This window comes from Gossypium raimondii, chromosome 4 (assembly GCF_025698545.1).
Source record: "Gossypium raimondii isolate GPD5lz chromosome 4, ASM2569854v1, whole genome shotgun sequence".
NCBI lineage: Eukaryota > Viridiplantae > Streptophyta > Magnoliopsida > Malvales > Malvaceae > Gossypium > Gossypium raimondii.
The window spans coordinates 1,660,030-1,719,029 of record NC_068568.1 but is presented as its reverse complement, the minus strand read 5'-3'; the positions used below and the strand labels follow the sequence as shown (position 1 = coordinate 1,719,029).

The following is a 59,000-nucleotide window of genomic DNA, read 5'->3' as shown; positions in this document are numbered from 1 at the left end:
GATGCTGACATCGTGACGAGGGGGTTTCCGATGTCACAACGACGCAATATCACGAAAACGGATGACATCATGGTGAGATGGTTTAGGACATTGTGACGTGGCGACATGTTCCCACATGTTCCCAATTAAACTCTACTATCTTTTCCAGTCTAACTCTGATTATTCTAGAGATATTTTAGTTAGATATTCACACTAATTTCAGCCTATATAAGGGCTTTAGTAACCCTGGAATTGACATCTTCATCACATTAAGATTAAGAGTGTTTTTGAAATAGTTTAAGGGAATTTCTTATTTTAGCCAGAGAACTTTATTTTTTGGGATTCAGGGTTTTCTGTTTTGCTTATCTCCATCTTATACTCTTCGTTTATTTGCTCATTAAGTAAAAGCCTATTTTGCTCGTGGTTTTTTATCCTCTCTAAAGGGATTTTTCCATGTAAATATTTGTGTGCCCAATTTTCATTTTCTCATTTTTGTTGCTTATTGAGCCACAATAAACTGGCATAAGAGCTTAGTTCATTTTCCACAATCAATTCATTCAGGGATGACAATGAGATATGATATCGAAAAGTTCGATGGCATCACAAATTTCAGTTTATGGCAAGTCTGGATAATAGTTATTTTGGTTCAGTATGGCCTGAAGAAGGTCATTACAGGGAAAAAGCCCGCGGGGTATGAATTAGTCAGAATGAGATAAGCTTGATAAGAAGACTTAGTCAACAATTCAGTTGTGCCTCACAAACAATGTGTTGCAGGAGGTGTTTATAGAGAAAACGATAGCAGTCTTATGGAGTAAGTTAGAAACTATGACAAATAACAAATATGTTGTCCAGTTTCACCAAGAGATTTATGACCTGTTAATAGTAACTTACTTGGTGAAAAATACATGATTTATGATTTCATATATTTGGTTATTGTGAAATTAATTTCTTGAAGATCAAGAAATAAATAAAATAGTCAAATATGATAAGAAAAGATAAAGTGATCACTATAATTTGACAATAGTAAAAAGGATATCCTTGATAGCATTTTTTTGCGAAAAGAATGAGTAATTGAACATGGTGGAGATGTTGTTCTTGTAAATTTTCAAGACATAAATAAATATGATAAAGTTTCACTATGTGATATGGATAATTAACATAACTATGTTGAAATTTTGGAAATTGAGAGATGAGGTTCAAGCCTATAATATTTGAGTCGCCAATGATGGAAACTCAACTCAACGCTTGGTATAACGTCAAGTCTTGAGTTCAATAAGACGAAGTACATCATCAGTATGTGGCTGCTAGCACTATAAAAAAAATATATTATATCATTTCAAGGGAAAAGTGCTAGGCATCTATAATGATAAAGGTAAAGATGAGTATTATACTCTTAATAGAACCATAGCATAAATATGTTAGAGTGTTATAATTACGATAATACTTTTGATGAGATCTACCTGTATGAGTGGAACTCTGGTCGCTTATAGGAGCTCAAGTGCTTGGCTCTGACAACACTCATAAAAAGAGGTTATAGATGCATGGCTATAATAATGTCTCCGGATACTATGTATTGGCTGGTGTTTAAATTATTGTGTGAAATGTATTCGGTTAATTAAATTGAATAGGCGATTCAAAGTATAGTCTACCATGCAATTTCGATTAACTTTAACATGTTTTCAATAAGTGAAGGTTCAATTATAAGACACCTTCACTTATTCAATTTATTTACAAGATTATCGAAATCTAGAATATTTTGAAAATAAGGGAGATTGTTGGAACATTTTAAAATATATAGTGTTCCAATAATTACAAATGAAAAGTGGTAAATTTCCCAAAGTTTTGTCAATTAATTAATAATAAAGAGCTATAATTATTCGAGTAGATCCCTATTGAATAATTATGTTTATGGCTAAAGATATTACTATCCATTTGGGGTAGTTATATCCCTATGAAAAGATATGAGACCTCCTATAAATAGGAGTGAAATTTCATTTGTAAGACACACTAGAAAACCCATCAAAAGTTTATTTTCTATTCTCCCACCATATTTTATTTTTCTAGATTGTTCTATAAAGAATTGTTACATAAATTCTTTGTAGAAATTGATATTCTTGTTATGCTTCACTCAATGCTTAGTGAACTGTTTCTATCAGTACAAAACGCCGACAGCTATTGGGCTTCATTATATCTTCGAGATTTATTTGTCAATAATTCTTTTACACACCATACTATAGGTGAATACGAATAAAACCTTTAAAAAAGAACATTGATACACATCTTAAAATATTTGTTAACTTCTCATAAATTTATTTTTATCCTCGCGCTCCAATACCACAAATCAACTATAAAATCTAAGAGAATACATTCCCCACTAATCACAAAAGAGAAAACCCAATCTGAAGATTGTGAAACATACGCCGTTGGGCTTTGGTTTTTTGCGACGTTTTTCGATCTTTAGTGGCGATTTCCATAAAACGCCGCCAATGCTCATTTTTACCTGCGTTCTTTATCCAAGCACAGCTAAAAGTGCCGCTAGAAGCCTGTTTTGGTGTAGTGATGCTTCAGAAAAATGCATATACCAACAAAAGATTGTTTAGCGAACAACAAAAATATCAAAACTCTTTTAAACAATTTCTTTTAGGTAAGCTAAGTAATTTTATTTTATTAAAAATATTATATTTGAAATAAATTATATTTTTAATAAAATGAAATATTTAAAATACCATTTTTTACTTTTATCCAAAAAGATTTAAAATGTTATATTAAAGATAAATATTTTTTAAATTAAAATTCACTTTCATCAAACCACATAATTATATTTAATATTTAAGTTTTTATTAATTTAGTATATAAATTTATTTTTATATAAATTTAGAATTAACATTAATTCATCACTTAAATTTTCACTATAATTTTAATCCCTTGAATATCAAATAATTTAAAAACCATTTAATTGATTTTTTCTATTAAAACCATTGAAAAAAAGTAATTACAGGTTATTTATACTTGGAATACATTCAACCAATTAATAATTTAATTTTTTTATCTTAATAGTATACTATCTTTTAAATAAACATAAAATCATAACAGTTTAAATTAATTATTTTATTATATTATTATTTTGGGTATTATTAAAAGTATATATATCCTTATAATTTCTTTTTTTTCGATATTTAAATTTTTCAAAATTTAAAATTTATATTTATGTTTCTCACTTTATATTTAGTAAATCCAAGAGAGTTAGTGCAATGGAAGTGAGTTAAATTTTGGGTCAACTTGACCTATATGGTTGGATAAAGACAAGCAATCGGTTTAATTCGTAGGTTGGATCAATTTTTTCAAATTGATTTTAATATGAGGAAATCGATTCGACTAACTTTAATTGAGAAAATTAATTTAACTGTAGTTCAATTTTTTGATTAATTAACTTTGAGTTGAGTTTATATGATTATATATGTATTATATATATTATAAAATATAAATATTTTTATAATAATATAAATAAAGTCAATTTTTTTATGGGTTCATTTTTAATATTTAAAAAATGGATGACCGATCAAATAAAATAATGAAATCAAAGTCAAAATGGATGAACCCACATCGAAATCGGAAAAACCAAATGGATGAATTAAATTGCTGTTCCCTAAAGTCAGAGTCTTGAAGGGGGATTGTATTATTTACCATTCCAAGTTTGGGGGCTTAGACTTTTGTCCCTTTTTCAAAAATAAAAGATATGACTATATGATAAAAAGGGTAAAATTCGATTCGTTCCGAAGAAAATCAAATTCATTTTTAAACTTCGAGTTGATCGAACCGAGTTATTCGAGTTTCACGTTCGAAACGAGTTGAATTTTACAATTCGAATAACAGATTGGTGTAACTACCCTTTTAGTTCATGCCAAGTTTGAAAATGAACAAATTGGTCTCTCTCAACAAAAATTACAAAAAAAAAATTCAAAATAAAAATATTTATAAAAATTACAAATTTTTATTTTTAAAAAATTTAAAAATCTAAAAAATGTATAAAGAAAGTTAAAAAAGTAAAAATTTCTAGAATAATAATTTTGAGGACCTATATAAGTTAATTAATGATTCAAGTTTATCATACTAAAGAATTTTTTAATTATTTTGCTTTGAAAATATTTTCAAACATGGAATTAGTTATATTGTAACAAGATTTCAATTTGACTTGTTTAAATTTTTTAATTTAACTCGAACAATTTCACTCAATCTATTCAAAAATTTCAAATCGAGTTAGGGTGACAAAATAGGACTCGTCAACTCAATTAATTCAAAATTTTTCTTAAATTCTTATGTGAGAAAGTTAATTGAATTGTTGATATATATTTAGATTTCATATCACCCTATTAAATAGTTATATATATGCAACATAGTAGGAAAAGATGATTTACATCAAGAGGAATTCAATCTAGAATATAAAGCTACCCAAATCAACCGTTAGTTTGAGGTAATATTTACACACACTAAAGGGACTAAAATAAACTAAAATGATCTTATTTAGAGTTATTATTTTAATAACAAGAAAAATTGTCTATAGTCTAATAGTTGTCCTATACTTAGCTAAACAAAATTAGAAAACATGTTTTTTTAGCAAATATACTACAGAAATAATTAAAATATGAAAAGAATAAAAGAAATTTTAAATGTAAAACATCTCAAACATAACTATAAATAAGGTAACAAAGTGTGACACAATCCCATCCTCACAACTGGCTCAAGAACATGAAGTTCCTTCAATTTTCTGTGCTTCCATTTCTTATGGTGATATTGTCAGTGAGTGGGGCAAATTTAGCTCGTCATCCTCATCGGGATTTCCTTCGTTGCCTTTCTCTTCGTATAGCAAACTCTTCTACCATTACTTACACCCAAAATAATCCCTCCTATTCATCGGTTTTGAATGCTTCTATTCATAATTCCAGGTTCTCTACACCAACCACCCCTAAACCCTATGCCATTATTACACCACTCAAAACATCCCATGTCCAATCAACAATTTATTGTTCCAAAAACCATGGCTTCCAACTTAGGATTCGAAGTGGTGGTCATGATGTTGAGGGTGTTTCTTATGTTTCTCAGGTTCCATTTGTCATCCTTGATTTGGTCAACTTTCGAGATGTCAAAGTTGACACAAAAAATGAAGTTGCCTGGGTTCAATCTGGTGCAACTACAGGTGAATTATATTATGGGATTGCTTCGAAGACACAGACGCTCGGCTTTCCTGCTGGTATTTGCCACACTATAGGCATTGGTGGGCATTTAAGTGGGGGTGGATTTGGCATATTGGGCCGCAAATATGGTCTTGCTGCTGACCATATAATTGATGCTAAAATGATTGATGCTAATGGAAGGGTCTTTCATCGAAAATCCATGGGTGAAGATTTGTTTTGGGCTATCCGAGGAGGTGGAGGAAATACCTTTGGAGTTGTTGTTGCTTGGAAAATAAAGTTAGTCGCTGTTCCACCTGTTGTAACTGTGTTTACAGTTAACAAGAACTTGGAACAAAATGCAACCAAAATCTTCCATCGATGGCAAAACATTGCTCACAAGTTACCCAAGGATTTATTTACGTCTGTTTGGGTAATGAAGGTGAATTCCAGTCAAGTAGGGAAGAAAACAGTTCAAGCTTCTTTTAAAGGCATGTTTCTTGGTAGGATTGATGTGTTGATTCCATTGATCCAATACTCGTTTCCAGAGCTAGGACTTGCCAGAGAGAATTGTACCGAAATGAGTTGGGTTCAATCTGTTCTTTACTATGGAGCACTTCCAATTGAACCTGTGGAGATTTTGCTTAATAGAAGTGCTCTTCCAAGATTAAGTCTCAAAGCCAAAACGGACTACATCAGGGAACCGATGTCCGAAACTGGAATCGAAGGGTTCATGAACATGTTTCTTGAGGAAGGAACTGACTTTGCTATAACGATGATAGAGGCTTTCGGAGGCAAAATGGATGAAATCCGGGAAAGTGAAATACCTTTCCCACATAGATCAGGCATCTTGTTCGAATCCGTTTACATTGTACAATGGGCAAATGAAGAAGATGCAGGACTGTGCATAAATTGGATGCGAAGACTTTACAGTTATATGTCCAGTTATGCTTCGAAATCTCTGAGAGGAGCATATTATAATTACAAGGATCTAGATCTTGGAACTAACAACATTAATGGTTACACAAGTTACGAACAAGCCAGCGTTTGGGGTCTTAAATATTTCAGGAACAACTTCAAAAGATTGGTGAGAATAAAGACCATGATTGATCCAATGAATTTCTTTAGTAATGAGCAAAGTATCCCTCCTCTTTTGTCTCCATGAAAGAAGAAAGGTCGTCAGGGTTGAAGATTTTAGAGTTTTTTCTTAAATATGAAATAATATTTGGATGCAAAGTAATATTATATTGTAATACAAAGAGTTTCCTTTTTACTATATATGTCGTCATGTCATCAATAATTTAGTGCATAATGTATTAATTAAATCATAATTTTATTTTTATTCTAAAATAATTTTTGTGAGGTGAATGCATTATAGGATTGTGTCATTTTAATTTTTATTTAATAAAAATTTCAATAAAAAAAGTAGCATTTGGAAATTATGGAAGTGCAGGAAATGACTTTATTTTTAATGATTAATAATTGATCTTAAGATAAAAAACTAAAAATAAAAAAGCGTATATGGTTGGGTAAGGGAAAGCAATCAGTTTGGTCGGTTTTTTCAAACCGCCTTCAATATAAGAAAATCAACTCGATCAACTTTAGTTGAGAAAACCAGTCCAACCAAATCGACTTTGATTCAATCGATTTAGTCGATTTTTTCAGTTAACTAACCTTGAGTTATTGAGTTGAGTTTATATGGTTATATATCTATTATATACATATTATAAAATATAAATATTTTTAAATAATGTAAAATAAGTCAATTTTTTCGATCGATTCAATTCTTAAATTCAAAAATCGATAATGAATCGAATTAATCAATTAAATAAACATCAAAACCGATCAATCCCCCTCACCCGACATCAAAATCAAGAAAACCAAATGCACCTGTTAGTTGAAGTCAAGGTTTGAATCCTAAAGAGCTCTCTTGAGGAGGGATTGCATTATTTACCAATCCAAGTCTCGGGGGCTTAGACTTTTGAGCCAACATATTTTAAAAAATAGAACATGTGACTTTACATTTTTTAAAACTAACATATTTTAAATTCCTTTTTTCAAAAATAAAACATATGAGGTAAAAGAAGAGGTGGTTGAAATTTGAGCAAATAATTTTTTTATATAGTGCATAAGTTTATCCGTAAGCGCACTCAAACTGACATCTTCTTGTAATGATAATAACGTTGATGCCAATTGAGTTAAGACTCAACCGACTATGAAAAACAATATTTCAACAATATCAATGATAAATAATTTTTTTTTATAGTTTCCACATCACCCATATATATGCAACATAGTATTTCAATATTTAATTAGCAAAATTACCAGAAAAAGATTATTTACATTAAGAGGAATTCAATCTAGAATATAAAGCTACCCAAATCAAATTGAAAAAGTTTAAGGCGACTAAAATTAGAACGATTTTATTTAGAGTTATTAACTATGTAATTTGTCATTTTTTTATTACAGATTTTGATCATGTCTGTTCTTTTTAACACAATATCTAGAATTATTTATAGACTTTCTCAACTCATAAATAAGAGGATAATGCGCTTCAACGTACTCAGACCATGTCCTTCTGCATTGGTAATAATGTCCATGCCAATCCAGTTAATACTCGGTCGGCTAATTTAAAGAGAAAATTGTAAATATATACATACTAAATAACTAAAATATGAAAGAATAAAGGAAATGATAAATATAAAACATCTCAAACATAATTATAAAAAAGGTAACTAAGTGTAACACAATCCCATGCTCACAACTGGCTCAATAACATGAAGTTCCTTCAATTTTATGTGCTTCCATTTCTTATGGTGATATTGTTAGTGACACTACACTAAAACAGGTTTTTAGCGGCGTTTTTGTAGGCTTTTAGCCGCGCTTCTTAGCGCCACTAAAAGTATTTGCGGCGCTTCCACAAGCGCCGCAAAAAATGCCGCTATTGACAACATCGCTAACGTTTGCGGCGTTTTTTAAATAAACGCCACTAATTTTGGGATTTTTGTAAAATAAAATTTTTCATATTTTCAGCCCTCCTGTAGCAACAAATCAAAAGCAACCAAATCTAAACCAGTCAAAAGCAATAAATCTATATAATATTTCAAATTAAACGAATAAAATAATATAAATATCAATAAATAAAATATAATTCATATTATTTTTACAAAAATGTTAAAAGTTAAAATGATAAAATTTTTTATACAATACACTATGACGGCGGATGGTGCGACTGCTGAAACATCTTCATCATATTCTGAAGCTGCTGTTGGAGTTCGTCGTACTTTCTGCTCTGCTCTGCTTCCCTCGCTGCAACCTCTGCTTCCCTCGCTGCCGCCTCTGCTTTAAGTTGTAGCTGGAGTTCTTCATATTTCCTTTGAACTTCAACTGTGGTCGCTTGCATCTGAGCCATCTGGTCTTTTAACCTCTGAACTTCAGCTTGAGCCTGACTCCTCGAAGGCATGTATTACATATAATTAAACAATCGTAAAATCTTAGTACATCATAATTCATATATATCTTCATCCGTATCCTGGCGAACCCATTGAAATTGTGTACTAGTACTAGGGATATTTTCGTTTAAGTTTTGTTCTGGAAAGGGCAAAATTTCTGATCTGTCGTTGATGTTATCTCTACTTCCACTGCCCATGTTGTAACACCCCTTACCCGAGACCGTTTTTGGAGTCGAGCACGAGGCATTACTTAACTTATATTACTAATTCGGAGCATAAAAATTTACTTTGAAAATTAATTTCACTATTTACAGCAAATCTGTCTAATCGCACAGCAGTTACAAAATTAATTATAACTCAAGATACGGTACTTGAAATTTAATTCCGTAAATTTTATCTGAAACTAGACTCATATATCTTCCTACCATAAAATTTTTAGAATTTTTGGTTCAGCCAATTAGTACAGTTTATTAGTTAAAGTCTCCCCTGTTTCACCATTCAACTGTTCTGACCTCTTGTTACTAAAAATAAATTTTCTCATTCTAGGATTTTCATATAATGTTCTAACTTATTTCTACAGAAAATAGACTCATTAAGGAATCTAAGAATGTAAGATACAGCTCAAAAATATTTTTGTACAATTTTTAATTATTTTCTAAACTCAGAACAGGGGACTCCAAAAACATATCTGACCCTGTCTCACTAAAATTCACATATCTTAAAATATAAATTTCTTTTTGCTACATCGTTATTTTTCTATTAAAATAGACTCAACAATATTTAATTCCATATATCATTCACCCTCTAATTCATTTTATACTATCCTAGGTGATTTTTCAAATTCACATCACTGCTGCTGTCCAAAATCTGTTTCATTGCAAATTCTTACTCTTTTATCATTTCTTTTTATTAACTATCATTTAAGCACACACAGCACCAAAACACATTCCTATATAGCCATTTCAATAACTAATCATTATCAAATATTTACTTGCTACTCCTTAGCTATATCATAAGAATACACACAAACTAACCAACTCCTTATACATGCCATATAAACCAAAAAGTTGTTTAACAAAATCTACCGGAGTACATCTGGATAGTGTGATCGTTGATGTAGATCCGATCCTCCGAAATATACATATACGTCAATCTACAAGAAATAGTAAACATACACTAGTAAGCTTTACAGAAAGCTTAATAAGTTCATAGGCTCATAATAAAATCTTACCAAAATTTCACTAACAACATTAACAAACAAATAAAAATTCAACATTTCCTGCCAACCACAATCTCAAACAATAAATATATCCAATCGAGCTCAATATAATGTCAACTTCTATTCCAACATTTAGTTTCAATTGCACTTATAAATACTTGTCAAATTAAGGATCGCCTTACAGAATTGAGTACATCGTTTGCCCGGTGCCACAATTTGCTTGAATACTTCACGTTGTTATAACTCAGTATGGTTTTCTTCACGGAAATACCATACCTACTTTTCACAACTCAGTACGGTTTTCTTTATTGAAATACCATACCTACTTTTTGCAACTCAGTATGGTTTTCTTTATCGAAATATCGTACCTACTTTTCACACTTTGCCATGGATCCACCATGGACTCATCCGTCAATCCATCACTGGTTACCGAACATATGTACTCAATCCTGCATATCCTTTAATTTGAACTAACAATCTCGTTTTATTTTCATTTTTACCATAATCATAATTCAGCAACAATATACAAATTGATACATTATATCATTCTCACATTAACAATTAATCATAAACGTTCAACCGTATGAACTTACCTGGGCCAATTCGTAGAAGTTGTAAAAGTTCAGAAACTAGCTCGATACTTTCTCTTTTTCGCGTTTATCTTTGGATTCCCGATCTATAATATAAATTTTTCCATTCATTAGCATCTCATTCAATACTAATTTACTTACAATTTATGCCTTTCAATTTTCAAAATTACACTTTTACCCTAAAATTTACAATTTTTTACAATTTGGTCCCTACTCAATTAACCCTTCAATTGATCTAATTTTTCTCAATTAACACCTTATCCAACCATTTTAGACTACTAAATAGCCTTTTATATTCATAATTTCAGTAAAAACCCAAATTCCTAACTTTTTCACAATTAGGCCCTAAAAATCATTTTCTACTAAAATCACTTTAATAAGATCATAATATAATGAAATTAAAACTTAAAATCTATAATAATTCATCATAAAATTCCAGAATTTATTCATAGTAACTTACAAAATCACCCATGGAATCAAAAACTAATGAATTCAATAGTTGGACCTAGTTGTAAAAGTCACAAAACATAAAAATTTCAAGGAAAAAGTAAGAATTGAACTCACATGGTATAAAAAAATATGAGAAAACAGCTTGTTTCAGACCTCCTATGGCGTTTTTTCTGATAAATTATGAATAGTTCTCTAGATTTTTCACTTTTGTCTTTGTCTTATATATTTAATTTGTGAAGTTTCCAATTTTTCCCTTGTTTCTCCTTACTTTCTTGCTGATTTTTCTTACCCAACCGCCCAGCCCATATACTGTAGGCCTAATTGCCTTTTAAATCCCTCCTTATTAGTCATTTAAGCTATTTAATCACGATTTAACAAATTTTGCACTATTTTCAATTTAGTCCTTTTTCATTAATTGACTATCCAAACGTTATAATTTTCTAACGAAACTTTTATACTAACTCAATGACACTCCATAAATATTTATAAAAATATTTATGGCTCGCTTATGAATTTGAGGTCTCGATACCTCATTTTAGACCCAATTTACCTATTAAATTCTTTTTAAATCACAAAATTCACTAATTCAAAAATTCTTTTAAATTCACACTTGACCTATAATTATTAATTTATTAAATTTTAAAACTGACTAGTCAAATTTAGTGATCTCGAATCACTATTTCCGACACCACTGAAAATTAGGCTGTTACACATGTTAAACGACGCCGTTGGGTTTTGTTTTTTGCGGCGTTTTACGGGAAAACGCCGCTAATACTCAATTTTTACCGGCGTTTTTTTATCTAAACGCCGCTAAAAGTACAGCTAAAAGCCTATTTTGGTGTAGTGTGAGTAGGGCAAATTTAACTCATCATTCTCATCGGGATTTCCTTTGTTGCCTTTCTCTTCATATATCAAACTTTTCTACCATTACTTACATGCAAAATAGTCCTTCATATTCTTCAGTTTTGAATGCTTCTATTCACAATAAAAGGTTCTCCACACCAACTACGCCTAAACCCTATGCTATTATTACACCACTCAAAACATCCCATGTCCAATCAACAATTTATTTTTCCAAAAACCATGGCTTCCAACTTAGGATTCGCAGTGGTGGTCATGATCTTAACGATTCTTCTTATGTTTCTCAAGATCCATTTGTCATCCTTGATTTGGTCAACTTTCGAGTAATTGAAGTTTGACACAATGAGTGAAGTTACATGGGTTGAATTTGGTGCAACTCTAGGTGAATTGTATTACGAAATTACTTCAAAAAGTAAACCCTTGCTTTCCCTGCTGGTTTTTGGTACACTATAGGTGCTGGTGGGCATCTAAGTGGGGGTGGATATGGCATATTGGTCCATAAATACGGTCTTTCTGCTGATCATATATTTGGTGCTAAATTGATTGATGTTGATGGAAGGATTCTTAATCAGAACTCCATGGGTGAAAATCTGTTTTGGGCTATCCGAGGAGGTGGTGGAAATACTTTTGGCATTGTTCTTGCAAGGAAAATAAAGTTAGTCCCTGTTCCACCTGTTGTAACCGTGTTTACAGTTAACAAGAACTTATGATGAAGTTGGTCAGTATGAAGCAAACACTCGACAGCAAGCAGGCCATGAAGACCAAGCCATGCAGGAGTTGCTGATGCAAGCTTATTTTGCTCATTTTGTAATTTCTTATCAATGAAATCTAATTTAGTTCATTTAGAACTATGTTAGGTAGATGATTGATGTAATTCGCTGTCATATGAGTTGTTAATTCAGCTTTGCTTGTATGCACAAGTTAATTACTTCAAGTTTCAATGTTTAGTGGTGTTAGGTAACCATTAGGTGGATGTTTACTGTTTTTTGACAAGCTTAGAGCTTGATTTATGTATTGGCATTTTGCCATTGTTAATTCCATGAATGAATCAAGCTTTGTTCATCAAATACTCTCCATTTTTTTTAGCTCTTTCTTCTTTTCTTTTTGCTCGAATTCATTTGTTTGCTCAGCAAGCATCGAGGCTTGTTGCACAAGATACTTGCCGAGTCTGTTATTTTCTGTTAGTGCACCAATAATTGGTATCTAGAGCCTATTTCTTAAGGGACCTGGTATTCAAGGAATGGCTTCATCAAACTTTTCACCAGCTGCACCACAAGTCTCCAATAGGGAAGGCTATCACATATGGGTGGTAAAAATGAAGACCTACCTACAGGCTTTCAATCTGTGGGAGGTGGTCAACTCTGATGTTGAACCAGAGCCACTTAGAGCCAATCCAACAGTGGCTCAGATAAGGCAGCATGCTGATGAGAGGACCAAGAGGCACAAGGCCATGTCCTGCATACAGAACTCAGTGTCAGATGTGATTTTCACAAGGATTATGGCCTGTGAAACACCAAAGCAGGCCTGGGATAAGTTGAAAGAGGAGTTTCAAGGGACAGAGAGGACAAGGCAACAACAGTTGTTGAATCTGAGGAGAGAATTCGAGAACATGAAAATGAAAGAAGAAGAAACTGTCAAGCAATATTCTGACAGAATTATGGTTGTGGTAAATAGCATAAGGCTCCTTGGTGAGCAGTTCAGTGAAGTTAGGATAGTGGAGAAGGTCATTTCAACCTTACCAGAGAGGTATGAGGCAAAAATCTCATCTCTCGAAGACTCAAGGGACTTGACCAGCATTCCCTTGACAGAGCTTATCAATGCTCTTTATGCACAAGAGCAGAGAAGAGCTAGCAGACTGGAAGAGCACTAGGAAGGTGCCTTTTAGGTAAAGACCAATACTGCCTATAAAGGTAAGAAGACCTGGAAAAATAGGCCTAAGCCTGATGCTGCAAGGAGCAATGACCAACCTTGCAGGCATTGCAAGAGGCCTGGTCATCCAGAAGAAAAATGTTGGTTCAATCTAGATGCTGTATGCCAGCATTGCAAAAAGAAGGGTTATGTTGAAAGAGTCTGCAAAAGCAAGGCCAAATCAAGGCAGAATCAGTTTCAACAGATGAAAGCTGAGGCTCGAGTAGCCAAGGAGGACAGTGACCAAGCGGAGCAAGTTTTTACTGTGTCAGGCACAGCTACACAGGAAAGGCTCTCATCTGGTTGGCTCCTAGACAGTGGATGCACCAATCACATGACACCTGATGCTTCAATCTTCAAGTCTTTAGACAAAAGCTGCAGAACCAATGTCAAAATAGGTAATGGCCACTTTATTCAAGCTGAAGGCAAGGGTGATGTGCTGATATGCACTCCCACAGGTGCCAAAGTGATTTCAAATGTGCTCTTGGTGCCTGAAATTGACAGAAACCTGCTCAGTATAGCTCAATTGCTGGAGAAAGGTTATTCTGTGATGTTCAAAGATAACCAATGCAAAATCAGTGATCCAAGTGGATCCAAGCTGATGGCAGTCCCTATGGCTGATAAGAGCTTTGTAGTTAATTGGACAAATGAGTCAGATACTGCCTACACAGCTACAACAGTTGAATCCAAGCTTTGGCATCAAAGGCTTGGACATGCCAATTTCAGATCAATGGCTCAAATGGTCAGAGAAGGGTTAGCTGAAAACTTCACCAACATAGTGGAGCATGATGATGTGTGTGAAGTATGTCAGTTAGGCAAGCAGGCTAGACTTCTATTTCCCTCGAATCAAGCCTGGAGAGCCTCTGAAAGATTACAATTTGTGCACACTGATGTGTGTGGCCCCATGAAGACTGAGTCATTAAGTGGAAACAGGTATTTCATATTGTTCATTGATGATTTCTCGAGATATTGTTGACTTTACTTCATGAAACAGAAATCTGAGGTGGCCTCTGTGTTTTGGAAGTTCAAAACTGCTGCTGAGACTGAAACAGGTTGCAAGCTGAAGACCATAAGGTCTGATAATGGGACTGAGTATACCTCAGCACAGTTTCAAGCCTTTTGTGATAAGGCAGGCATTAAACATCAGCTTACCAACACTTATACACCTCAGCAAAATAGTGTAAGTGAAAGGAAGAATATGAGTTTGATGGATATGGCTAGGTGCCTTGTGATTCAGAAGAACCTACCTAAAGATCTATGGGCAGAAGCAGTTAACACTGCAACATACATTCAAAACAGGCTTCCAACCAAGGCTTTGAACCAGAAGACTTCATTCGAGGCCTGATTTGGATTCAAGCCATCACTGGCTCATCTGAAGGTCTTTGGATGCATGTGTTATGCACATGTACCTGCTGTTAAAAGGGACAAATTGTCTGAAAGGGCTCGACCTGGTATTCTGGTGGGCTACAGCACTATCAAGAAGGGCTATAGGATATTGGATCCTTCAACAAACAAAGTGTCAGTCAGCAGGGATGTGGTATTCGATGAAAGGTCATGTTGGAACTGGGAAAGACATGAACCTGAAGAAGTTTCAGAAGAACTTGCAGCAGACCAAGCTAATCCAGACCAAAATAGTCCTGAAATGGACATTGATGATGAACCAGTCAGGGGAACAAGACCATTGACTGAGATTTATGAAAGGGCTCATGTTGCCATAGCTGAACCAAGCAACTTTGAAGAGGCTGAAGCTCAGCAAGGGTGGAAGCAGGCAATGGCTGAGGAAATCAGCATGATTGAGAAGAACCAGGCCTGGGAATTGGTTGAAAGGCCAGTCAAAAGGAAGGTAATTGGGGTGAAATGGGTGTACAAAGCCAAGCAAAATGCTGATGGAACCTTGAACAAACTGAAAGCAAGGCTAGTTGTCAAGGGGTTCAGTCAGAAATATGGCATGGACTACCTGGAGACCTTTGCACCAGTGGCCAGGCTCAACACTATCAGACTACTGATTACCTTAGCAGCACAGCTCGAATGGAAGATCCATCAACTTGATGTAAAATCAGCTTTTCTGAATGGCTTCTTAGATGAAAACATTTATGTTGATTAACCACAAGGGTTTGAGATAGCTGGCAGAGAGCACATGGTCTATAAACTGAAGAAGGCCCTATATGGCTTAAAACAGGCTCCAAGGGCCTGGTACTCCAGAATTGATGGCTATTTGACTAATTTAGGATTCTATCAAAGCAAGAGTGAACCAACACTGTATGTTAAGAAGGAAGGGACACAAACTCAGCTCATTGTATCTCTGTATGTTGATGACCTGCTAGTAACAGGAGGAGATCAAACAATGCTGGTTGATTTCAAGACCAAGATGCAGGAGGTGTTTGAAATGTCAGATCTAGGGGAGATGTCCTATTTTCTTGGAATGGAAGTGTTACAAACACAGAATGGGATATTTCTAAGTCAGAGAAGCTTTGCCACAAAGATTCTGACTAAGTTTTCCATGCAAAACAACAAGGTAACTAAAACTCCTGTTGCTGTTGGAGAGAAGCTATCGAGCCAATGTGACTTTGAGAAGGTTTGTGAAACAACCTACAAAAGTCTAGTTGACTGCCTGTTATACTTAACTGCCACTAGACCAGACATAATGTATGCTGTAGGATTGCTCTCAAGGTTCTTACATTGCTGCAATGAGAAGCATTTTCAAGCTGCAAAAAGAGTGTTGAGATATGTCAAAGGCACTTAAGCTATGGTTTGAGGTACAATAATGAAGGAAATCTGAAGTTGGTTGGCTACACTGATAGTGACTGGGCAGGCTCGATAGATGATATGAAAAGCACCTCAGGGTATGCTTTCAACCTTGGTTCAGCCATGTTCTGCTGGAGCTCGAAGAAGCAAAGTCTGGTGGCTCAATCTACTGCTGAAGCAGAGTATGTGGCAGCAGCAAGTGCTGTGAACCAAGCCATTTGGCTAAGGAAAATCTTGGCCGATTTGAATGTGCATCAAAGAGAAGCAACAAAGATCTTTTGTGACAACCAATCTGCTGTTGCAATTGCTAAAAATCCAGTGTTCCATGGAAAAACAAAGCATTTCAGCATTATGTTGCATGTTGTTCGAGAAATGGAGCAAGCACAAGAGATGAAGCTGATTCACTGCAATTCAGAGGATCAACTTGCTGACATTCTAACTAAAGGTCTTAATGTCACAAGGTTTGAGCATTTGAGAGGAAAATTAGGTGTTTGCACCATACTAACCAAGGAGGAGTGATAAAGTTGGTCAGTATGAAGCAAACACTCGGCAGCAAGCAGGCCATGAAAACCAAGCCATGCAGGAGCTGCTGATGCAAGCTTATTTTGCTCATTTTGTAATTTCTTGTCAATGAAATCTAATTTAGTTCATTTAGAACTATGTTAGGTAGATGATTGATGTAATTTGCTGTCATATGAGCTGTTAATTCAGCTTTGCTTGTATGCACAAGTTAATTACTTCAAGTTTCAATGTTTAGTGGTGTTAGGTAACCATTAGGTGGATGTTTATCGTTTTTGACAAGCTTAGAGCTTGATTTATGTATTGGCATTTTGCATTGTTAATTCTATGAATGAATCAAACTTTGTTCATCAAATACTCTCCATTTTTTCTAGCTCTTTCTTCTTTTCTTTTTGCTCGAATTCATTTGTTTGCTCAGCAAGCATCGAGGCTTGTTGCACAAGATACTTGCCGAGTCTGTTATTTTCTATTAGTGCACTAACAACTTGGAACAAAATGCAACCAAAATCTTCCATCGATGGCAATACATTGCTCACAAGCTTCCCAATGATATATTTATGACTGTTTGAATAACAAAAGTGAATTCCAGTCTAGTAGGGAAGAAAACAATTCAAGCTTCTTTTAAAGCCATGTTTCTTGGTGGGGTTGATGAGTTGATTCCATTGATCCAACACAAGTTTCCAGAGCTAGGACTTGCCAAAGAGAATTGTACCGAAATGAGTTGGATTGAATCAATTCTTCACTTTGGTGAACTTCCAATACAACCTGTGGATATTTTGCTTAATAGAAATGTTCCAAGGTCAAGTCTCAAAGCCAAAACGGACTTCGTCAAGGAACCGATCCCCAAAACTGGAATCGAAGGTTTCATGTCCATGTTTCTTGAGGAAGAAGCTGACATTGCTATAACGATGATTGTGGCTTCGGAAGGCAAAATGGATGAAATCCCGAAAAATAAAATGCCTTTTCCAAATAGAGCAGACAATTTGTTTATAGCCATGCTGAATGAAGAAGATGGCGGGACATCCATAAGTTGGATCCGAAGACTGTACAGTTATATTATAATTACAAGGATCTAGATCTTGGAACTAACAATGTTAACGGCTACATAAATTACGAGCAAGCCAACGTTTGGGGTCTTAAATATTTCAAGAATAACTTCAAAAGATTGGTGCAAATAAAGACCATGGTTGATCCAATGAATTTCTTTAGAAACGAGCAAAGTGTCCCTCTTCTTTGGTCCCCATGAAAGAAGAAAGATCATTTGGGTTGAGAGGAAGGATTGCGCGAAACTGTGATTTTAAGTCACCCTTATCTCTTTCCAATAAGAGAATGACAAATCAGATTTTTCCTTCTGATTTTCAGCTTTTCTTCTTGAAAAAAATTCAAATCAAACTAAAAATGTTAAATATTAAGGGGAAAATTCTTATTTGTCATTCTCCTATTGGAAAGAGATAAGGATGACGTAAATCATAGTTTAATCCCTCCCCGTTGGGTTGAAGATTTCAAAGCTTTTTCTTAAACATGAAATAATATTTGGATGAAAAATAATTCTATATTGTAAAATAAAGAGTTATTTTTTGTCACTATATCGGTCATGATGAATAGTTTAGTGCATAATGTATTATTTAAATCATTTGTACGGTGAATGTACTTGATGATCTTTGTATTTTAGTGATTAGATCGATGATTTGTTATTTTAATTTTTATTTAATAAAATTTCAATAAAATAAGTGTTGAATAAAATAGTAGGTAAATAGATGTTTATCCTTATGTTGAAAAAAGTATTGATTTAATTTTATTAAAAATATTTATATTTGAACTAAATTATATTTTTCTGAAATAAAATATTCAAATTACCATATTTCACTTTTATCCAAAATTATTTAAAATAATACAAAATGTTATATTAATAAAACTAAGAAATAATTAATTTTTAAAATTAATATTTACTTTTATCAAATGGCATAATATTTAATATTTAATTTTTACTAATTTAACAACATTTTTATACATAAACTTAGTACTAAAAATTTATCACTTAATTTTTCATTGTATAAAATAACATATAATTTTTAATCCTTCAATATCAAATATTTAAAAATCATTTAATTGATTTTTCTATAAAACCATTAAAAATGTTAGTAAAAAGGTCGTTGCTAAGACAGATGCAACATAACCACATTAGTGCTTGAGATGGTGGGCACTCCTGCAAGCACTAAATGAAGAACAATAATCACACAAGACACAAAGATATGATGACACAATTTGGTTTCCCTACTTTGCAGAGCCTAACTTAGTTAGAAACGTGCACTTTCTTCAACAATGACAAGGTGAACCTATTTAATCACATATACAGTAATAGTTTCCCTCACCCTTGCACTTTGAAGACATAATACTCTTACAACTATGATCACCCCTTGTGATCACAAGTAAAACACAACAACGAGATTCACTATAAAAATAGCACTCTTACAATTCAGTGCCTAACTCTCAATACATTTACCTAGGCAAGTCTCTCAAATATATAGACTTTAATTTTGAGACTTGCTTACAATTTGAAGATCTAATACAATCCCATTAAAATAATAATACCATAAACATAATGCAATATAATAATAACATATTGTTAAGCTCGATAATCATCAAGAGGGAGTGAATTGGTGTTTAAAAAACTATAAGAAAATATGAAAAATAAATGAGACTCAAGAATTTATAGTGGTTCGACCCCAATTGCCTACCTTTCATTACCTTAGCTTACCACAACTAAGGATTTCTCAAATTCACTATATTTGAACCTTTGGAGGGTAATGGTTAACTTTTACAAGGCACTATCTTTTCATTAGGCAAGATAAAGTCACTTTCACCTTAAGTAAACCTTTACAAAGATGAGGAAAAAGAATAAAGATTAAAAACTACTCTTAAAAGAAGATATTACAATGATAAGACTCACTCAATAATAATACAACACTTGAAAAGAATAAAAAAGATGGTTGCTCAAGTGTGTGTATGAAGAACAAAGAGAATGTCAATGAAAAGATTGGATTTTTGTGTAATTTACTGTATAAATTAACTTGTTTCTTGTCTTCAATATGGAGCTATTGACTCGCATATATGCCTTCTAATAACCTTGGAGCCGTTTGGAGACGTTGGGAGTAAATTAGAGCTGTTGTTGCAATTAATTCGAGCATTAATTACAAATTGTAGACTACTTGTATAGGTACAAGTAGACTTGTGCCAGTAGAAGTCTTCTCGTTGAAGCCCAATGTATCGGTAGAAGTCTACTTTATTAGTAAAAGTTTGAGGGTTTCAAAGGTTCAAAATTATACCAATAGTTGTATCGGTAGAAGGTGCAGAAGAATCCAAAAATTGCTCACTGACTTATTTGTACCAATAGTCTAATTTATGTTTTATGTAAATAAACACATACAATTTAGAGAGAAACAAATTACTAACTTAAGATATTTTAAAAAGGAAAACATCCAAAGCATAGCTGTATAGCCCAAATATAAATAAAATTGACCATGAAGTCAGCATAGTCCACATATAAGGTTCAATAAATTGCCAACACCTGAATATGAAAACGGTCTCCACGCAAATTTTGTTAGCACGGAAGCGGGCATTCTCTCTGACACCACTGACACCAAATTGCTAGTTTTATATTTTTCAATAACCTTCTCTTCTGACAATTTGAAAAAATATAATTGAAAAATATTTTAAAATACATTATAAAACTTATTTTAAAAATGATTGAAAATATATCTAAATCTATTAAAAGTAAAAAGCAATTAAAGGAAGAAGAAATTTAAAATATTTTTAAATTAAAAATACTTTATAAACATTTTAAATATGAAAATAAACTATGTTTTAAAACTAATTTATAGCACTTGATTCAAGACGGAAAAACATGCCTTTTTTTATTTAAAACATTAAAACTAATAAAAAATACTTTTAAAGATTGATAAATTTTTGTGTCAAACTTCCAAACCATTTTAGACACCTTGATGTTTCTTGGGCTTGGGTTGTGAAATAATATTAGTTAAACCTTTCGATTACTTTTGAATTTATATATTATGAGCCCAAAATGAAATTTTATAACTAAAATTATAGTCGAAATACGGTAATAATATTGTATTGAAAGTTTACTCATTTTTCTCGAATTATTCACCTAAATCTATAATAAATAAAATATAAGTATAAATAATATAATTAAGAAGTTAAATAACAAAATTCAAGAGGAATATATCATAAATAGATTGAAAAATACGCACTTATCAATTTGGGTTGTTTTGGTTTTAGTTTTTCAGATTCGAATCATTTGAGTTTGAGTCTAAGTTTTTGAGCTGAGTCGTTATAGGTTTTGATATTTTTATAATAGTAATTTCAAATTTCAATCATTAAGAGTTTAAATTATTTCGTGCTCAGTTCAATTTTGTATTTAGTTTAGTTTAAGTTCAAATTGTACAAAATAAGATGATTACCTATTTATCATGAAATCGAATTGAATTGAGTTAGGATGGATAGTATTTTTAAATGGGGAATAAATTTTTAATTTATTAATTCAACCCTAGTAAAAAGTAACATTTAACAATTTTTAAGTTAAATTTTTTAAACTTTAACTTCAATTAATTTTAAATATTTTAATTAATTAAAATTTATAAATACTTTAAAATTATTGTTTATAATATATTTTTTTAAACTCTTATTCATAACCAATTATAAAAAATAAAAGAATTAAATTAAAAAGTATTGACCACTAAAAATAATAAATTTTCATTAAACCAAAGAAATATTTCTTTTGGAGGGTTACCTTGACAGTTTTGTCTCATTGTAAAGGAAGAATTCGGAGGCTGTATGCCCCTCATGAGTGGTCACCTTCATCTACCAGAAATATCTCCGACCGCACCAAATCACACCGCTCACTTCCCACAGCCTCAATTGAGTTTCAACAAAAAAAAAAGGCATAATACTAAATTTAGTCCTTAGACTTTACATTTTTCAATTCGAACCTTATTCTTTTTTTGAGCTAAATTTAGCTCTCAAGCTTTTTAAAAAAAGAGTAAAATAATTTTTAATGGAAATGCTCGACTAAAACATTAATTTTTAACAATGTCAGCTTGACAACCCACATGATAGTCCTTATATACTTCATATTGATTTGGCATTATTTATCTTATATGCGTCAACAAATAATTTAAAAATTATAAAAAGGGATAATAGAAAGTTTTACGCTATACTTTAACGAAATTATCAATGTGGTACCTAAACTTTTATTCCGCCTATGGGATTTGGTACTCGATCCTTATCTTCCCACATCAACAAAATTTCTGACACCATTAGGGTCAGGTACCAAATCAATAGACAAAATAAAAGTTTAGGTACCGCAATGGATAAAGTGAAAGTACAAGTACCACATTGACAATTTTATTAAAGAATACGGGTAAAACTTATCATTATCCCTTATAAATATTCAAAAAATTTTAAAAAAATTGTATAAATTACATGTGAATGGCCAAGAAATTATGTTTTAAAAAAACAATATTTTAATTAGTATTTCTGCTAAAATAACAAAAAAAAATTATTTTTTAAAAAGGTTAACTGACAAAATTAGCTTAAAGAAAATAAAGATCAAATTGATAAAAGATGTAAATATTGAAGGTTAAATTTGATATTATGCCAGAAAAACACACTAACTACCTTCCATCTTGCCGCGGCTCATTGTTTAGTCCCTCGTCAGTCGTCACTGTATTTTCCTTTGGATTTTACTTTTTTATTATTTTGTTTTACTTCAAAATATCTCAAAAATCAAAATTTCCATTCATAGAATCCGATAATTGCTTTAGGGTTTTAATTTTGGGGGTCAGCCATAGAAAATGTCTCAATTCTCCTCCGCATTCACGGCCGCCTCCTCGGTCTCACTTCCTCCTCCGTCGTTCTACGTATCGGTTTCTAAACGCAGCTTCATCTATTGTTGTTCGTCGTCGCAGTCTACAACGACCGTTGTTAATGGGAAATTCGATGGTAAAATCGTTGAAAGAGATGAGATTCGTTTCGGCTTGCCTAGCAAAGGTCGCATGGCTGGTGACACTCTCGATCTACTCAAGGTAGTACTGGCTTAACACTTGTTTCTTATTAAAGTTTGTGAATTATGATTAGAGTCAAGCATTACGAGCTATAATATAGCTGTTAATTGTATAGGAATGGTGAAATATACCTTCCGTCCTTATGCTTTAACAAAGTTTGAGATTTAATTGCTATACAAAGTTAAAAAAATTGAATCTATTCTGGTCTAAACGTTGATAAGATAGTATTTTCTGTTAAAATTTGCTTATAATCAGGTATGCTTACTGGATAATAATGGTTTGCTTTTGAAATTTGTATGATTGCACCGTTAGCTTGATTGCATGGATGGTTAATTTTGATGGAAAATATTAATGGTGTCAACTACTGAGTTAAACTCTTTTAAATAAAAAATGTAAGGGGATTAATTTTAGCTTTTTAAAGTACAAGGGCTAAATCTCAAATTGCATTAGGACTAGCAGCGCAATTTGACCTTTAGAAATTGATTTTTTTTCTTTATTAATTAATTTTATATGGATTTGTTTATTTTGTATAAGAAACTGTAAAAGTGAGGCATTGGCACTTGGTGTGCAAAAAAATGCTTTGCATACAAAAGTGGATAACATTTATGATAAGTTAATTTAAAATGTATTTTTTTAATAATAAAAATGTACATAAATTTAGTAATCATGTCATCATGTCCTCATTTTGTCTTTCCTTTAGAGAAAAAAAAATCTCTATCAAACTCTTTGGTCTGACCCCTTCCATTATTCTGTATTTGTCAAAAGGATTGTCAATTGTCGGTTAAGCAGGTCAATCCTAGACAGTATGTTGCACAAATACCTCAGGTTTGTGCTATCTTTCTCTCTCACAATATGCTTTGTACTTGGGACCTGTATATGATTTATATGTAGGATTGATACTGAACGCATAATTTGTTTTTATCCCAGCTTTCCAATGTAGAAGTCTGGTTTCAGCGGCCCAAAGACATTGTACGGAAATTGTTATCTGGAGATTTAGATCTTGGTATTGTGGGGCTTGATACTGTCAGTGAATATGGGCGGGTAAGTAGTTAGACATTGCATGGCCCAAAAACATTTTTTGATTCATTCTGTCATTATCAAAATGTTACTGAGAATCCAAATATCTAATTCTATGCAGTGAAAATGTTAGAATTTCAGCCTTGCCGATTATTTTTGCCATGTCATCTTAGAACTAGTTATACATTATTGTTTGAGTTATCTAATGTTAGGCTTGGAGGTGATCTGGTTTATTCTACTACTGCACTTATCCTTTCGCCAATATGCAAAAAGATTCTTTCTTGAAAAAATGAATGCAGAATGGAACTTTACTGCTTCAATACTTTTATCAGGGGGATGAAGATCTTATCATTGTTCATGATGCCCTCAAGTATGGAGATTGCCGTTTGTCCCTTGCAGTAAGCAAATTCTTTGTTACTAGTACATAGCCAGATGCATCTTCCTGATATCCTTGCTACTGATGATTTGCATATTTTTGTTCAGATTCCTAAGTATGGGATCTTTGAGAATATCAATTCACTGAAGGAGCTAGCTCAAATGCCTCGGTGGACTATTGATAGACCTCTAAGAGTTGCAACTGGCTTCACTTATGTATAATATCCGCTTAAATGGATTTTGATAATTATATTGATTTTAGAAATTATTTTTGGTACCATCTGCTTGGGTTAGCTTATTGCCTATTGGCAATTGTTTCTATTTGACTTTAATTTCTTTTCTATCTTTCTACCTAGCTTGGTCCTAAATTTATGCAAGAAAACGGATTGAAGCATGTGATATTTTCAACTGCTGATGGAGCCTTAGAGGCAGCTCCTGCGGTAAGAGTTAAATTCTCCCGGAGTACCTGTAGTTTACTTTTCATTTGAAGTTATTTAAAATTGAATGAAAGAGTAGCTCATCCTTCTACAATTCTGTGTGTAATAATTTACTTAAACCTTACTGGACACTCTTATCATGCATATTATTGCTTTCCTAAAGGAAAAATATTCCCGCTTGAACTTCAGACTTCCAAGTCTAGTTGCTCATACACCTCAGTTAATTCTCTGCTGCCTGCTTACGAGTCTTAAGATTGTTTTCCGGATTCATAAACTATAAATAGATTAGTTCTCTTTCTCTCTCTCAATTTAAACGGTATGGGCATGCATTATCTGATATGTGATAAGAGAAAAAAGATTGTTCCGTTCCCATTTTGGGGTTAGATGATAAAAATGGAAGGAGTGAATGAAGGGAAGTGAGGTTGTTTATATGACAAAAGGAAGAAGTAACAAGGGAACGTAGCAATGAGACTACCATAGAAACTAAGATACATAATCAGAGGAAAGAAGAGAAAGAAGCTTACCAGGCAACGAATATGCTGCCTAACTAATAACTCCATATTGAGTTCTTACTCAATTTAGGGGTGGGGGTGGCAGGTTGGAAGCCCTTTATTAATGAGGTAGCTGACCCTAAAGGCAATTCTGCTGTTCTACCTGCCTGTTTTTCACCCAATTGATATTTGACTGAACAAAATGTCCTGTCTTTCCCTTATTGAAGGAAATGATATTTGAAAGACAGTACTTACTAGATATGGATGAAGCAGTTTGGAAAATGATGGTTCTATTTGTCTTCATGATGTTATGTAAATAACTTCTCTTTGTTATTAATATAGATGGGAATAGCTGATGCAATCTTGGACCTTGTGAGTAGCGGGACAACTCTGAGGGAAAACAACTTGAAAGAGATTGAAGGTGGAGTTGTATTGGAAAGTCAGGTAACCAGCTCTATATCTTTCCTGTTCCTGCAATTTTCAAGAATGTTATCTTGTCATCTGGAGTATGCTATTTTAAAAGGATTTGTTTTTAGAATAGTCCATTTTTCTTCAGGCTGTTCTAGTTGCAAGCAGAAAAGCATTAATCCAGCGGAAGGGAGCTCTAGACACAACACACGAGATTCTGGAAAGATTTGAGGCTCATTTGAGGGCAGCTGATCAGTTCATGGTATGGATATTCGTGATTCTTTGTTGTTATCTTTTCCCTTCCCTCCCAGTATTCATCCTGTTTTGTTATCTTTTCCCTTCCCTCCCAGTATTCATCCTGTTTATCTTTTTATGGCAGGTAACTGCAAATATGAGGGGCAGTAGCGCAGAGGAAGTTGCTGAGCGAGTACTGAGCCAGCCATCATTATCTGGGTTGCAGGTGAGTTTTGAAAAGATTTTGCTTCCTGGAGACTCTCACTTTTTCCTAATCTATTGCTAAATCTAAGATGGGTTTTAGAAATATCCATGTTTGCATTTTGCAGGGCCCCACAGTATCTCCAGTTCTTTGCAAGCGTGATGGAAAAGTAGCTGCTGACTACTATGCGATAGTCATATGTGTACCGAAAAAAGCTCTATACAAGTCTGTACAACAGTTGAGAGCGGTAAGTCATGACAAATTATGATAAATACTGCCTATATGTTATGGAAACTGTGGTTTTAATGCTTGTTCTATTTGCAGCACTAGTTTAAGTAGTGCACATCATTATAGTCATGAATTTGAATTTTCTCTGGTTCAGATTGGAGGCAGTGGAGTGCTAATTTCACCATTGACCTACATTTTCGACGAAGAGACCCCAAGATGGAGGGAACTGCTCTCGAAGCTTGGTCTTTAGTCTTTTACGATGAATACATGGGTGCATTACTTGCATTTCATATCAGAAGTTTTGAAGTCTTAAGGTACCAAGGTGGATTGGAAACTACTTTGGTGAGAGCAAGAACCTCCAAAAGTTTTGTATTATAGCCTTGTTTAATTAAAATGTCATTCTCCTGCCCCTTCTCTTTCGTTTGTTTTTCTTTTCTGATAGTGCAATCCTCATTGCAACCATAAATGATGATTTAGAGAACATGTCCTGCCCCTTCTCTTTCGTTTGTTTTTCTTTTCTGATAGTGCAATCCTCATTGCAACCATAAACGATGATTTAGAGAACATGTTTCCCTTTTCGATTGTGTATGTATGATTACGGGGAACTGTTTGTATAGCTGCTAGTTTGCAGTTCTTATTGAAATGTATAGTCACTTTATGTACGCTCTTAGCTTAGATGAAATCTACGTGCTTGGTAATTTTATTACATCCTTGGGGAAATACAACAAAACATCTCTCCTTTCAAATTAATATAATTCACTAAGCCCAAAAAGACAGGTGGAAAACCATCAAAGGAACTTAAAGTAAGGAGCTCTCGAACTGGTAACTGGCATTTCAACCTTGTTATGTAGAGCTAGAATGCTTGGATGTTCCATTTCTCTTTGTTCTTGTGAGCCCAACCCAAATAACTCGATGACTTTTGGTTCACTAACTGTTATATCTGGCTTCAGGCTAATAAATTCAAACATCAGACCAGGTTGATTTTGAAGCCCTTCAGTCTGTTCATTGTTTACAGTTCGACCAGTGCTGCTGTTGGAGGCAACAGTTGCTTCCTCTTCAACATCAGTGTAGCTTGCCACCGCCAAGGCTGATGGCTCTTCAGCATCGTGGTTCTGAACTAGTGGTAAACATTCTCCCCTAATCATTCCAATTCTGTTGTGCCCCTAACCATCTTTATCCATCTTCCTACAAACCATCACTGTATCACCGATTGCCGGCTTCCAACGCTGCAAAAATGGAAGCCATCCCTTACTAAGAACAGGCTTCGGATAGTCTTTCTTCCTCCTTATAGAACAACAAAATAACCAGACTTTGCCATGGTCAGTCATCCTTCACCTTAAACTCCCACTTTATTTGGAACAGACAACCTGTTCTCAGTATCAATCTTTGTAAGTCTCTTGACGAATAATAGTTTTTCTATTTCCATTGTTTAAGGAAAAGTGAGTTGAAGAGGTAGATTAAATATTATTTTGGTATGGAGTGATATGGAGTACACGGATTGTTTGGAGAAGGGGGGGGGGGGGTTACTTTAAAAATATTATTTTGGTAGATTAAAAACACTAATTTTTGCTGACATGGAGTTGATATTTGGAGGGGGCTTTTAAGAAAATCTTATCAACTTTCACAAAAAATAATTAATGGTTTTGTTTGGTATTGTATGAGTTTTAATTTTTATATTTTAATTTGATATTGTTTTATGACATTATTTGTCAGTTTAAATGGTCAATATTCACTATTATGGTTTAGGTCTTTTATAATGTCTAAATTTCAAATTTAATTTAATTCATAGGAAACTTTCTACAAATAGAATGAGAGGGTTGACAATTTTATAGAGATATAATAAAATATTTAAAAATAAGTATTTTAGAAAAGGAGACGCAACAAATTTTTAAACCTGTTTTAGAGTAAAAAATATATTTTAAATGTATTTTTATTAACCTGAGATTTTTAATTTAAAAGATTATTTTCGTATATTAAGAATTTTTGCTGACATAGATTTGGTATTTGGAGGGGTTTTAAGAAAATCTTATTGGATTAATTGTTGAGGCTAAGTATAGAATGATATGGCAAATTTTGGATTTAATTATTTGAGTTAGGGGTGAAGTTAGAAAATTCTTTTAGGCGATAAAATGAAATTTTAATTTTAATAGTCTATATTTTTATAATTTTAAAAGATTAAATTAATTTTTTTATAATTTTAGAGAAGCAAATTTTAATTTTACCTTTATTAATTTAAAATTTTAAAATTTTTAAAGAGTCTAAATAGTATTTTTCTATTTTAAGGGGAGTCGAGCCTTGTTAGCCCCTCAGATTCACCTTTGATTTGAGCTATATCTAAATTCTGAATTTATGTCTTGTATTCTAATTTAACATGTCAAATTTAAAAATTGGGTTTTATTTTAAATTTATATAATATGTACCATCCAATATTTAATTCGGTCGTCCTGAGCTACGAGATGCTACAATCATTATTGGAGCAATTAGAGTCACATATACTTCATACAACCACTCACACATGCAATTTAATGCATTTCACATTCATTCTATGTCATATAATCATTTTCGGGTGCCATATGAGCTTAAGAAATGTTTTTTCTTTGTCTTCCTTTATTTTTTTTGTAACTGTGTAATTTGGTAATTTGGTGCCATACGAGCTTACAAAATCCTCACCATTTACGTCACCCTGGATTGTTCGGCAATGATGATTCAAGTATAAAAATTATCACCACAGATTATCCGGCAACAATAATTTTCAATTAATAATTTAATTCTATAATATGTCAATTATATTCGACTCGGTCCGACAACTAATAGGATAATTTTAATATACAATTCAAATCAAGCTTATTTATTTCAAATTTTCATCATCAACTTATCAATTCAATACGTGACATATATATACCAACTCAAGTTCATACCAATTTCACATATCAATTTAAGTCATAAAATTTTTATTTTATTCAATTTAGTCCTTGCTTCAATATTCAATCCAACTCATATCAATTCAACTCAAGCATTCATCAAGAACTCACCTCCAACTTCATATGCTTCCTCTTCAACATCACCGTAGCTTGCTACCGCCAAGGCTGATGGTTCTTCGGCATCGTGGTTCCGAATTAAAGGTGAATCTCTTCTCTTGATCACTTCAATTCTATAGTACTCCTTACCATCTTTATCCATCATCCTATAAACTCTCACTCCATCACCGATTTCCAGCTTCCAACACCGCACAAATGGAAGCCATCCTTTACTGAGAACCGGCTTCCGATAGCCTTTCTTCTTCCTTATTGAACAACAAAACACCCAGTCTTTCCCATTGTCGTCCTTCACCTTAAACTCCACCTTATGCCGGTTTTGGAAATTCAGGAAACATCTTTTCTTCTTAGTTGGAACAGACAACCGCACCTTGATATCCGTCCTTGAAAGTATCTTCATGAATAGTGGTTTCTCTATTGCCATTGCTTTAAGGAAAAAAAGTGAGTTGAAGAGGTATTTTTCTAAGGGTTTTAGTGTTTCCTACCCAGAGAAACAAAGAAAATGGCTGTTTACCTTTGTCCTTCACTCTTATTTCTTTGACCGATGTGAGGGTAGGTTCCCGCTTTTCTGCCGTTCTTCCTTTGTAAGGAATTGGATGCAATTTCTTCGAACAAAGCAAGAAAGAACAGGTTTTATTAAAAAAAAAAAAGTCAACTAGTTATATATATTTTAAAATTTGTATAATAACAACTTTAAATTTTAATATTTATAAATTGTGTCAATTTATTTTTTATTATAAAAAATTAACCCTCAATATTTACATATTGTGTAATTTGGTTTTTCTTTTTTTTTACAATTTTATTTTTCTTTGTAATATTGAGGGTTAATTTTAAAAGAATGAGAAAAGATTAAGATTATTATCTTAAATTTTTGTGTTTTCATTTTTTGTATGTTTTCAATTATATTTAGTTGATAAATTTGTTTTTAAATATTTACTAATAGTTTAATGATCATTTTGTACTTTTTATAGTTGGGTGATCGAAAAAATTATAAATAATTGTGTAATTACTAATGTAATTTACCCAAAAAATTATGCACGCGATAATCGGTGGAAGAGGATTTTTTATAAATATTTAAACTAAATTTGAATTTTGAAGTGATAATTATTAAAAGGTTTTAGTTAGGAGTAAGTAATACCATTTACTATTCGGGTAACCCTCTAATTTTATGAATTAAGAAAACCTTATTTCTATAATGTTTAAATTTATATTTTTAATTTGAAATTCTATTAAAATATATTTTTGATATATTAAAACTAGAGTTACCCTGGCGCTGGGTTTTTATAAAATTTTGTTTCATTAATAATAAATTTTAATTTAAAATGAAATAAATTATATATTTATCCTAGATTAGTATTTGCATTATTTATACCCACGTAATCAAGTGGTAAAAACATACCCACCTAATTCGCCCTCTATTTTTATAATTGCAAAAATTATGGTAGCGTTATTACTAAGTTTGAAATTTAATTTTATATTTTAATTTAGATTTTTTCATTTTTATAATATTGTTTGTTAGACTAAATGGTTGACATTTATTTACTATTATGATTTTATCCTTTTATAATGCTTAAATTTGAAATTTAATTTAATTCATAAGAAACTTCCTTCTTTTATAAAATAAATAATAAAAAAATTTATTTACTCTTAATTTCATATAAGATGAGAAAAATATTTGGTACATTGTCGGTGGAGTTTTTAGGTTTCATAAGTCGGGATAGAGGGTTGAAAAGCTGTTTTCAAAATAAAAAAACTAACCCAAGATTTTTATTTAAAAATTATTTCTGGCATGAATTTGGTATTCGGAGGTGTTTTAAGAAAATCTTATAAGAATGACATAATTTGGAGTTAAGTATTTGAGCTATATTTAAATTCTGAATTTATTTCTTGTTAAATTTTATTGTTTTAATAATCTTAAATTTCTCGAATATTGATTTGGGTACGTTTTTGTGGTTCCCGTCATCTATATACGAGCTAATAAAAACTTGTATGCTCTGTTAATTGAAGGTTTTATCTCTGGCAGGTTGTAATGTTATTATTCAGTTTACAACGTCTTCTATTCCTTCGTATTCTATGCAAACAGCCTTACTTTCGGCTTCTGCCTGTGGTCACTTGGATAAGCTCACTTGCAACTTTATTTGGGGAGGGTCTACATATTATTCTCATAATCACTAGGTGAGTTGGGACCTAGCTTGTCGTACAAACGTGAGTCGGGGTCTTGGACTGCGTAAAGCTCGCTTAAATATTATGTCCATGCTTGCTAAATCTAGTTGGAGGATTTTTAATCAACATGATTCTCTTTGGTGTCATGTTTTCCGGTCAAAATATTTGGGTCATTGTAATTTCTTGCAAGCTGAGTCAAAGGGTAATATATCGTCGACTTGGAGGGGCCTGTTGAAATCAAGGATGGCGCATAGGTGTTGGTACCCAACTGAATTTTTGGTCGGATTGGTGTTTCATCTGTTCTATCTCACCATGATAAAGAGCATGCCCTATGAATATACATGATACAGCTGTCAAATTTAAACTTAAATTAAATTTTATATTATACAAGTACTAAGTTCTTACAATCATTTCGCCATACTAGGCTCGTGCATCTACACTTACTAAGACTTTAGACTTAATTCAATATAATACACTTATTCAACCCTGAGGCATAGCCTCTAAGGGTGCCCCTCAATATGCATAATACAGTTATGACGCCACTCGTGTAAGCCTAGTGGTGTTTGGCTTGATCCCTCCACACGATCCTTGAGTCATTCATTGACCCTACATACAAGGCAATACATTCATAAGTTCGATAAGGCCAAAGTGGTATTAAGATGTTTGAAAATGTGTTTGTGATGAGACGAAACTCAGAAAGGTAAGAATAAAAGTTCATGATATGTATGTGATTAAGTATAAATGAAATAGACATAAGTTGAGAAATATGGAAAAGTGAAATGAAATGAAAGTTTATATCGTGATAAGCTCACCTATGTTTGTTCGATATCCATACGATGTTATGTGCCTAACTTATTTGATTAAGTGAACGTGATAATTAATCTTACTCAAATCGATGGAATGTATGTTTATGTACACTTGTTTGAATAAATACAATTGGTAAGTTCGTATGTAATACGTACTATTTTATCAAAATTTTTTAATGTTTTGGAATGAATTAAAATGTGAATGTGAGGCTATAATAGCATTCGATGGTGATTCGAAAGTGTATGGCACTAAGTGTGCGAATTCAAGATAGCTTTAGTTGAATAAATGGCACTAAGTGTGCGGCACTGAGAGAGCTTCGGTTTAATGTGATGGCACTAAGTGTGGAACATCGTTATAGCTTCGACTAATCATATTTCACTAAGTGTGCGAGATCTTTGAGCATTGAAAGGTTTCAGGATGGTTTAACGTATTGAGCAAAGAGGTGAGAATGTGATAGATAAATACAAGATAGTACAGGTACGTACAGTACCCATGTGGTTGTTGATACTATGTGTATGAGGTTTGATGGAATATATATATATAAATGAGTAATGATTATATGAAATGAATATGATGATCCTTTCTGGGTATTCTATATATTCTTTTATCCTCAGAGATATGTGTGTAATTGTTCAGTTTCTCATGGAGTTCTTATGTTGTGAGAATGTTAGCTAACTATGATGTTAGACGAAAGCCCTGTTGATCTGGTCGGTTTATGACCAGTTATTTTTCTGTTTTATATGCATAGTTAGAAAGTGTATTATCTTTGCTACGATGAAATTCTAGAGTTGAAATGTGGTGATTCTGGTATCTGGATTTCTTTAATTTTCATATAAGGAATTGACATCGACAAAGGTATAAGTGGTGAAATCAGAAGCTCCAATTTGTATAATGGATTTCTTTTCTCAGGTAAGTTAATTAAAGTCAATACATTCAATCAGAATATCCTTGTTACTTTGAGCTAATATGATTGTAAAGGTCTTTGATTAGCATGATAAGAGAATATTGAAAGATTGTGTGTTTTAGTTGTTTTAATAGCAGGAAGAAAGGAGCATTTTGTATGTTATTATTTGATAGTCGAAATCGACTCGGTTGTCTTTTATCAGAGTGAGCTGGACCGTTGAAATGTGATTTGAGCTATATGTAGTTAAAGTATCCACAGTTATGGTAATAAATTTTGTGCATTCACGAGTATATCGATGAACAATCTGAATGAAGGATTGATATTCTAGAGAGTATGATACCAAGATATACCTATTAGATTTGATCTAATCTGATGATGTTATTATGAGTTAAAGTTGTTCTGAATGATATGGTTATCACATTTATGAAAATTTAGATGATCTGTGCATGTTAGAAAAGTTGAAAACAGTTGAAGATATGATTAACCGAAGCTCTGGTTCTAAGTCCAGCTTGAATTGAGTAATGAATTTATGATTTTTCAGTGATGCACTATTGAACGGATTGAAATGTTTTTTATTACAAGAATGTAAAGTGATGGTTCATGTTTTCAAACGGTTAATGTCACATTAAAAAGACGGATTGGAAAAAAAGCTACAAGAAACTATGAATACGTAGTTGCATCTTGGCACGGTAATACACCTCTAAATCGGTGGTAAGTCTAAGAAAGTAATTCAAAACTTTTACGATGTGCTTCGACATTGTGTGTTAAAGTTCAAGGTGATTAGAAAGAGATATACGAGGTTGATATGATTTGTGATTCTTGGAAATTAGTGGAAGTGATTCATTAGAGTTGAAAGAAATTTCTTTTGATAAGATTTTCGGGGACGAAAATCCCTAAGGGGGGAAGTTGTAACAGTTCGATTTTGAGCCAAGTCGGAACAATGGTTTCAGGACCACAAATCTGACGAGGAAAAAAATTATCTTTATTATATTTTTATGGTCTACGATTTCACAAAATGATTTCATGAAAATTTCATTCGAAAATTTTGATGTTTGGGCACTCAATTTAGTCAAAAGGACTAAATTGTAAAAAAGTGCAAAACTTGAGTTCTAGAAGCTAGAGGTATCAAATTTCTATGAAATTTTAAATTGGAGGTCCTTAAATGGTAATTAGACCATTTTTTAATTGTTGGACAAAAATGGACATGAGATAGGTGAAAGAGAATATTTTTAAGTTAGGGGCATTTTAGTCATTTAGTAATTAAAATGAATTAAAAAATTAAAAGCCAATTTTTGTTCATCTTCAACCCCATGGCTGAATTTCACAAGGGGAAACCATAGCTAGGGTTTTTCAAGCTTCCAAGCTTGATTGTAAGTCCGTTTTAGCCCTATTTTTAATGATTTTTACGTTTTTGAAATCTTTGTAACAAGATCTACATATCTCTACCATTTATTTGAGCTAGGGTTCATGTTCAAAAATTTACGCATGTGTTTCATGCATGTATTTTGATGTTTAATGGACGAATATGTAAGTTTGATGTGTGATAAACATCTTTTACTAAGTGATTTTCGGTAAAAATGCTTAAAAGGACTAATTTGTAAAAGTTATGAAATATGTCATAAAAGTGAGATAAAGTCAAAATTGTGGGCTGATATAAGAGGGAATATGAATCGGCTAGGCTTGGGTAATGAGAAAAATGAGTACTTTTCATTTTGCGAGCCTAGGGGCAAAAGAGTAAATATGACAAAGTTTAAGGGTAAAAATATAATTTTGTCATAATATGATTTTTGGGTCGCAATGAATAATGTGACTAATAAATAAGCTAAATGTGATATTTTAGATCAAGGAAAATGATGTTTGGACCTAGAATGGGGGGGGGGAAACGCTTATTTGACAGTTAGGTCTTTTTCACCATTTTTGGTATCGTGATAAGTCCGTACGTGATAAACATTGTTACAATTATGATTTTAATTTTTTGATATTGCATAAATTGTATACATGAGAATACAGTCGGGTTCGACGATAAATCGACTATGTTTATCACTTAGTGAGAGAATTGAGATAACTTCAGCTATTTATGGCACTTAGTGTGCGATTGGGAATAGCTTCGGCTATATTTGGCACTTAGTGTGTGAGACTGAGATAGCTTCGGCTATGTAAGGCACTTAGTGTGCGAGATTATAATGGTTTTGGCTATACGATGGAAATTAATGTGTGAAATATTGAGTATTCGATAGTGTTACGAGAATGTATGAGGTCGTTATGAATTGATACAGGTATGTACACAGAACTCATGTGAATCGAATTTGGTATATGACATGTATAGCTAGACTCACATACGCTATGTTAGTCCAAGAATCAACTAAACCATAGCTCTGATACCAATAAATATAACACCCCTTACCCGTGTCAGACTCCGGGATAGGGTACGAGGCATTACCAAACTTACACATAATCGATCATAATAAAACTGTCCATTTGAGTCATAGCCACTAAATTATTTATATCTTGAGTTACAGAACTCCAAATTAAGTTCTGCAAATTTTTCTTGAAACTAGACTCAGATGTCTTCTTACCATAAAATTCTCAGAATTTTTGGTTTAGCCAATTAGTACAATTTATTCTCTAAAGTTTTCCCTATTTCACTGTTTGACAATTCCGACAACTCTTCACTAAAAATTAATTATCTCATTGTAAAAAATTCGGATGATGTTCCCATTTATTTCTATTGAAAATAGACTCATTAAGATTTAATTTAATATCTTATCCAACCTCTAATTCAATTTTTATAATTTTTGGTGATTTTTCAAATTCATACTACTGCTACTGTCCAAAACTGTTTTATTGCTAATTTTACTCTTTCATGATTCCCTTGTACTAACTTTCATTAACATACCATTATAAACCACATCACACAATGACATTGGCATGGGCATATTAATAATTAATATGCTTGCAACCCATTAGCCCATGTAAGCCAATTTTTATGGCTACCTACCAAATCAATTCCTTATTCATTATAAGCCAATACATTTGGCCATATCATAATGACACATACACAAGATGATTAAGACCCTATACATGCCATAGACTTAACATACTTACATTCACTTATACCCCACATGATAGCTTGATAGTGTGATAGAGTCTCCGACGATCTCCAACTCAAGCTAGCTGAACAAACCTATAGGAGCTGGGAAAGAAAGGGGGGTAAGCCATACAACTTAGTAAATTCGTATGAAAATAATAAGCAATTTGTTATAAAAATCTAATACATAAACTTCAACCACTTTACCATAAATAAAAGTGTTTTAGATATATGTACCATTGATCACAAAGCAAACGAATGATCATTCTCATAATGATCATGAACTAATCATCATTCGCACACTAAGTGCCATAAATAGCCGACTCGATTCGCACACTAAGTGCTAAACATAGTCGATTTATCGTCGAACCCGACCGTATTCTCGTGTATACAATTTATGCAATATCAAAACATTAAAAACAAAATTGTAACGATGTTTATCACGTACGAACTTACCTCGATACCAAAAATGGTGAAAAAGACCTAACTGTCAAATACGCGCTTTTCCCCCGTTCTAGGTCCAAACTTCATTTTCCTTGATCTAAAATATCACATTTAGCTTATTTATTAGTCACATTATTCATTGTGACCCAAAAATCATATTATGGAAAAATTATGTTTTTGCCCCTAAATTGTCATATTTACTCTTTTGCCCCTAGGCTCGTAAAATGAAAAGTACTCATTTTTCTCATTACCCAAGCCTAGCTGATTCATATTCCCTCTTATAGCAGCCCACAATTTTGACTTTATCTCACTTTTATGACATATTTCATAACTTTTACAAATTAGTCCTTTTAGGCATTTTTACCGAAAATCACTTAGTAAAAGATGTTTATCACACATCAAACTTACATATTCCTCCATCAAACATCAAAATACATGCATGAAACAAATGGGTAAATTTTTGAACATGAACCCTAGCTCAAATAAATGGTAGAGATATGTAGATCTTGTTACAAAGATTTTAAAAACGTAAAAATCATTAAAAACGGGGCTAAAACGGACTTACAATCGAGCCTGGAAGCTTGAAAATCCCTAGCCATGGTTTCCCCTTGTGAAATTTGGCCATGGGGTTGAAGATGGACGAAAATTGGCTTTTAATTTTGTTTTTAATTCATTTTAATTACTAAATGACCAAAATGCCCCTAACTTAAAAATATTCTATTTCACCCATTTCATGTCCATTTTTGTCCAACAATTAACCAATGGTCTGATTACCATTTAAGGACCTCCAATTTAAAATTTCATAGCAATTTGACACCTCTAGCTTCTAGAACTCAAGTTTTGCACTTTTTATAATTTAATTGTTTTGACTAAATTGAGTGCCCAAACATCAAAATTTTCGAACAAAATTTTCACGAAATCATTTCGTAAAATTGTAGACCATAAAAATATAATAAAATGTTTTTCCTAGTCGAATTTGTGGTCCCGAAACCACTATTCCAACTAGGCCCAAAATCGGGTTGTTACATTCCCCACAATCGCTAGTTCCTAGCAGACTATCTCACCCTTAGATTGACCTTGGCGGACTTTATCATTAGATAGTCCTAAGTGGAATTCCCAACACTAGATAGTCTTGACGAATGTCCTCTTTTTTTGTTAATCCCTAGCAGATTTATCGATCAGTTAGTCTTTGACGGACATTCCCTCCAAGATGGCCCTTGGCAGACTTCCCACTTTTTGGGAGATCCCTTTGCAAATAAACCCTTAAAAGTAGAACCTGAGAACCGTTTGCAAATAGACTTCCCTATGCAATGTTTTCCTCAACTTTCTCTTCTTTGGATCAACCGAAAAAGATGATGATGAAGGGAAGAAAACATAGATAAAATGGGGAGGAATTCTCTTGCAGAAATAACCCTTCTTATATATATATATATATATATCCTATTTCGCATGTTCGTCATAGTCCCAAATAACCAACTATCACTAATTATTGTATCTCCCACTAAAGAACCAGTTGGTTCCAACTTAACTAAAGTTGAAACCTAATTGTTTACCATTCAGTCACTAAAGTTTCTTGATTTCTCAATAGGGTCCATCGAACTTATTATCTTTTCCAATTTAGCTCACTATCTTTCTTAATTTCAGAATCTAATAAGAATCGAGTATGACAACATGCCCCAAACTAATGCAATGCCCTATTTCAAAAGAAACAGTGCACGGTCAATAAAAATTGTCGAAACCATTTTTTTTGTAAAAGGGTCGACTTTGATTTTAAAAACGAAAAAATTGAGAGTTGCCACCAATCCTTTTTGATGAGGTGTGATCGAGTCACCTCGAAAAATGGCTGTTTTTAATAAACGGTTAGATTTATTAAAACAACGCTATTTTTGGTCTACGAAATTCAGAAATACGAGTTCAGGAGTCGATTACGTACGGGGAAGGATTAGCATCCTTGTAACGCCCAAAAATTGATACCTAATTGATTAATTAGTGCCTTAGTGTCGAAAATTGAAAACTTTGAAAAGATTTAAAATATGATCTTTGATTAAAATTTTTTGAAAAAGGGGCATATTTTACATTAATCGAGAAAGATAATTATGTCCCGTAAGTTAGGACACAATGTCTTGAATCCCCAATACGAGAATACATGCCAAAAATTACTAATTTGAAAAATATTTTATTATCTCGGTTTTAGAAAGGACCATACTCCGTAAGTTAGAATACAATCTTTTATTAATTCCAGAGATCGTTAAAAACTTATGTTCGAAAAAAATATTTGTATATTTGGATTTGTCGAGAGAATCAAAATCCCGTAAGTTAAAGTACGACCTTTTCGAATCTCAAAATATGAAGTGTTATTTATTTTAAAGTCATAATTTATGTATCGAGTAAAATTAATGTAACACTAATTGGTAAAAATAAAGTACGGTGTTAATATGCATAACAAAATAATAATAAATGCGAAAATGTAAATAAAAATAATACGAGCAACAACAACAAAAATAAGATAAATAAATAAAAAGGGATAAATCAATTATAAAAAATAACAAGTAAATAAACAAATGAAACTAAAACGCCTTTAAAATAATAATGGACACATAAATAAATAAATAAAAATAAATATCAAGTAAAACAATAATAACGATAAAGAAAATGAATAAAATTATAAAGATATATAAAATATATATGTATGTGTGTATATATATAACAAAGTTTGAAATTAAAAAGGTATAAATGAGTAAATAATAATAATATTAATAATAGAATGGCAAATAATCCAAAGTTAAAAACACAAAAGATATAAATAATTATATAATAATATATAATAAGACAAAATATATTTAAAATTTAGATAAGTAAATATAAATAGAAATACAATAATAATTATAATAATAATACAAAATTAATATAATATAATAGTAATGAATAAGTAAATATAAAAGAAATTTCAATTATAATAATAATGAAGCTACTTAATAGAATAACAAAAATAACAAGAAAAGGACTAATTTGAATTTTAAAGCAAAAATTGGGGCCAAAATCAGAAATAAAATAAAAGGGAAGGACCATTCTGAACACGTGAATAACATGGAGGGACTGAAAGGGTAATTTTCCCTTCTCCTCCAAAACGACGTCGTTCAAATAAGGACCAAACTAAGTTCGTAGTAAATTATGGAGTACAATTTAAAAAGGCCAAAGAAACTTGATTGCAAAACCTCTAAAAAGCGGAGGGGCTAAAAGGGTAAATAACCCAAAGCTCAAAAAAGCGGATCCCTTGGTCGGGTCGGGTCGACGAGCGGGTCATGGGGTAAAATGACGTCGTATTGACCACTGGGATCAATGTAATAGCCCGATTTTGGGTCTAGATGGAACAGTGGTTTCGGGACCACAAATTCGACGAGGAAAAAAATTATTTTAAAATTATGACATGGGTTGCATTATGATAGGAAGGTTGCATGAAAATACTGATATGAAAATTTTATCGAATTAGTGATTAATTAAGGAAAGGACCTATTTGTATAAAATGTAGAATTTGAATTCTAGAAGCTAGAAGGGTTAACTAGCTATGAAATTGTAATACCCCGAAAATTACTATAGCAAGAAAGTACGATAATATCTCTGATAAAGTAAAATAAGGAAATAAAGTGCTAAAAAGGGATAATTTTGAGTTATGGCAATATTGGGAAGTATATTATAACATATTAATTTAAGAAAGGATTAAATTGCAAAAGTGAGAAAAGTTTTGTTACCCAAGAGTAAATACTCAAAAGTTGAGGGGTTAAAGTGTAAATATGAAAAGTTGAAGGACCAATGGTGTAAATATTTTAAGGGTGGAATAATCTAGAAACTAAGAAAAATGGATGATTAGGACCAAATTGAAAAAGGTGAAGAAGTTTGATGGACTAAATCACAATTTTACCAAATTAAGTGATGACTCAAGGATGGAATTTAAAAGATCATGAAGGGCAAAATGGTCAATTAGAAGAGAGAGAAATCTAGAAGATAATGATGATGTTGGAGATATTTTAGATTAATAAATAAATAAATATTAGTTTATTAATATTTTAATTTGATTTTTTTAAATGATATTATATTATTATTATTAATCTATTCCATCCCCACCATTTTTGTATGCATTAACGTGAGAAGAAGAGGAGAAGAAAGAAAGTTTTGCTTTCTTTACAATTTGGTCATTTCACCAAAAATCCACCATTTTCACTTAGAAATCAAAAGAATTTCCATATCCATCAAGAGAGAAAGATAACAAGGAGACTATGGGGAGCTAGAATATCAAGTTAGATTCAAGAAATAGAAGCTGGAGGAGGGAGAAAATCAAGTTAAAGATTGAAATCAATTGAGCAAGGTAAGAACATCAAGATTTTTATATACTTTTGAGTTTGATATTATTGAAAAAGTAGGAAATTAATGTTAAGGTAAAGTTTCATTATATAAGGTTTTATATTCTTGTTATGTTAGTAAAGGGAAATAAGAGAAAGTGATGGAAAATATTGAAGAGAAAGGAAAGGAAAGTGTTATAAATTTAGTTATCAACATTTTACACTAAAATAGTTTTGAAACAGCAGCAGTAGTCTGACTTTGAAAACCTACCAAAAATCGTATAAATTGAATTAGAGGATGAAAAAAATATTAAATTAAATCTTATTGAGTCTAGTTTCTCATAGAAGAAATAATGTAAGCAATGGAATTGTAAATTATGAGATATAATAGGTTTTGTGAGATGAGGTCAGAATGATTTCGGGTTCCCCTGTACTGACTTTGGAAAATCATCAAAAATTGGAGAAAAATAATTAGAGGCTTAAATTTATATTTTTAAATCCTTACTGAGTCTATTTTTAATATAAATAAATGGTAACATCATTAGAATTCTGTACGAGGGGGTAGTTAATTTTAAGTGAAGAAGGGTCAGAACTGTAAGATAGCAGAATAGGGATGACTTTAAAGAATAAACTGTACTTATTGGCTGGACCAAAAATTCTGAAAATTTTATGGAAATAAGATATGTGAGTGTAGTTTCATATAAAATTAACAGATCTTAATTTTGAGTTCTGTAGCTCAAGATATAAATAATTTAGTGACTACGACTCAAGTGGACAACTTTGAATGAATATATAAGTAAATGGTGAAATTATAGATAATGTTACCTATAAGCATGTTATATACATTAAGAATGTGGAATGGAGAGGAGGAGGAGGAAAATATATGATTATTCAACTAGCATGAGTTTTTATTAAAATGACCAATTTATATGTTTCAGGGACTAAATTGAACAAATATGAAAATTTAAAAGTAAATTTTAAAAATGTCAAAAGTGACCAAATTGTATGAAATGAATTGTTTTATTATTTAAATTAGTAAATTGAATGAAATATTAATTTAGATCAAGATTGGGTGGAAATTGAGAAAATAGAAAATTTCCAAAATGTCCCTAAATTTTGGTATTTCGCAATTTAGCTTCGGTAAGTTCGTATGAACTATATTTTGTTTAATTTCAATTGAAGTGAATGCTATTTGGCATTGAATATTGTAAATATATGTGTGTTTTATATTGAACCGAATTATTATTGGTAATATATATAATTATTAGATGCTTTGAAATGATTATCGGAAGCTTGTTGGAGATATATCACATTATCCATTGGTTCTATCGGTAATTTTGGATTACTTGATTCTGGTTAAAATGGCATGTATAAGTTAAATTGGTTAACGTTATCTCATAAATGTTTTGATTTTGATTGGTTATAAATATGAATGTTAGATAAAAATGAAATGTTTAAAAATTAATTAGTAAACTCCGGTAATACCTCGTACCCTATTTTGGTGTCGAATACGGGTAAGGGGTGTTACAATTGTAACACCCCTAACCCGTATCCGTCGCCGAATTAGGGTTACGAGGCATTACCGAACAAATTCAACATTTTTAAAACCAAACTGATCACAACGTAAAAATTTAATTACTTTCGCATAGCTATTATAATTTACAATCAAAATGTAATTAACATCGTACTCAAACCTATACATGCCATAAGATTGAGTTCAAATATTTAACAAAATACCAAAAGAAGTCGATAGTGTGATGGACTATGCTGATGATCCCCGAGCTCGTAACGCGTCTCCAAAATCTATAAAAGCAAATGGACGAAAACAAACAAAGTAAGCTTTTATAGCTTAGTAAGTCTATAGCATATCTAAAATACATATAAAAGAATCATATAATTCTTTAATTAAATTTATTGAAATCACAATTATCAATAATAATTACTAATCAAACATTGCTATATTAAGTCATTTTGTTTAAATCTAAATGGATGTGTATTTATCTAATACACATAAACGAACAAATGTATATACATTATATGCATATAATCAATTTACTAACATAATCATTAACTGCATATACTGATTTCTATAGTACTTATTGTTCGCACTTCATCGGATCCATTTAAATATAATTGTTCAAATACATATACCAAAAGCATAATTTTTATACTTATCCACTATAAGTGCCGAATGCACATTTACACCTATACCCACCTATGCCGAATGCATACATATATACACATATATATATATATATCCAACAATTTCATGACAACCGATATATATATATATACATACTTACTATTCACAAAGATTCGAACGATTATATAATCATCAACCACCTTGATACAATGTTCATAAACTTATCCATTTCATATAAACAAAATCATATATATTTATACTCAATACATAGAATCACTTAATTTAAATAGATTCAATGGCACTTAGCCTGCTAGGCTTATAGCCTGATTCAGATCACCGGCACGTAGCCTGCTAGGTTTATAACCTGATTCGGATCACCAAGACGTAGCCGCTAGACTTAAAGTCTGAAAAATTCAACGGCATAAAGCCCGCTAGGTACGAAACACGAATATCACAAATACAAGAATAATTTCTCATCTTGGCATTACACATGTTTAAAACATATACGTATAATTCATGTAGCATTAACCACACTTTCAAGAAATTGGCGGACCATAGCTCGTTATATCTGTACTTACAATCCATACTTTTAGCTCAATACAAATAATTGTATATACGTTTATACCCATTCAAACCACACTTATTCCATAATATATAATTCATACCTTAAATTCAATTCCAAAAAATTTTATACAATTATATACATATATATATTGAGACTTCATATACATATTTTCATAACTTCCATACTTCAATCAATTCAAAACCCTATATATTTATATACACATATATTCGAACAATATATAAATATCTTTAATTCATAACATTAGATTCATTTCACAAGAATTGAAACATACCTTGAACCACTTATATATATATTCGTACCATATATATGTATTATACATACCTCTGCTTAAAATCAAGAATTTATACCTATGCAACATTCATACTTTAACTAATTTCAATAACTTATATATATATGTATATATATCCTAGCATTATATATACATATACATATACATGCTTATTCAAATATCAACTATACTCTTATACATTTCTTACCTTTATTTCAACCCATAAATCTATACAAGATTATACTTGTATATTCGAACATGCTATATATATAAATATCATCCATACTTCAAAATTTATTCAATCAATATACTTTTAAATATAGATCAACACAAAATACAATTAGTATACATGTGTAAATATTAACTTAATAACTTTTAATTGCTAATAGACTTACCTCGGATATCAGCGGACACGATCGACTATTCGATTACTTTCGTTTTTCCCGATCCAAATTCGTTTTCTTCGTTTCTTGATCTAAACATAATCAAATTTAACCTTTTATTCATCAAAACATTCAATTAAGTCCAAAATACATAAATGGGAAAATTACCATTTTGCCCTAACATTTTACACTTTTGCAATTTAGTCCTTTTGCACAAAACACAAAATACACAAAATTTGCCCATACCACACAAGGGCGAATATTCATGGTTCTCATACAAGTCCACACATTGCATTTATTTCACATTTTAGTCCCTCAAAATTTATTTTCACAATTTAGCCCTAAATACCCAAATTCATCAAAAATCCCAAGACAAAACATGTTAATCTAAGACATATCTTCCATTATTCATCATCAAACATCACAAAGCACAAATATTCATCAATGGCATAACTCAAAATATTCATTAAAATCAGAAATTCAAGCATGGGTCGGGTAGTATTCAAAGCAACGATCTCAAAACGTAAAAGTTATCAAAACCGAACAAAACTAACCTTGAATTAAGCTTCAAAAGATGGCCGAACCTAGCTTAGGTTTCTTTCTTTTCTTTTCTCTAGTTTCGGTCAAAATAAGATGAAAAGTGTGGCTTTTAATTTGTTTGTCTTTTAATATATTAACTTTATAATATAATATATTATTATAACCTTTATACATAATATAAAAACTATAATTTATAAGCATAATGTCATCCACTATCTTGAATAATGGCCTAATTTCCTATTAAGGACTTCACATTATAAAGGCATTAGCAAGTTAGCACTTTACACATTAATTAGTAAATTTCACATTTTACGCGAGTAAGTCCTTTTATTAAATTAAGCACACAACAATAAAATTAATTCACGAAATTTTCACACATGTAAATTAACATATAATAAACACATGAAATAATATTAAAATATTATTTTTTTTATTCGGATTTGTGATCTCGAAACCACTATTCCGATTAGGGTCAAAACCGGGTTGTTACAACAATCAAGGCACAAAACGGCGCCGTTTTTACTCCCTGTAAAAACTAATTTTTTTTAAACTTCATTTTCTCCCCTTTCTCCAGAAAAAATTTGAAAAATGCTCTCCCTTTTGTCTGCTAGGGTTCCAAGCAGCCTTGAAACCGCCCGGTCATTGGCCGCCATGCCGCGTTTATGCAGTATCGATGGTCGAAAAGTTCAAAGGTAAGATTTTATTATTATTATTTTTGGTATATTTGTATATATATATAAACTGTTTTTTTTAAATAATTATATAGGTATATATATTTCGAAGGAGGAAAATAAAGAAAAACTCAAGAAATAAAGTAGAAATAAAATTAAATAAATAGAAAAGGAAAAGAACTCAAGAACAGAATAATAGAAAAACGAAAATCACCTCTGAAGTAAGTTTTTTTTTTGTTTTCTAATTTTTTTGTTGTTATTTTTTGTTGAATCTGTTTTTTTGCATTCCAAAAGAAAAAGAAGACTTTACAATTGGTTTGAATGGCGTCTATATAGTCATTTTTACACAATTTTTTATTCTATTTGCTGGCTGTCACTTCTTCCTCTCATCTTTGCAGGTGCAAATGGCGGTGGCAAGTGGGGTTGATGGCTGCGGCGGTGGCAGTGGCTAGGGCGGCAGCAGGATAGCTTAGGGTTTCAGCTTTTCTGAAACCCCAGTTTGACTTTGTCATTTGGGTTTGGGTCTTGTTGGGCTGAGGTTTTGTTTTCTGATTTGGGTCATATCATGCCTGTTGTAATTTGGACTTATGGATTGTTTTATTATTTTGGGTTTGTTTGGGATTTATTGGGCTCGGGCAAAATGACCTACAAAAAAAATAGTTAATATTGTTTGATAAATTGTACGAGCTTCATCCAATTGTCTTGAGAAAACTTGTAACAGCCCGATTTTAGGCCTAGTCAGAACAGTGGTTTCGGGGCCACAAATCTGATGAGGGAAAAATATGATTATTATTATATTTTTATGGTCTAAAATTTTACAGAAAAATTCCGTAAAAATTTCGTTCGAAAATTTCGACGTTTGGGCACTCAATTTAGTCAAAAGGACTAAATTGTAAAAAGTGCCAAAGTTGAGTTTTACATGGTAGAAGTGTCTAATTGTTATGAGATTATAATTTGGAGGTCCTTATGTGGTAATTAGACCATTAGTTAATTGATGGACAAAAATAGACATAAGAAATGGGTGAAATAGATTTTTTTTAAGTGGGGGCATTTTAGTCATTTGGTAATAAAAAGAATAAAATGGGAAAAATATGACAAAAATCATCATCTTCTCCAGAAGTTGCTGCCGAATTTGAAGAGTCACCATAGATAAGGTTTCTTCACTTTCTCAAGCTCATAGTAAGTGCATCCTAGCCCCGTTTTTAATGTTCTTCACATTTTTGAAATCCTCGTAGCTCGGTTTAGCTTATTCTATCAATAATTCATGTTAGGGTTCATATTTGGAAAAATACTCATAGGTGAAATGTGTTTATTTTGCTGTTTTATGGTAGAATATGAAGCTATAAATTATGTTAAACAACTTTTGCTAAGTGATTTTAAGCAAAAACGAGTAAATCGACATAATCGATAAAAATATTTATTGTTCATAAGTGTATGTTAGAGTGAGAATTTGATGTTTCCATAGAAGGGAAAAGTGTTTAGCATGTTGTAAAACATAAGAATAAGGTGTGAAATTTAATTTTCGAGCTTGGGGACAAAAATGTAATTATGCAAAAGTTTAGGGGCAAAATCGTAATTTTTATAAATTTTGAGTCGAAGCTTGTTTTAATAAATGTGAATATTAAACAAGCTCAATTTGCTGTTATAGATCAAGAAAGACGAGAAATCAACCTTAATCGGGGAAAAGAGAAGATTGTGGATTAAACTGCAAATCTCTACATTTTGTATCGAGGTAAGTTGTATGTAATTAATATTTTTATAATTGTTTTCGTTATATTTTGTGAAAATATACGTGAAAGGGTTGATATTATAACGTGTCTGAACGAATTGTAAATATATTTGGAAAGTAAGAATCTTTGTGGAAATGTCGTAATGCTAAAGATTTGAGTAAGGTATCGATGAACACGTGTGTAGTACTGTGTGAAGGCTACTACGTGTATCGATAAGTAATGGTCACATGTGTAGTACTAAGTGAAGGCTATTATGTGTACCAAGAAGCTTTGAGCATGTGTGTAGTACTGTGTGAATGCTACCACGTGTCTCGGTAAACTACGGTTACATGTGTAGTACTAAGTGAAGGCTACTATGTGTACCAAGAAGCTTTGAGCACGAGTGTAGTACTGAGTGAAGGCGTGAGCCGTAAAACTTGATCACGTGTGTAGTACTATGTGAAGGCTACTACGTGTATCGAATGATAAAAATAATATGAGTAGTACTATATGAAAAGCTCCGAATATTATTTTATATATACCGTCATGATGATGAAATATGAGTATGTGATCGGAATGTAATAAGTTGTGAAAAGTGATTGAAGTGATGAAATTTGCGTTGTGTTATAAAATAAATTATTATAGTGCTATATGAATAAGGAATGTTGGAATAAAACAGATTTGGACAGTGACAGTGATGTTAGTTTGAAAAATCACCAAAAACTATAGAAATTGAGTTATAGGTTGAATAATATATTAAATTGAAGCTGAATGAGTCTATTTTCATATGGAAGAAACAAAGTAAGCAAAGGAGTTGTATATTTGGAGATATTTAAACTTTATTGAGACAAGGTTGGATTGATTTCGAAATCCCCTGTTCCAACTTTGGAAAATCACCAAAAATTGTACAAAAATAATTAGGGCTTGAAATTTACATTATTTAATTCATTATTGAGTATATTTTTAATAGAAAGAAACAAGAACATTTTTGAATTTTTTACAAAGAGTTAAATAAATTTTAGTGAAGAGAGGTCAGAAGTGTCAAACAGTGAAATAGGGGAACATTTAGAGAATAAACTGTACTAATTGGCTAAACCAAAATTCTGAAAATTTTATAGTAAGAAGATATATGAGTCTAGTTTCAGGGAAAATTTACAGATATTAATTTGGAGTTCCGTATCTCTGGATAAAAATAATTTACCGACTGTGATACAGAAAAACAGTTTGCTGGAAGTTGACTAAATGATAGATTTATGTGTGATAGAAATGATATAATATATGATATTATCTTAGAAATTTATTTATCGATTACATACATACTTACTAAGCTGTAAGCTTACCCCTCTTTATTTTTCCTTTGTTTTATAGTGATATTAATCAACTCGGGAATTGGACGGAGTCAGAACATCATCCTCACTAGACCTGTCCATGGACCGGGCGGCCCGGCCCGGCCCGGCCCGACGGCCCGCCCAAAATATGGGAGGGTTCGGGTAAAAATATAGGCCCGAAATATGGGCTTGGGCAAAAAATGAGGCCCGTTTAAAAAATGGGCCGGGCTCAGGATAAACTTTTTTGGCCCGAGCCCGGCCCGCCCGAATATAATAAATATATTTTTTTTAATTTTAAAATACTTTAAAAATATTTTTTTTATTTTTTTATTTTTAAAATATTTTTTTGTGTTTATTAAAAATCGGGCCGGGCCGGGCCAGGCTCAGGCTTATTATTTTTCCCAGGCGGGCCTGGGCAAAATTTTAGGCCCATGTTTGGTGGGCCGGGTTCGGGCCTAAGAGTCGGGCCGAAATTTTTTCCGGGCCCGGCCCATGGATAGGTCTAATCCTAACTATCATCATCAACTTTTGGGTATTTTGCAATCAATGCTTTTGAAAAACGGCATGTATAGATGACTTAATGCAATGTAGTATAAACGTATATATATGTATAAAATATGGTTTGGTTTAAAATGTTGGTATCTATAATTGATGAATTATTTCCCTAAATCTTTTTGTTCATATAGTTTAGGATGTTATGGATGAATTAATCATGTCAGAACATATGATTGTGTTTGGTTGAAATATCGATGTTGCTTGAGATTGTGTTTCGAAAATTTGCAGGAGGAATTGAGTATTTATGAAAAGAAATTATGTCAAAATTTTTGTAAAAAAAAAAAAAGATCGTTTGATAACACTTCTCGCCTTGTTTCAAAGATGAATACGGGTAAGAGGTGTTACAAAACTACTTCGATGTGTTGTTTTTGATTCATCAAGTGATCACGCATTCTTACAGCTTATTGTGACAGCTATTTGTAATCTAGCATGCATGTCTAATTTGTTTTTTTTTTTTTTTAATGCTAGAGTAAGGTGATTGTGGGGTGAATCGACCCCACAAGTAACAAGTAAAAAAAAGAGTTACCAACAAATTGTTGAAATCTACTTGCTAGGTAATTTTGTTACATCCTTGGGGAATTACAACAGAACATCTCTCCTTACAAATTAACAACTCACTAAGCACAAAAAGATGGGTGGAAAACGATCAAAAAAACTTTATGTAAGGAGTTCTCGAACTTGTAACCCGCATTTTAACCATGTTAATGTTATGCAGAGCTAGAATACTTGGATGCTCCATTTCTCTTTGTTCTTGTGAGCCTAAGTCAGAGCAGTCGATGGCTCTCGATTTCCTATCTGTTTCATCTGGCTTCTGGCTAATAAATTCAAACATGAGACCAGGTTGATTATGAAGCCCTTCAGTCTGCTCATAGCTTACGGTTAGCTCAGTGCCGGCAAAGGTTATGGTTGCCTCCTGTTCAACGTCAGTGTAAGCTGCTACCGCCATGACTCTATCAGCATCATGTAACTTTGAGTAAGGAGCTGCCGAACTAGTAATCAGAACTTCATCCACGTTAATGTTATGCAGAGCTAGATTGCTCGGATGCTCCATTTCTCTTTGTTTTGAGTCCAACTCAAAGAAGTCGATGAATTTAGGTAGATTACGAAGCTCTTCAGTCCGGTCATAGGTTATGGTTCGTTCGGGGCTTCTGTTGGAAGCAATGGCTCGATCAGCATCGCGGTTCTGAACTAGAGGTAAAACTCCTGTCCTAATCACTTTAATTCTATAGTTCCCCTTACCATCTTTCTCCATTACCCAATTAACGATCACTGTATCACCGACTGCCAGCTTCCAACACCGCACGAATTGAAGCCATCCCTTACTCAGAACCGGCTTCGGGTAGTTATCTCTCCCCCTCCTTTTAGAACAACCAAATAACCAATCTTTCCCATTGTCGTCCTTCACCTTAACATCCACCTGATGCCGACCGTCGAAATCCAGGAAACATCTCTTCTTCTTAGATGGAACAGACAACCGCTTGCCGATATCCGTCTTTGTAAGTCTCTTGATGAATTGTAGTTTCTCTATCGCCATTGTTTAAGGAAAAAGTAAGTTGAAGAGGTAGAAGAAGAGCTTGAAGGGTTTTAGTGTTTACCCATTGAAACCAAAATTGATATAAATAGGGGAAAAATGTGGGGTAGATGGTGAGTATTAGTGGATTCTCTGTTTCATTTTAATCTCGCGCAATTAGCTACGGTGTCGCTCGATTCTCTGCTAATATGGCGCGAGGTTTCTCGTTCATCTTTAAACTTGGAAGTTCAAAGTAAGCAAAGCCTCTAGTACACTGATAGTGACATGGAGTGATAAGAAATATGGTATTGTGATAATAGATTATAATAAGCCATGGTCTAACCACGTAATCAGCTCTTTCTTTTATAATTGCCAAAATTATGGTGGTGGTCTTACTATGCTTCATTTTGTGATATAATCTCTATTTGGTCCTTTACTTTTATTATTTTTAGTCTAAATAAAGTAGCTCTCTATTTTTATAATTAGTAAAATTATAGTTTTGATCCTTTGGTATAATTTGATATTTTAATCCTTATGCTTAAAATTAATTGGTAAAAATAATTGAATATCCTTAAAAATTAATTGAATTCGCAACTGAATTGATTTTTATAATTTTTTAATATTTTAATTTCTAGTTTTTAATTTTTTTAAATCAGTCGGACCAATTATTCTGGGAACCAACTAGTGAAACTAGTTGGAAATAAGTTGCAACCGATTTTTTACCTCTCATCGATCGATACTTCAATCGGTTCTCGATCCAGCTAACCAGTCTGATTTGGTTTAGATAACATTGAATTTTGATTTTTTTTATATTTTTGAAATCAATTTTTAAAGAGTTTTATTTTTTCCGTATATTTTAAATTTTTTATGTTTGTATTTAAAATAAGAATAGAATTCAATTTAAAAAATTTATGTAGACCAAATTGATAATAAATTATAAATGTTGAGGGTTAAAAATTATTTTATATTTGACATCATTAACTTTAACAACAATAGTAGACGAGGGAGAAAGATTTTAAATTAAAAAATACAAAGATTTAATATCTCAAAATTAAAATATAAAACTAAATTTTAAATTCGAGAAGAGATAAAAGATTGAAACTCATTTAAAATTTGGACTTTAGTTTTGGTTGCTATTAGTCCGTGTACTTTACAAAAGTTATGATTGCTATTAGTCTCTATATTATAGGGTTGGATCAAATTTATCCCCTATTATTAGATCGATCAATTTAGTCTCTATACTATTAAAAAAATCAAATTAATCTAAGTTGTAATAGAATTAACATTTACCATATTAAAATATCTTGATAATTAATTGTTTTCAATTACAGTTTAATTCCAAATAAAAATTTCATTTATTGAACTATAAAACTTTAAAAATATTAACTCTTTTATATCGTAAATGATATTTTTCTAAAAGAGTAAATGTTAACTCTGATCTTATTTAATATTTATTAATACATAAATTAAATTGATCTATTTAATAATAACGGGATTAATTTTACGAAGTGGATATAAAAAAAACAACCTCCTAAGTAATCTAATATAATATGACATTGGAAAGCTTAAAAAAAAGAAAAAGAAAGGCAGCGATGCTGGTCGATTGTCATTCGATGCGCGCGTTCATGTTTTTATATTCTGCAGAGTCAAAAAAGAAACATGGACTTGGTTTCTATTGTTAACTCAGTTGATATAATTTTATTTATTCTTAAAGATTAAGATCTTTCACTAATTTATGGAAAGGATTAAATTATTTAATGTACTGAAAAACTATAATTAATAATTAATCTACGATGAAATTAATCATATCATTGATTTTCGATTTCATCAGTTGAATCAATTTTATTGAATTAAAAATTAAAAAATTCTAAAAAGTAAATAAAATAGAACATAAAAATGTAAAAATAATAACAATAATGGCTAAACATTAATTGGGAAAATATTTGATACATTACGAGTGAAATTAAGTTTATGATATGCGAAAAATTTATAATTCGCTTGTGATCATGTTTAAAAAGTACAGTATCAATATACCAAATATTCGCCCAACATCAATTATACTCTTCATTTAGATTAATTTTTTTTCGATTTTTGATTTTTAAATATTTGGATAAATTAGATTAACTGATTTAAGTATTCATTTGAATTGAATGATTTTTTTTACTCAGATTATTAATTCGGAAAGTTCGAGATTATTTGAAAAATGACTTGTTTATAGGGGGCAATAAACTTGCCGATGGCCTAGCATCGATAGCTTGGGGGTAAACATTACAAAGTGTTTTTTATTATTTTCCTCCAATAGTACTTCTTGATCAACTTGGTACTGATGTTATTGATGTTATGTCACCAAAAATGGCGATTATATAATTTGTGTATTTCCCCTTCAATTATAAAAAAAAAATCGATTTAACCCTTTTATTTTTCCCAAACTGAGCCACTGATATAGACAAAATTGGGTGCAAGAGATATTAAAGGAAGATTGGGATTTGGGGAAAGACTAAATCAGAAAATCATGTTGATGTGTTGTTATACAGTAGCGCGCTTTTGCTCGAGTTTCGGATTATGACTCGCGTTACTCTCTCACTAACTCGCCCTATTTTCTTTGTTCTATGAAAAACCTACTTTTATATTTCATGAAGTGGACACCCATAAATGTATTGACCTAATCCAACATCTTGGACCATCACTTAGAAATAGCTAATTACATATTTAACATCAATAATCTAAGTTTTATCTAATAATTAATATCTAGATATATCTATTCAAGAAACTTTGGACGGACGGACGAAGGATATTAGCATTATCAAGTCCAAACAGGATTAGATTTATTATCACAAGCCTATTTTCTTCTCCATGATAATGTCTATAAACTTTGGACGGACGGACGAAGGATATTAGCATTTCCTAATGGAAACAATGGTTTTACTACCATCTATTCCTATTATTTTTATAGGTTTTTTTAACTAATTCCCATTTTTCTACAGGAATCGCGTTCTTTCTGCAACTACAGATTGTAGCTCCAGTATCTATTAGGGCATTTAGAATTTTCCTATGTATGATTTTTTGCCCTCATCTGGATGTCTTCATCAATCATTAATGGTTGCTCCTAATATGCAAGGATGAAGTGGTTTCTTCATCGGAATTATAAGTTGAAGCTTTTATATCTTCGTCCTGATCTGTTGAAGTTTGTTCTTTATCAGATTGTTTTTTAAATAATTCTGGTTTTTCAGAATTACTTGAATTGTTGCTATCATCATATTTTAACAATTATATTTTGAATCCCGAACAGTGTTTCTGATAAGGATTCGGCTTCTTTGTGGATGTGGTTGTTTCCACGTCTTCATCTTTTTGCATGGCTATGGTTGATTCCACTTAGCATGCTTGCATTTAATTTTATCACTAATTTCAACATCTTTATTTAAATGTCTAAGATAATCATCTGTTTGACTATCTGACTCTAATTTCCTTTTTCTATATGGATCTGTTGGATCAGTATCCATGGGTTTTTCAGAATTACTTGAACTGCTACTATCATCATATTTTAACATATAATGATAATTAAACATATTAAATAAATCTTTATGTTTTTCATAAAGTTATTCTATGAGTTACGATTTAATTTTAGAAAATATTCTTAAAAATGTAAACAATTAAAAATATATATAAATAGATTTTAAAAATAAAATTATAAAATGAGTCATTATTACTTGCTAGTATAAAGTTTCAAAGTTCATCTATATTAGAGAATAGAAGTAGTTAGTCAGTTAGTGAGGTTGTTACTCAATTCAGAAAGTCTATATATACTGTACATTAAGAACTACGAAGTAAAGCAAATTTGAATAAACAAACAAGAAGTTTATTCTATTATTTTCTACATTTCACTCTCTGTTTGGATAGATATTTCCTTCTTTTATCTAGTTCTTTCATGGTATCATTCGCCAATTGATTCTGGTTGTTGCTTCTCATGGCTTCCGTTGATTCCGTGTCCGGTGAACCTAACTCTGGTGTGTTTGCTGCCGATCGAGTCACAACCGTTCTTCCTCGACATGAAGTGGTCAAACTCGATGAAGGTACTTACCTTCAATGGCGTAAGCAGGTAAAACTGATTGTTAATGGCTATGGACTCACAGGTTTCTTAGATGGCATTGTTGCTCCGCCATCTCGATTTATTATTCTACCTGATGGCTCTCGGGCTCCAAATCCGGCGGCTCAGGTGTTTACGCAGCAAGATCAACTATTGATGTCCTGGCTGTTGTCTACTATAACTTCCTCTCATCTAACCTCTTTTGATGAAGCTTGCACGGCGTGCGACATTTGGAGTATGTCCGGTAATTTCTTTGCAGCAGATACGGGTGCCAAACAGTCGAGGATTCGGCATGAGCTTCACTCGTTGAAGAAAGGTAATCTTTCTATTAAGGCGTATGTTGCTCGGATTAAAGATTTGTGTGCTATGTTAGATGCTTCTGGATCTCGTATCTCTGATGAAAAGAAGATTGAAGTGGTGCTGGCGGGGTTGCCGTCGGACTTTGAGGCGGTTATATCCTCTGCTCGATTGTCGTCTACAGTTTTGCCGTTACAACGCTTGGTGGATGCATTGGTCGATTGTGAGAGTCATCACGAACAGGTGTTCCAGGATGTTAGTTTGAACGCGAATCTTGTTGAGGATGCACCGTCAGTTAAAGGAGTTGGTCGTGGAGGCCGTGTGTCTGTTCGTGGCCGTGGTAGAACGTTCAGATCTCGCATCCAGTGCCAGATCTGTAGTCGATTTGGTCACGTGGCTCAGAAGTGTTACTATCGTTACCATAGAGACTCAAGTGACTCATCCGTGGTGCCGTCGGCCTCTCATCAAAAGACTCAGTCGGGTGTTGAGAGAGCTAATTTTGGACTGTGTGCGCAAGAAGAAGACGAACAGTGTGTGGCTCCTTATCACAAAAGTCAGAGAACTATTTATGGTCAAAATAGAAATGATGGTCAAAATAGAAATGATGGTCAAAATTGGAATAATGGCATGCAAAGTCAAAATAGAAATGGTAGTCAAAATTGGGGTGCTGGCATACAAAGTGAGAAATTGGCACGTGGGCCCCAGGTGTCTTTTGCAAATGAATATGGCAGGCCATTTGCAAACAATTTTCAATCCACTTTGCATCAGTATGGTAATGACGATGGGCCTATTTTTAATCAAAATGGGTTTAGTAATGCGCCACTAGACCTTGATAATGGGAATGGCAAACGTGTGTTGCAAGGGCCGAATCTGGTAAATTCTTCACATGGGCCAACTATTGGCCAAAATGCAAATGGGGTTCCGTCTTCTAATTTTGTTCAAGTTGATCAGAGTGATCCTGGTTCGCCTGAACCGATTGGAGTTGATCGGGTTATGCGAGTTACCAAACCGCGTGCTCGGGTTTATACTAGGTTCGAACCCTGTATTGGACTTCCCCGGCTAGGGGACTTACATGCATCTGATTATTCTGATTCTTTGGTGTCCGGCTCTCATGTCAACACTGCTCAACTTGGGTCCGGTACTGGTCATGATGATCCGTACGTTCCAATGCATGGTGGCACCACATCTTGGTATCCTGACTCGGGGGCGAGTCATCATGTCTGTCGTGATGTGTCTGCTTTACGTGATGTCTCACCATATTCAGGTATGTCATCTCTTTTAATGGGCGATGGTACTCCTGTGGTAATTTCGTCAATTGGTACTACTATTTTTCTACCCAGTATAAATTGTTACGACTATCAAATGTCTTATATGTGCCGAGTATACGCAAAAATCTCTTGTCTGTCTCACAGTTTTCTCGTGATAATGGTATGTTTTTTGAGTTTCACCCTACCTACTGTTGACGGGAGATAATGGTGACACGGGAGATATTGCTGACGGGCCGTATTCGTGAAGGTTTATATCAGTTTTCTATACCAGTGGTTTCTACTTCACCTCCGACTGCTCCATTTGTTGCTCATTCGCAAGTTTCACATATTGTTTCGCCTACTTCTGTGTTTGCTTTATGGCATAATCGTTTAGGCCACCCATCAACTTCTGTGGTTAAAAATATTCTAAATAAATGTAATGTTGTTTCAAATAAAACTAGTCTGGATGGTATATGTACTGCAGGTCACATAAGTTGCCTTTCTCCCCTTCGACTACTAGCTATCGTCCTTTTGAGTTGGTTGTGTCTGATCTTTTGGGTCTTGCACCCGTTGCATATGGTGATAAGAGATATTATGTTTCGTTTATTGATATGTGTACCAGATTTACTTGGGTTTATCTTTTACGTCAAAAAGCTCAAGCACTAGAATGTTTTACTCAGTTTCAACAGTTGATTAAGACACAGTTTGGCAAGTCTATTATGCAGTTTCAGAGCGATTGGGAAGGTGAATATCGTGGTTTTACGTCTGTCTTAGAATCTCAGGGGATCATTCATCGACTGACCTATCCGTATACTTCCGAACAAAATGGAGTAGCTGAGCGAAAACATCGTCACATTGTTGAAATGGGGATTACGTTGTTGGCTCATGCAAATTTGCCTATGGAATACTGGGGGTATGCGTTTTGTTGTGCTGTTCATCTTATAAATCGACTTCCCACGGTTGTACTTCAGGATAGTTCTCCGTTTAAGGAACTGTATGGAAGCGATCCGACCTATGATCATCTTCGAGTGTTTGGTTGCTGTTGTTATCCTTACTTACGTCCGTTTGTGGGTCGTAAGTTGGAATTTTGGTCTCAGCCGTCTACTTTTTTGGGCTACAGTCCTCGTCACAAGGGGTATCAATGTCTTTTACCAGATGGTAAGGTTATAATTTCAAGGCATGTGGTCTTTGATGAACAGAGGTTTTTGTTTATTGAGACTAGTTCAAACAAGTTTGTATCAACGACCGGTCAGACTAGTTCGACAGTTGTTCCTCTTATGTGGCCATCTTCATCCTCGACTCTTGAGCCATACATGATGACACCGTCGATACAAGGGGTGCCGTCTCAGTCTACTGATCCTGTATTAGATGTTAGTGTGGAGCAGCCTCAGTCTCATGATCCTTCAACTGATGTTAGGACTGGGTCGGGTAGTTTTCTAGCTCATGATTATTCAGCTAATGATGGAACTGAGTTGAGTGATCTTCCAGCAGAGCATGGCTCGGGATCCTCAGGTAATACCAATGCTCCCTCTTCGTCTAATATGGGACTGTCTGCAGGCGTTTCATCGGCATCTGATAGTCAGATTAATAGGACACCTGTGGGCAATACTCACCCAATGGTCACTCGCGCTAAAGCAGGGGTTTACAAGCCTAAGGTTTTAAGTGTTGAAGCTGTTGAACCGACTACAATTGAAGAAGCTCTGGCTACTGTTGAGTGGTGCACTGCTGCGCAAGATGAGTATGATGCTCTTATGCGTAATTCCATATGGGAGCTCGTTCCTGCTTCATATAATCGTAATGTCATTGGGTGCAAATGGTTGTTCCGAAACAAGAAGAATTCTGATGGCACTACTGCTCGATATAAGGCTCGCTTAGTTGCAAAAGGTTACTCTCAAGTTCCGGGTTGTGATTTTAAGGAAACATTTAGTCCAGTGGTTAAACCGGCTACTATCAGAGTTATTTTGTCTATTGCTGTGTCTAGGGGGTGGTCGCTTCAGCAAGTGGATGTGAATAACGCGTTTTTAAATGGTGACCTTGACACTGAAGTTTTTATGCATCAACCTCCCGGTTATGTTCAATATGGCTCAGATGGTAGACCTTTGGTGTGTCTCCTGAAGAAAGTGTTGTATGGTCTTCGTCAGGCTCCTCGTGCTTGGTTTGAAAGGCTAAAAGGATTTCTAGTCTCTGTGGGGTTTGTGGTTTCAAAGTCTGATGCTTCCTTATTTGTTCGAGTTGTACCAGCTTCAACATTGTATGTGCTTGTGTACGTTGATGATATTATTATTACTGGTGATATGCCTTCTGTTATAGAGTGGTTTGTTAATTTGCTGAATAGTGAGTTCTCGCTTAAGGACATGGGTGATCTTCATTATTTTCTTGGGATAGAGGTTAATCGTTCTTCGTCAGGTTGTCTTCATCTTTGTCAGAAGAAGTATATACGTGATATTCTTATACGTTGTTCGATGGAGAATGCGAAGAGTGTTCATACACTGATGGTTAGTTCCTCTGTTATGATTCGTGATGGTGGTGAGCGGTTAT

At 32.8% G+C, this 59,000-nt stretch overlaps 3 protein-coding genes and 1 pseudogene across 4 annotated transcripts; 3 read left to right on the top strand and 1 right to left on the bottom strand.

Moving 5' to 3' along the window:
* The first annotated feature begins 4,707 nt into the window (after nucleotides 1-4,707).
* On the top strand, nucleotides 4,708-6,500 carry LOC105784997 (tetrahydroberberine oxidase-like). Its single transcript, XM_052629081.1, has one exon. The coding sequence runs from the start codon at nucleotides 4,726-4,728 to the stop codon at nucleotides 6,310-6,312; it is 1,587 nt and encodes a 528-aa protein (XP_052485041.1). The 5' UTR covers nucleotides 4,708-4,725; the 3' UTR covers nucleotides 6,313-6,500.
* A 3,716-nt stretch (nucleotides 6,501-10,216) lies between these two features.
* On the top strand, nucleotides 10,217-18,137 carry LOC105779151 (tetrahydroberberine oxidase-like; annotated as a pseudogene).
* A 4,470-nt stretch (nucleotides 18,138-22,607) lies between these two features.
* On the top strand, nucleotides 22,608-27,025 carry LOC105780166 (ATP phosphoribosyltransferase 2, chloroplastic). 2 transcript variants are annotated; one of them, XM_052629080.1, is made up of 11 exons: nucleotides 22,608-22,992; nucleotides 23,737-23,796; nucleotides 23,899-24,012; nucleotides 24,288-24,386; nucleotides 24,472-24,579; nucleotides 24,720-24,803; nucleotides 25,634-25,735; nucleotides 25,848-25,961; nucleotides 26,079-26,159; nucleotides 26,263-26,382; nucleotides 26,518-27,025. In XM_052629080.1, exons 1-11 carry the CDS (start codon nucleotides 22,762-22,764, stop codon nucleotides 26,611-26,613), a joined length of 1,209 nt encoding a protein of 402 aa, XP_052485040.1. In that variant the 5' UTR covers nucleotides 22,608-22,761; the 3' UTR covers nucleotides 26,614-27,025. The 2 variants fall into 2 exon arrangements, with proteins under 2 accessions (XP_052485040.1, XP_012459788.1); XM_012604334.2 differs by having other exon boundaries at nucleotides 22,609-22,992; nucleotides 24,321-24,386.
* A 2,070-nt stretch (nucleotides 27,026-29,095) lies between these two features.
* LOC105780167 (uncharacterized) lies at nucleotides 29,096-29,984 on the bottom strand. The gene is made up of 2 exons (XM_012604335.2): nucleotides 29,913-29,984; nucleotides 29,096-29,824 (listed from the first exon to the last, which is right to left on the bottom strand). The coding sequence occupies exon 2, from the start codon at nucleotides 29,820-29,822 to the stop codon at nucleotides 29,373-29,375; it is 450 nt and encodes a 149-aa protein (XP_012459789.1). The 5' UTR covers nucleotides 29,823-29,824; nucleotides 29,913-29,984; the 3' UTR covers nucleotides 29,096-29,372.
* Nucleotides 29,985-59,000: the final 29,016 nt, after the last annotated feature.

What these genes read in the sequence shown, in the direction of transcription:
- LOC105784997 (XM_052629081.1), top strand. Translation starts at nt 4,726, where the DNA reads ATGAAGTTCCTTCAATTTTCTGTGCTTCCATTTCTTATGGTGATATTG.
- LOC105780166 (XM_052629080.1), top strand. Translation starts at nt 22,762, where the DNA reads ATGTCTCAATTCTCCTCCGCATTCACGGCCGCCTCCTCGGTCTCACTT. An exon ending in CTGTCAGTGAATATGGGCGG is followed by an intron (nt 24,013 to 24,287) that starts GTAAGTAGTTAG and finishes AAATGAATGCAG; the next exon opens with AATGGAACTTTACTGCTTCA. An exon ending in CTGTACAACAGTTGAGAGCG is followed by an intron (nt 26,383 to 26,517) that starts GTAAGTCATGAC and finishes TCTCTGGTTCAG; the next exon opens with ATTGGAGGCAGTGGAGTGCT.
- LOC105780167 (XM_012604335.2), bottom strand. Translation starts at nt 29,822, where the DNA reads ATGGCAATAGAGAAACCACTATTCATGAAGATACTTTCAAGGACGGAT.